Source organism: Triticum aestivum, chromosome 3A (genome assembly GCF_018294505.1).
Source record: "Triticum aestivum cultivar Chinese Spring chromosome 3A, IWGSC CS RefSeq v2.1, whole genome shotgun sequence".
In the NCBI taxonomy this organism is placed as follows: Eukaryota; Viridiplantae; Streptophyta; class Magnoliopsida; order Poales; family Poaceae; genus Triticum; species Triticum aestivum.
In genome coordinates, this window is record NC_057800.1 from 121,291,315 (window position 1) to 121,363,403 (window position 72,089).

Consider the following 72,089-nt stretch of genomic DNA (forward strand, 5'->3'; position numbering starts at 1 on the left):
TGGAGCCGGGTATAACAAACAACGAATCCGGTAAATCCCCATATGCATTTAGTAATTTAAATGCAAACAACAATTTAAGCATTTTAATTGTTGTTATCATGATGCGGATGACATGGACAAGTTTATGCAAGTTTTTATGAAAGCATTGACATGATAAGATATGAGTCATTTGTCATCGTGGCGGAAACGAAAGGGGTGCCACGACAATGACAACGAAAATGGTGCCATGGCAACATTCCAATGAGCCGGTAGCTCACGAGGATACCAGTGCAAAAGGAAATGGGTGCGAGTGTGTCATGCAAGAAGATGGGGTGCTCCCGGATTCCGGGTTCCCACATGACGGCGGCAAGGCAAAAGAGGGGCTTCGTGCAACGAACAACTCGGACACGGAGCAACACACGGTTCAACTCATCCATCGCAAGCATTCGTCCACGGGCGTCGTTCTCGGCGGTTATACCTTCGAAGCGTGCATTATCGGAGGGGTTCGAATTCGATGCGGTGTAGGGGAAGTAGACGTTCTCGGGACGTTCGTAGTGGAAGTAGTCGTTCTCGCATGCTCTAAGGTCGACGGTAGAGGTTCTCGCGATCTCGACGCCGGTAGTGGTACATGTTTATCGTAGCACGAGTTTCCGTAGATGTTCGGGGTCACGGCGAGGAACTTGATGCATCGTTGAACTTGGCGTCCGAGGAATCCCGCGTAGTCATACACGAATTATAGTCGAACTTGACGGTTCTGTAACACGGTTCTTCGGAGACGGTAGTTGTTCTCAGGTCGTAGACGAGCTTGACGGATCCGAGGGTTCCGGGTGTCATGGTACCTGTCGAAAGCCACATCGGATGTAGTTGAACATCTTTAAACGGAACTTGGTGCACCCTAGGGTCATCGAGTACTGGTTTTTGATGGAGTTAGGGTCTCCGGTGTCGTGGTACTTGACAATATTCGGGACGGTCTTGGTGATTCCGGAGACACGGTATATGGACTTGACGCAACACCGCGTAGTCGTCCTAGGGGCATCGGAGCTGGTTGGACTTGCCGGTCTTTATGATCTGAACGGCACTTGGAGTCTTCGGTCATAGGTGCTTGGCAGGTCGTCGAGGTTGAGTGTGAGTTCATCGGAGCAGGGACTCCGGCGAAGGGAAAGGGAGGCGGCGACCTGCTGTTGACGGCGCTCCGGCGAGATGGCGACAGACTTGGGGTGCAGGGGCGCCAAGGCCTGAGGTGCTGCTGTTCGATGCAGAGAAAGGAAGCCAGGGAACGCGGAGGAGGCCGGGACGACGGGGAGGCAGCATGGCTCGGTGATGCTGATGACCTCGCGGCCATACCGGGCGACGGGCGCGGCTTGGGGAGGCGCAGGTGACAACGGCGGCAGGGCACCAGCAGGGCGAGGAAGAGGTCGGGTGTCGGGGAGGCAGGCACTCCGGCGAGATGGTGATGGTGCTGCCACAGCGGAGGAGCTGTGAGGAGGGAGAGGGCGGAGGATGGAGCAGGTCCGGCGAGGAAGATGCAGGGGAGGCCCAGCAGGCTGTGGTGCCCGGCGTCCCTGGCGACGCGGCAGGGCGGCGAGCTCGGCCCTCGCGGTGATGGTGGAGGAGAGCAGGGGACGGGATCATGCAGAGGAGCGAGAGGGAGGAGGAGGTGTAGTGGATCAGGACCCATGGCAGTTGCGGGCGTGCTGGCGTCGGGGAGGAGTGGGGAGACGAGGGAGAGTGGGGGGATCGAGGGCGAAGCCCTGTGCGTGTGTGGCGGCGCAGGAGGAGAACGAAGGGACAGGGAGAAGGGATCGAGGGAGCGGGCTCGCTGACGGCTATGGTAAGAATTAGGGGTTCAAGAGAGAGATGGGCTAACCTTGCTGGGCCTGGGTGCAACCTCCCTCTCTCTCTCTCTCATATACTCCTTAGAAGAAAGAAGGAAGAAAAAAGAGAGAAGAAAAATGAAGGGGAGGGTTAGTGAACAAATTTGAGCAAGAGGTTAAATTTCTTGGACTCACACAAAATGTGTTGATCCAAGAAATTAGGAATGACCAAGATTGAAAGAATAAATTCAAATTTCTTTGAATTTAATTCAAAAGGTTTGAACTAGGACAGGTTTTTCGAAGTGCCCAAAAGTGTTGAGATTTTAGGTGGAGCTCCGGAAAAAGATAAAAGAATTTATGGGCGAAGTTTGAGGAGCAAACTCGAAGCAGAAAAGACATGTGATTATTTGCAAGTGTGTTATAGGTGATCCCAAACTAATGGAATATTACGTTATAGCTCCCTATAATATTGGGAGGATATGTTATAAAGAGAAGTCACCCTGCCCTCGATTTAAATGGATCGAAGATCCACACAAATTATTTAGTGGGTTTTAAACGGATTGCATGATGACATGATGACATGATGCAAGGCACATGATGCAAAGGGGAAAACAACAAGCAAAACAAAACACATGATGAAACCCAGAATCCGTGGATGGCACCTGAATCTCCGGTCTTGGGGCGTCACACAATGACTGTTGGATGTCCATCCAATGGCAGTCGTGCTTCTTCAATCTCTGCTCTTCATGCTCAAGCCACTCAAACAAGCGCCAGCGGGACTGCCTGCTCCCTCCTCCCGCGGTCGGCTATGCTGCCGTGCAGGCCTCACGGCCCTACCGTACTCCCATCGCTGGCCTAGCCATCCCTCTACTCACCCACACATGTTGTTATTCTCCGGCGACGGCAGACGAACCAGTAAACCCTCGTACTCCTCCGTGTGGGAAACAACTGTCGAGTATTCCCTGGCTCCGTGTCGTTCCCTTCCTAGGCCTCGCCGCCATCCACCGCCCTGGTGCTCTCGACGCGGCCTGGTCAACGTGGTCAATAAACGACATCCATCGAAAGTGAATTGTACGTGGAGAGGCTGACAGCTGGGTCCACGGCCGCACACAAGGAAATGCCTCCTTATTACGCGCAAAATAATGATTCCTCCACCTGACAGCTAGGACCCACAGGAAGGACCTCTGTATTTCGTGAAAAAAACAATCCCCCCGCTCACAGGTCAGACCCACCAGCTATATCTTCGCACACAAGGAAATGCCTCCTTATTACGCCCAAAAAAATGAATACCCCCTGCTAGCTGGGACCCACCATATTGTTGGGCTGACTTGTGGGCGTACTAAGTTGACAGGGACGAAGAGCTTTGTCAACTTAGTCAATACTCCAGTGACCGTATGATGTCCATCCAACGGCCATAGTGCTTCTTCAACCTCTGGTCTTCTTGCTCCAGCCGCCCAAAGCAGTGCCGGTCGTGCCGCCTACTCCTGCCTCTCGTGGCTGGCTGTGCTACCGCGGAGGCCTCACTGCCCCCATACTACTCCCACCACTGGCCAGACCATCCCTCCACTCACCCACACCCCCTGTTATTCTGCGGCGACGGCAGCCTCACACCGCAGCTGAACCACTGAATGCTCGTACTCCTCTCCGCGTGGGCATCCTGTCAGGACCCTGATTCCAAGTCACATCGATCTAGCCGGTAACACCTCATATCACTTTGCGGCCTCACGCACGGTAACCCACGGGTGTCGCCTTACCATGGACCGGGACCGTTTGTGCCTTTTGGCTCACGTATATGATAGTGTCGCTAGCATCCATATGACAGAGAACCCGGGCCGACATGGCTAGTCATGAACCCAAAGCGGCACAGACCTATGGAGACAGGCATACATGCATCACATCGAGCATGTCGGTCATCAGCGAGTGATTCCGGGCTGTAGCACTGGGCTAACAGGACTCCGGGAACCCGGGCTGTAGCAGGCTAGGCAGGACTCCGGATCTCACCGCGTGACATTTCCCCAAAGGGACAGACACAGGAACGAAGTGAAACACATGTCGGCCAGTCAAGTGATCTGAGCAGTAGTGCTGGGCTAGTAGGACTCCGGTGAACCGGGCTGTAGCGGACTACTATGGCTCAAGGAAGCACTAGACTACATTTCCCCATAAGAGAGGCTGCCAAGGATAAACAACTAGATTGTCGGATCCCACACATACCAAGCATTTCAATCATACGCACAATATGCTCGGTATGTGTAAATACAACATGGCATCACAACATAACTCTATGACTAAAAGTATTTATTCATTAGGCTCCGAGGAGCGAGATATGACAAACATGGGTCTTATGACCCAACATACAGAGCATACAAGCAACAAGCACATGCGGAAGCTTAACTTGTCTGAGTACAGACAACTACAAATGAAGAAGGCTGAGAAGCCTGACTATCTACCAGATCCTGCCGAGGGCACAAGATCGTAGCTGAGGTATCAAGCTAATCGTCAAAGTCCACGCGGAACTACTAGCGAGACTGAAGTCTCTCTGCAAAACATAAATTAAACAAACGTGAGTACAAAGGTACTCAGCAAGACTTACATCAGAACTAAACTACATATGCATCGGTATCAACAAGGGGGGTGGTGGAGTTTAACTGCAGCAAGCCAGCTTTGACTCAGTGGTTAACCTGAACTACGATTGCAAGCAACTCTTTTGAGGTGGCGCACACGAGTCCACATATTCACCATTCAATACACCACTATGGATCCGCTCCCGTCTCCCTACGAGAAGGCCATCCATAGCACTCACACTTATCTTGCGAGTTTTAGAGTATCCACTTTCACTTGTCTATGAACTGTTATAGGCAACCCAGAAGTCCATTACCGCGGACACGGCTATTCGAATAGATGATGTTAACCCTGCAGGGGTGTACTTCTTCACACACGCTCTCACCACTTACCGCCGTTTACACGACATGTACTCGGCAACCTTCAAGCGGAAGCCCAACGAGGGTGTCGGCCACGGCCTACCTAAACACTCAAGTCTCTAGTCCAGGTTTATCGCCTATCCAGGTTCCATCCGCAGGGAGTCCGGCCAAGGTTTCCACATACGGCCCCGAACGATGTGAACAGGGTTCCCGGGACACCAAACGGGCGCCCGGTACACCGTGCCACGGTGTATCTACCGCATCATAGCCCACCCCTAGGGTCAGCGCTACGCACGGCCGCCAACACATATCCTATAAACACCAAAAACTAGTTGCAACTCCTGGACAGAGGACAAGGGTGATCAAGAAGCCGAGAGGGTCCATTGGTTTCGGGCCCAATGCATGGTAGTAACTGTTTCATGGATCACAAACACAGAACTCAGATCCTAAGGACGGCTTCAATGAGACAACCCACCATGTACTCCTACATGGCCTCTCACCGCTACCTTTACCAAATCGTGTTCACACACTTAGCTCTCAACAGTAGGACATGTTTACACACCTCAGATTCATCCCCGATGAATCAGACCTAACACAACTCTATGCAATAGCAGGCATGACAAATAAGCATCAATGAGTAGGCACATCAGGGCTCAAACAACTCCTACTCATACTAGTGGGTGTCATCTATTTACTATGGCAATGACAGGTCATGCAGAGGATAAGGGGCTCAACTACCGCAGCAAGTAACTATTGAATCGTTGTTGTCCTAATGTAGTAAAAGAGAGCAGGAGCGAGAGAGTGGGATTGTATCGGAATGAACAAAGGGTTTTTGCTTGCCTGGCACTTCTGAAGATAGTATAGTTCTTCATCGGTGTCATCGAACTCATCGTCGGAACCACGTCTATCGAGAGGGGACAAATACCGGCAAACAAAGAAGAACACAATCAATGCAATGCAACAATTATGATGCATGATAGTGTCATGGCAATATGCTGTTGATTGAGCTAATGCAACTAGCAACCATATTAAATGAAGTTGGTTTGAACCAAGGGTGCAAATTCAAACTCCATATGTGCTTATTTAAATGTCATTTATGCAAATTGCCCTGTACAGCAACCCTAGGTTGTTCAAACATGCATGCAACTGCCTTAAACAGATTCCTTTAATTTTTCTAATAATTTTTCATATATAATTTATCTTATTTGGAGTTACGGTTGAATTTCTATGATTTTTAGAAGTTTAAATTGTTTTCTGGAATTTCCTGTATTATTTTAAAACCAGAAATTCCTTTACTGCGTCAGCACTACGTCATTATGATGTGAGCAGGTCAACAGGGTCGCCCATAGTCAAACCTGACGACTGGGACCCACTAGTCAGTCTCACAGAGCTGGCTAGTGTGGCTGACATGTTGGCCTGGTCAACGGCCACGTCAGCGGGGTCAACTCTGACGCGTGGGTCCCGCTGGGTTAATCTAAACTAAACAGAAAATGAAGCCTGGGGTTAATTAGGGCGTGGGCCCATATGTCAGCAGCTATGGGGTTAAATTAGCAGCGTCATTAGCGTTAACTAAGTGTGCCACGTCGGAGTCACCGGAGTTCAGCCGGCGGCGACCAAACCCGTGCCGGCAACTCGCCGGAGTTGTTCGGGTTTCGCGTACAGGCCGTGGTTTGAGCTGCGGTTGGTCTCTACGGGTAGCTGGCATTGCAGCGCGTCGCTTGGTGGCAGTAGCCGGGCCTGGGGTGGCCAGAGTCGACGATGGCGTCAAGTCAAGCCGCGGCCGGAGTTCGGGCACCTGCGAGTTTGGCGTTGTGGTGCATGGGAGGAGGAGCCGGTGGGTGAAACATGCTCCTGGGGGTGCATTGAGTGCAGTGACGCTCTCGGTTTGGACGGAGGTATACCAAAATGACGACGGCGACAAGTCCGGCGCCGGTGAGGTCTCGGTCTTGACGGAAACGAGGGCTACGATGAGCTAGTGCACATGGGAGTAGGGGGGATCGATAGAGGAGCTCACCGCGAGTTCAGAGGTGGCCTTGGCGAGCTCGGGGAGGGGCTGGTGGTGATGAGAGGTCGCCGGCGATCTCGGTGGCCGAACGAAGAGGGCGGCGGCGGTGCCGGTGTTGCAGCGCGTCCGGGGCCTCGTGGCTCATCGAGGAGGTAGAGGACAAAGTGGTGGAGCTCCTAGGCATGTCCAGGGAGCGAGGGGGAGGCAGTGGCCGCGGTGGTGCTTGTCGGCGGCGACGGACCCGTTCGGGTGGGTGAGAGGAAGAGGTCCAGGGGAGGGGAGAGGCCAGGGTGAGGGAGAGAGAGATCTGGGGGGGTGCCAGGGGCATGCGTGGCGGCGTTAGAAGGTCCGGGGAGGAAGCAGGAGGTGGCCAGGGGCGAGCGCGCGCGCGACAGCGAGCTGCTCCTACTGGCAGGAGGAAGACGACGCGGTGGGGTGGTGGGCTGGGCTCTCTACGGTGCTGGGCCACAGCTGGGCCGACTAGGTGGGCTGCACAGTGAGGCCAGGTAAGTTTCTGCTTCTTTCCTTTCTGTTTTCATTTATTTAATGCTCTGTTGTTTGTTTTGAATTAGTAAAAATACTAATCCATTTTAGAAAATTCTGAAAATAATCATAGGCACCTTTGGAATTACTCCCAACAGCCTAAAATTACTTTCAAAAGTATTTGGGCATTTAAAAGTATTTATAGTATTTTAAGTGCCCAAATGCAAATAGTTATGTCTTAACTCAAAAATCCATAATGGCTCCAAATTTTATGAACCCATTTTTGGCAGAGGTTTTAGCTAGAACCAAAAATGATGAACATTTTTGAAAACCATTTGGATTCACTGAGAATATTTTTTTGTTGAACCTAGTGAATTCCTTTTAATGCTAGGGTTTAGGCAATCCCCATTTCAGGTTTAACTGAAATTTAAACATGATGCAACACCATATGCTAGCACTAGGCATTAATAGAACTAGGGATGTGACAACTCACCCCCACTAAACAAGAATCTCGGCCCGAGATTCAAGACGTGAGGTAAGAAGGAAGGGGGGGGGTCACAAAACTATCGCAGTCTTCTCGATCCAACTGCCCTTCCCGAGGATGTTGATTAATTGCGTCATCTTGATCTTGACGTCTTTGCTTTCGGGATCTTCATCCAGCATGATGACGGCAGAAAGAAATTCTACAGAAATCGATCTCCTCGGAGATCGAGCACTCAAGATCAACTCATGGAGTGAGATATAAAACATCTCTTGAGCTGAGACACGAAACACACATCAGGGGTGATGGAAAGAAGCGGATGATAAAGGTTCAAATTTGGTAGGCAACAATTCCACGCTTAAGTAGGATGATGCATGGTTTCAAAGTAGCGAGGAGATAATTGCCATGATACCATAACGAGACATCTTAAGGAAAGTGACTCGCAGATATATTCCCTTAAGTGGCAAAAAGAATTACTTTTGATTCAGAGATCATTGAAACTCTTTATACCAGCCTAAGGCAATCACAACGATCGTTGGAAGGGGTTCGAAAGAATGGCATACTCCGACTAGGATGGATGATGAGGACTACCTTGTTGAAGACAACGCAATGGATGATTTTTGCTTATCATCGGAAATGGATGAGACCCATGGTAAGTCCACTTTTGAAGATGATCATGAACAACAACTACTGAGGTGCAAGCTGGGAACAAAATGCAAATGTTGGGAATGATTCTAGTAACTGGGGAAGAACTCAACAGTCGAGAGTGAGTCCACTGTTTGAAAAGGTTATAACATAACCGAGGAAACTGGAAGCAAATCCCAGTTAGCGCCAACGGTCAAACCTGGTGCTTGCGCGTGCTCTCAAGAACTTGAGCATTTCCGTATTCATCAAGGTTCTGCCAATATCCGTGTCAAGGATCCTGGCAACACAACATGCTACCATGATGAATAATGGTGGAAGATGCAGATGCAAAGAAAGATAACACTTTCTCAGATTTCACCTTAGCGAGGCCAAGGGATCAGAATCTGGATGATCGACCGAGAGACAGTTAGCACTCCGCCTCTAATGTTCTCCTTGATGTGCTAGCGTAATCCATTCATAGATATGGTTTGATATCTAGAACATCAAGTAAAAGGTCGGACTTCGGAAGCTCAAGAATCCATAAGGAATAACTACGGAGGCAGATCCTGCGAGATCCTTATGGGGAGGTGACTAACTTCTTCAACCAGGATACTACAATAATAGGCCTTCTGGTTAGGTGTGTTGGCCACGACATCCACATTACCGGTTACAGAGGGACCAACAATATAGTTCTTGGAGTATGTTCCAACCATCATATCTGCCCGAGATTCAGATCTGGTTGGTGTTAGGATATTCCAGACTCATCGAGTCTAGAAAGAAAATGAAAGTTTGCAACACAAATCGACGAGATGTCATTGCGAGATTCTCAGGAAATGGACTATGGTAGTAAGCTCCAAAACATGAGCCGGTTTTGCTACAAACCTGTGAACACGCTGTCCCAGACAAGCATGACCACATAGTAGTCTTATAATAAAACACTACCGAGTTCAGGGGGAACCATCAACGAGGATATCGAAGTTCTTGCGTAAGTCTAGCTCCTAAGAAGAAACTTCTTCTCCTTGAACAAACCAATCAGTGGCTTGGTGTGCTAGGAACACATATGGAGTGGAGGTAATTAATCTACCAAACCATAGAATACTTCGCACATATGCATGACTGATTTGGGATGATTCCAAGGGAAACAAAACAAACCTTTCTCAAATTCATGGCGGCAACTTACACCTAGTGCACGTGAACTTAGAGAAAGTCACTTCTTTCACCAAACATATACTTCATGAACGGAACACGAAAGCATTGCTTACAAAGTTTCCAATACTAACTTAGATGTTCAACATGAATCATGGGGGAGACAGCATGCTGCTGATGGGCTCAACAGCAACTCATCGAAATTTCCATATCACTGGACTTCCACCATCATGTAAACACGGTGGTAGCATTGGTCAGACCAAAGGATGTAATGGTGTATGCTCGAGGAATCAACCACGAGTAAGACAACATTACGAACATCGTTGGTTCTGATTTGGCTTGACGATAGCCCATACTCAAGTCAAAGTTTTGACAAGACAATAGATCCAACAACTGATCACGAGGACCAATTGGTGAAGATATCATCTTTCTTCAACACATACACAACACAAAGATATCCCTTCAGGAAGAACCAAATTCGGCAAAGCCTTTTATCTTCCAACTCTCCAAGTTGCTGTTCAGCTTAACCAACTAGCTCAGGGGTATCCAACACAGATTCTTGGAGAAGGGGTGGTTTACAAGAAACCAGCTTGATCACGAGCTCAACATAGCGGTCAGGCGACAACCTGGTAACACTTCCGAGAAGATAATCGGAAAGTCACGAACCACCGATATGTTACTAAGCTCGAGAACAATCTTGCTTTTCAGGGCAAGACGATGTGATCAAGAGAGTGAGGGATTGACATGATCCTAACTCATTGATCGAAGTGTGCACCAGAAATAAGGACTAGGTAGCACGATAAACCTTAGGGTGATGATTCAATAACCAGCACACTAAGAATGAGAGTATTGTCCATTAACTACCAAGCAACAGAGTTGCTAGGAGTATTGATTTCGCACATCATAGTACACTTGTCGGCACTCCGGTTGCAATAACACGGAACCAAGGAATGAACAATGATGGCAAGAAGTATTACTGCGTCAAGAATTCATAAGAGGTGGTGCAATTCTCATGACACTCCTGACATAAAGATGGTAACACTCCGAGGTAGAACAGAACAGAAGCTGGATTGGCATTCTGATCTGCGGAATACAATTGCTTTGACCCAATCCCAGAGATGGATGAGGTACTGGAGTTTGTTTCTCCTAGTCATTCCGGAATAGAATGGCTTGACAGACCACAAGAATAATAGGCATCGATGAACACAAATGCGCACATACTCTTGGCTATCAACTGATAGAAGATGGTCAGAATACAACTGAAGAGGACCAACTCAAGGAACATATAATTTTCTGAGTTTTGAATGCATAGATTAGTATGTCGAGCAAAGCTCAACATTTCTTCCGGACAACCCATGCAGATAGGTAGGACTGGCAGATTCACAATGCAGAATGGAGAACTCATTAAGAGCACTCTGGTTGTGATCTTTTGATACAACAAACTTCTGCCATAGGTGGTTCATAGTATTTGGAAGAAGGAAATACCACAGACCTCGAGGACTATCGCAAAGGTTACTAATATCCTAAAGGAACTAGCAACACTATCAACATGAGGTAAGTAGGGTGAATCTCGGGTTCAAGAACCCATGAATAGAATACCTACCACTACATGGCATCACGGGATGCTTTTGAGAATGGTGGCCAGAATCATCACACCGGGAACATAAAACATGGCTAGATTACTAGGTGACTCCCTAAACACCTAGGGTCATAATAATAGCTCCAACATATATGTCGAGGCAATAGAGTACCTCAACTGACAGGTAGTGTGATTAATCTGGCCCAAATGGACATCAGGAACAGGGGAAAGGGTTTGCAAATGCATCAGACTATTTAGAAACCTGGGATGACTCGGACAGCATAACGGCTGTAATTGCTCAAAAGATTTGAGACAACCTGCAAAAATGGTGGCATAGCCACTCAACAACAATATCAAGGTTCCGAGATCAACTGACAACATACGGAAGTAGTAGGAACGGAACTGAGGCTTGAAACTATCAATTCTATAAGTCTATGGATTAGTAACACGTCATCCTAATAGAAAGATGAGAAGCCTAGTTCTTAATCCCCGTAGAAGAGAAGAGGATGACTCAGATTAGAAGGCCATAGGGTAAAGGAGTAAAAAGGAGCCTTACGTTCCCTTCCACAATCAATTCCCTTACATAACTAAAGCATTTCTAGACTCGACTTCGACTAGTTTGGCTTGGTAATCCTACAGGCAGTCAGGCTCTGATACCAAAGCTGTCAGGACCCCGATTCCAAGTCACATCGATCTAGCCGGTAACACCTCATATCACTTTGCGGCCTCACGCACGGTATCCCACGGGTGTCGCCTTACCATGGCCCGGGACCGTTTGCGCCTTTTGGCTCACGTATATGATAGTGTCGCTAGCATCCATATGACAGAGAACCCGGGCCGACATGGCTAGTCGTGAACCCAAAGCGGCACTAACCTATGGAGACAGGCATACATGAATCACATCGAGCATGTCGGTCATCAGCGAGTGATTCCGGGCTGTAGCACTGGGCTAACAGGACTCCGGGAACCCGGGCTGTAGCAGGCTAGGCAGGACTCCGGATGTCACCGCGTGACATTTCCCCGAAGGGACAGACACAGGAACGAAGTGAAACACATGCCGGCCAGTCAAGTGATCTGAGCAGTAGTGCTGGGCTAGCAGGACTCCGGTGAACCGGGCTGTAGCGGACTACTATGGCTCAAGGAAGCACTAGACTACATTTCCCCATAAGAGAGGCTGCCAAGGATAAACAACTAGATTGTCGGATCCCACACATACCAAGCATTTCAATCATACACACAATATGCTCGGTATGTGTAAATACAACATGGCATCACAACATAACTCTACGACTCAAAGTATTTATTCATTAGGCTCCGAGGAGTGAGATATGACAAACATGTGTCTTATGACCCAACATACAAAGCATACAAGCAACAAGCACATGCGGAAGCTTAACTTGTCTGAGTACAGACAACTACAAATGAAAAAGGCTGAGAAGCCTGACTATCTACCAGATCCTGCCGAGGGCACAAGATCGTAGCTGAGGTATCAAGCTAATCGTCAAAGTTCACGCGGAACTACTAGCGAGACTGAAGTCTCTCTGCAAAACATAAATTAAACAAACGTGAGTACAAAGGTACTCAGCAAGACTTACATCAGAACTAAACTACATATGCATCGGTATCAACAAGGGGGGGTGGTGGAGTTTAACTGCAGCAAGCCAGCTTTGACTCAGTGGTTAACCTGAACTACGATTGCAAGCAACTCTTTTGAGGTGGCGCACACGAGTCCACATATTCACCATTCAATACACCACTATGGATCCGCTCCTGTCTCCCTACGAGAAGGCCATCCATAGCACTCACACTTATCTTGCGAGTTTTAGAGTATCCACTTTCACTTGTCTATGAACTATTATAGGCAACCCAGAAGTCCATTACCGCGGACACGGCTATTCGAATAGATGATGTTAACCCTGCAGGGGTGTACTTCTTCACACACGCTCTCACCACTTACCGCCGTTTACACGACATGTACTCGGCAACCTTCAAGCGGAAGCCCAACGAGGGTGTCGGCCACGGCCTACCTAAACACTCAAGTCTCTAGTCCAGGTTTATCGCCTATCCAGGTTCCATCCGCAGGGAGTCCGGCCGAGGTTTCCACATACGGCCCCGAACGATGTGAATAGGGTTCCCGGGACACCAAACGGGCGCCCGGTACACCGTGCCACGGTGTATCTACCGCATCATAGCCCACCCCTAGGGTCAGCGCTACGCACGGCCGCCAACACATATCCTATAAACACCAGAAACTAGTTGCAACTCCTGGACAGAGGACAAGGGTGATCAAGAAGCCGAGAGGGTCCATTGGTTTCGGGCCCAATGCGTGGTAGTAACTGTTTCATTGATCACAAACACAGAACTCAGATCCTAAGGACGACTTCAATGAGAGAACCCACCATGTACTCCTACATGGCCTCTCACCGCTACCTTTACCAAATCATGTTCACACACTTAGCTCTCAACAGTAGGACATGTTTACACACCTCCGATTCATCCCCGATGAATCAGACCTGACACAACTCTATGCAATAGCAGGCATGACAAATAAGCATGAATGAGTAGGCACATCAGGGCTCAAACAACTCCTACTCATACTAGTGGGTTTCATCTATTTACTGTGGCAATGACAGGTCATGCAGAGGATAAGGGGCTCAACTACCGCAGCAAGTAACTATTGAATCGTTGTTGTCCTAATGCAGTAAAAGAGAGCAGGAGCGAGAGAGTGGGATTGTATCGGAATGAACAAAGGGGTTTTGCTTGCCTGGCACTTCTGAAGATAGTATAGTTCTTCATCGGTGTCATCGAACTCGTCGTCGGAACCACGTCTATCGAGAGGGGACAAATACCGGCAAACAAAGAGGAACACAATCAATGCAATGCAACAATTATGATGCATGATAGTGTCATGGCAATATGCTGTTGATTGAGCTAATGCAACTAGCAACCATATTAAATGAAGTTGGTTTGAACCAAGGGTTCAAATTCAAACTCCATATGTGCTTATTTAAATGTCATTTATGCAAATTGCCCTGTACAGCAACCCTAGGTTGTTCAAACATGCATGCAAATGCCATAAACAGATTCCTTGAATTTTTCTGATAATTTTTCATATATAATTTATCTTATTTGGAGTTACGGTTGAATTTCTATGATTTTTAGAAGTTTAAATTGTTTTCTGGAATTTCCTGTATTATTTTAAAACCAGAAATTCCTTTACTGCGTCATGCACTATGTCATTATGACATCAGCAGGTCAACAGGGTCGCCCAGAGTCAAACCTGACGGCTGGGACCCACTAGTCAGTCTCACAGAGCTGGCTAGTGTGGCTGACATGTGGGCCTGGTCAACGGCCACGTCAGCGGGGTCAACTCTGACGCGTGGGTCCCGCTGGGTTAATCTAAACTAAACAGAAAATGAAGCCCGGGGTTAGTTAGGGCGTGGGCCCATATGTCAGCGGCTATGGGGTTAAATTAGCAGTGTCATTAGCATTAACTAAGTGTGCCACGTTGGAGTCACCGGAGTTCAGCCGGCGGCGACCAAACCCGTGGCGGAAACTCGCCGGAGTTGCTCGGGTTTCGCGTACAGGCCGCGGTTTGAGCCGCGGTTGGCCTCTATGGGTAGCTGGCGTTGCAGCGCGTCGCCTGGTGGTAGTAGCTGGGCCTGGGGTGGCCGGAGTCGACGACGGCGTCAAGTCGAGCGGCGGCCGGAGTTCGGGCACCTGCGGGTTTGGTGTTGTGGTGCATGGGAGGAGGAGCCGGTGGGTGAAACGTGCTCCTGGGGATGCACTGAGTGCAGTGACGCGCTCGGTTTGGACGGAGGCGTACCAAAACGACGACGGCGACAAGTCTGGCGCCGGTGAGGTCTCGGTCTCGACGGAAACGAGGGCTACGATGAGCTAGTGGGTATGAGAGTAGGGGGGATCGATAGAGGAGCTCACCGCGAGTTCAGAGGTGGCCTCGGCGAGCTGGGGGAGGGGCTGGTGGTGACGAGAGGTCGCCGGTGATCTCGGTGGCCGAACGAAGAGGGCGGCGGCGGTGCCGGTGTTGCAGCGCGTCCGGGGCCTCGTGGCTCATCGAGGAGGTAGAGGACAAAGTGGCGGAGCTCCTGGGCATGTCCAGGGAGCGAGGGGGAGGCAGTGGCCGCGGTGGTGCTTGTCGGCGGCGACGGACCCGTTCGGGTGGGTGAGAGGAAGAGGTCCAGGGGAGGGGAGAAGCCACGGGTGAGGGAGAGAGAGATCTGGGGGGTGCCAGGGGCGTGCGTGGCGGCGTTAGAAGGTCCGGGGAGGAAGCAGGAGGTGGCCAGGGGCGAGCGCGCGCGCGACAGCGAGCTGCTCCTACTGGCAGGAGGAAGACGACGCGGTGGGGTGGTGGGCTGGGCTCTCTATGGTGCTGGGCCACAGCTGGGCCGACTAGGTGGGCTGCACAGTGAGGCCAGGTAAGTTTCTGCTTCTTTCCTTTCTGTTTTCATTTATTTAATGCTCTGTTGTTTGTTTTGAATTAGTAAAAATACTAATCCATTTTAGAAAATTCTGAAAATAATCATAGGCACCTTTGGAATTACTCCCAACAGCCTAAAATTACTTTCAAAAGTATTTGGGCATTTAAAAGTATTTATAGTATTTTAAGTGCCCAAATGCAAATAGTTATGTCTTAACTCAAAAATCCAAAATGGCTCCAAATTTTATGAACCCATTTTTGGCAGAGGTTTTAGCCCGAACCAAAAATGATGAACATTTTTGAAAACCATTTGGATTCACTGAGAATATTTTTTTGTTGAACCTAGTGAATTCCTTTTAATGCTAGGGTTTAGGCAATCCCCATTTCAGGTTTAACTGAAATTTAGACATGATGCAACACCAGATGCTAGCACTAGGCATTATTAGAACTAGGGATGTGACACATCCACTGCCGCATCTTGCATGGCTCCGCGTCGTCCCCTTCCTAGGCCTTGCCGTCGCCCACCGCCGTGGTGCTCTCGGCGCGGCGTGGTCAATGTGGTCAACGACCGACTTCCATCGGAAGAGTACTGTACGTGGAGAGGCTGACAGCTGAGTCCACGACAGCCGCAAGGAAGTGCCTCCTTATTACGCGGAAAATAATTATTCCTCCACCTGACAGTGGGGACCCACCGGACGGGCCACCAGTATTTTGCAAAAAAATCGTTTCCCCCTGACTGCGGGGACCCACCGGACGGGCCACCGTATTTCACGAAAAAAATGTTCCACCCGCTATCAGCTCGGATATACCGGAAGTGCCTCCTTATTACGCACAAAAAATGAATACTCCCCCAGCTAGCTAGGACCCACCTTGCTGGGAGGCTGACTTGTGGGCCTACTAAGTTGACGGGGATGAAGGGCTTTGTCAACTTAGTCAATATGAACGATTCTAGCTCCAGTGACCGTACGATGTCCATCCAACGACCGTAGTGCTTCTTCAACCTCTGGTCTTCTTGCTCCAACCGCCCAAAGCAGCACCGGTCGTGCTGCATGCTCCTGCCTCCCGTGGTCGGTTGTGCTGCCGCAGAGGCCTCACCGCCCCCTACTATTCCCACCGCTGGCCAACCCCTGCGGCGATGGCAGCCTCACACCGCAGCCAAACCAGTGAACCCTCGTAGTCCTCTCCGCGCGGGCTTCCACTGCCGCGTCGTCCCCTTCCTAGGCCTCATCGTCGTCCACCGCCGTGGTGCTCTCCGCGCGGCGTGGTCAACGTGGTTAAGGAACGACTTTCATTGGAAGAGTACTGTACGTGGAGAGGCTGACAGCTGGGTCCACGGCCACAGCCCAGTTTTTTTGTGATTTGCCAAGTAAGTCGCTTTGTCACGCCTGTTGAGCTGCAAATCTTTCAAGACGAGGAGAGCTTTCATTCGGCTTGCCGAGAAAATGTCCCATCTACAATGAGAAATGCGTTATACATTTTTAAAACACATCAAAATTGTAATTAGTTTCAAATATCTTTTTTTTCATTTCAAGATTTTAAATTACATTAATTTTTATGCATGGAGAATTTGTTGGATTTTATATTGATATACATTTATTTTTAAAATCAGTTTGAATGTGAGTCGAAATTTCGGGATTAAAAACAGTTCGAACCACACCAAAATATGCAAAATTTCGTATAATTTTTTAACCGTTGCCACAATATGGGCTGTAATGCTAACAAAAAGAACATGGGCTCCAAAAAAAACCTTAAGATTAGCAAATGGACTGTAAATTATTAGAAATAATGGCAGATGGGCTGTATGCTGTTTTCCACAGATTTGAGGCTTTCCTAAAAAAAGGTTGACGCACAAGCACTAACTGTTGGATGTCCATCCAACGGCCGTCGTGCTTCTTCAATTTCTGCTCTTCCTGCTCCAGCCGCTCAAACAAGTGCCGGCGGGACTGCCTACTCCCTCCTCCTCCTCGCGGCCGGCTGTGCTGCCGCGCAGGCCTCACCGCCCGGCCGTACTCCCATCGCTGGCCTAGCCAACCCTCTACTCACCCACACCTGTTGTTATTCTCCGGCGACAGCAGACGAACCAGTAAACCCTCGTACAGTTGTACTCCCCTCCGCGTGGGCAACAACTGCCGAGTCTTCCCTGCCTCTGTGTCGTCCCCTTCCTAGGCCTCGCCGTCGTCCACCACCCTGGTGCTCTCGGCGCGGCGTGGTCAACGTGGTCAAGGAACGACTTCCATCGGACGTGGACTGTACGTGGAGAGGCTGACAGCTGGGTCCACGGCCGCAACAAGGAAGTGCCTCCTTATTATGCGAAAAATAATGATTCCTCCACCTGACAGCTGGGACCCACCGTACGGGCCACTGTATTTCACGAAAAAAACGTTTCCCCCTGACTGCTGGGACCCACCAGCTACATCTTCGCATGCAAGGAAGTGCGTCTAGGCAAAAAAACGATTCGCCCCCTGACTGCTGGGACCCACCAGCTACATCTTCGCAGGCAAGGAAGTGCCTGATAGTCGGGACCCACCTGGTCGAACCGTACCTAGCGTTGTCATTCTGGTCGCGAATGTGTATGTACATACTAGTCGATGTAGAGGCGCGCATGTGTCGTAGTAGAGGCGCGCACGTAGCATGTACACGTACGTACAGCGGCCAAGGTGCAAAAAAGAAAATACGGCCATGTATGTGTACATACGGGCGGGGTCTCGAACGCCTACCCGCGCATATGTACGGCCAGGACTCGTGTACATGGCTGGGTCGGAATGGAGAAACATCTTCGTCGTCGTGTTCATGGGGAAGCAACGGAATGCGTCGTGTTCATGGGGAGGCAATGGAATGCGTCGTGTTCATGGGGAGGCAACAGAACGCGTGGAAGCCAACCGGCTGGGTCGGAACGGAATGCGTGGTCGTGTTCATCGGGAGGGCTTGGACGGAACAGGTGATGGAAACGAGGCCTGGCATACCGCACAACGGAGAAAATAGACCTCCTACGTTCGGAACGGGGTCCTGTTGATCGGGAGGGGTCTAGCGTACTGCAAAACGAAGGAAACGGACCTCCTACGGTCAAAACGGGGGTCTAGTTCATCGGGAGGGGTGTGGCGTACCGCAAAATGGACGAAACGGACTTGTGTTGGAGCGCTACGGTCGAAACGGAGGTCCTGTTCATCGGGAGGGGTGTGGCGTACCGCAAAACGGGACTCCACGGGATACTGTTCATCTCCACCGTCGACCCCCTCCAGCCTCCACGAGCTACTGTTCATCCACCGTCGACCTCCTCCAGCCTCCACCTGCGACTGTTCATCCATGGGCTCCTGTTCATCCAGCCTCCACCGCGCGACTCCACCGGCTACTGTTCAACCAGCCCTCTCCACGGGCTCCTGTTCAACCACCCCTCCACGGGCTACTGTTCATCCTGCCCTCCACCGTCTAATGTTCATCCTGCCCTCCACGGGGTGGTCCTGTTCATCCAGCCCTCCATGGGGTCCTGTTCATCCAGCCCCAACCGGCTCGATCGATCGGGGTCCTGTTCATCCAGAGGCAACACCACGGGGTCCTGTTCATCCATCCCCACCGAGAACTATTCATCCAACCCCCCCGGCAACGCTCACTGTTCATCCAGAGGCAGCATCGATCGGCTTCAGTTAGCAGCAGTACCGAAGGAATCGCTCGATCAGGTTCAGTTAACAGCCATCGATTGATCGCTCGAGTTCAGTAACGCGTAGCCTGCAGTGCAATCGCTCGGGTTCAGTTAGAGCCAACGCCTCGCACACACGCACGTATGTGTACGAGAGAAACGCGCATCGCTCGGCCCCCGACCTCCCACCGTAACCGGGAACTCCCCAAAATTTTCCTCGCCCTCGCTTCTACCACGTTTTTTTCCGTCATGGACGGCCCAAAGAATGTCATGCAGTTGCATCTCCGGCCCGCCTAGGACGAAAAGCCCATTTTCTGTCATGATTTTTTGTCATAGAAGTACGAGCCCACCACATCTATGATGATATCGGGTTTTGTCACAATTATCGTCATAGAAGTGTCATATGTATGACAGAAATTTTTTTTGTTCAGCCCAAAATGTCACAGATGTGTCTTTTTTTGTAGTGTCTATAGAGATAGATCAAGATGCTTGATATATTTTTCAATGAGTACATACCTTGACAAGATTTTGAAGTAGTTCAAAATGGAACAGTCAAAGAAGGAGTTCTTGCCTGTGTGGCAAGGTGTGAAATTGAGTAAAGACTCAAAACCCGACCACAGCAGAAAATAGAAAGAGAATGAAAAGTCATTCCCTATGCCTCAGTCATAGGTTCTATAAAGTATACTATACTGTGTACCAGACCTATTGTATACCTTAGCATGATTTTGGCAAATGAGTACAATAGTGATCTAAGAGTAGATCACTGGACATCGGTCAAAATTATCCTTAGAGGACTAAGGAAATATTTCTCGGTTATGGAGGTGATAAAAGAGTTCGTCGTAAAGAGTTACGCCGATGCAAGCTTTTGACACCGATCTAGATGACTCTAAGTCTCAATCTTGATACATATTGAAAGTGGGAGCAATTAGCTAGAGTAGTTCCGTGCAGAGTATTGTAGACATAGAAATTTTCAAAATACATACGGATCTGAATAATGTTGCAGACCCGTAGACTAAGCTTCTTTCACAAGCAAAACATGATCACTCTTTTGGTGTTAATCACATAGCGATGTGAACTAGATTATTGATTATAGTAAACCCTTTGGGTATTAGTCACATGAGGATGTGAACTAATCACATAAAGATGTGAACTATTGGTGTGAAATCACATGACGATGTAAACTAGATTATTGACTCTAGTGCAAGTGGGAGACTAAAGGAAATATGCCCTAGAGGCAATAATAAAGTTGTTATTTATATTTCCTTATATCATGACAAATGTTTATTATTCATGCTAGAATTGTATTAATCAGAAACTTAGTACATGTGCGAATACATAGAAAAACAGAGTGTCCCTAGTATGCCTCTACTAGACTAGCTCATTGATCAAACATGGTTAAGTTTCCTAGCCATAGACATGTGTTGTCATTTGATGAACGGGATCACATCATTAGAGAATGATGTGATGGACAAGACCCATCCGTTAGCTTAGCATTTTGACTATGAGATTATGAGATTATGCAACTCCCAAATACCGGAGGAACACCTTGTGTGCTATCAAACGTCACAACGTAACTGAGTGATTATAAAGATGTTCTACGGGTGTCTCCGATGGTGTTTGTTGAGTTGGCATAGATCGAGATTAGGATTTGTCACTCTGATTGTCGGAGAGGTATCTCTGGGCCCACTCGGTAATGCACATCACTATAAGCCTTGCAAGCAATGTGACCAATGAGTTAGTCACGGGATGATGCATTACGGAACGAGTAAAGAGACTTGCCGGTAACGAGACTGAACTAGCTATGATGATACTGACGATCGAATCTCGGGCAAGTAACATACCGATGACAAAGGGAACAACGTATGTTGTTATGTGGTTTGAGGGATAAAGATCTCCGTAGAATATGTAGGAACCAATATGATCATCCAGGTTCCGCTATTGGTTATTGACCGGAGATGAGTCTCGGTCATGTGTACATAGTTCTCGAACCCGTAGGGTCCGCACGCTTAACGTTCGGTGACGGTCGGCATTATGAGTTTATGTGTTTTGATGTACCGAAGGTAGTTCGGAGTCCCAGATGTGATCACGGACATGACCAGGAGTCTCGAAATGGTCGAGACATAAAGATTGATATATTGGAAGGCTATGTTTGGACACCGGAATGGTTTTGGATAAGTTCGGGCAATTACTGGAGTACCGGGGGGTTACCGGAACCCCCCGGGGAGTCAATGGGCCTTAATGGGCCATGGTGGAAGAGAGGAGGAGGCGGCCAAGTGTGTGTGTGTGTGTGGGGGGGGGGGGCGCCCCCGAAACCCAATCCGAATTGGGAAGGGGGACGGCCCCCCTTTCCTTCTCTCCTTCTGCCTCTTCCTTCTTCTCCTACTCCAACTAGGGAAAGGGGCGAAACCTACTCCTACTAGGAGTAGGAATCCCCCTTGGGGTGCGCCATAGAGAGGGCCGGGCCTCCCCTCCTCCACTCCCTTATATACGGGGGAGGGGCACCCCATAGACACACAAGTTGACAGTTGGCTTAGCCGTGTGCGGTGCCCCCTCCACAGATTTCCACCACGGTCATATCGTTGTGGTGCTTAGGTGAAGCCCTGCGTCGGTAACTTCATCATCACCGTCATCACGCCGTCGTGCTGACGAAACTCTCCCTCGGCCTCAATTGGATCAAGAGTACGAGGGACGTCACCGAGCTGAACGTGTGCAGATCGCGGAGGTGCCGTGCGTTCGGTACTTGATCGGTTGGATCGCGAAGACGTTCGACAAATCAACCGTGTTACTTAACAATTCCGCTTTCGGTCTACGAGGGTATGTAGACACACTCTCCCCTCTCATTACTATGCATCTCCTAGATAGATCTTGCGGGATCGTAGGATTTTTTTTTTAAAATACTGCGTTCCTCAACAATATTGCCATTTTAATATCGCAAAACTATGCCAGGGAATCCAACATATCATATTCGATGATCTATAATTTTATGCAAGATTTTATGATTAACCATGTGAATGACCAGTTCCTGTTAACTCTCTAAATAGATATAAGTGAAACAGGAGAGTTTAATTTCTTTTACAAAAGAATCGGCCAAGATCTAACAAATATAAGTGAAACAAAAGAGCATTCTGCAGCCAATTGAATTTAGTCTCCGTTGACCGATGTATAGAATTGCCGCAACTACTGTTCAGGATGAGGTGAAGTTGGAACCGACGAAGTGGTGGAGCTGCAATACAGTGACCGCCGGCGAGTTGCAGCGAGCTCGGGCGGCATCTCCGCTACGACCGCAAGGGTGACCGCCTGCGCGGGGAGGATTGGCAGCGTTGACCGGATAAGAGAAGCAAATGTGACATATGACAGTCACGCGGTCTCACATGGGACGCTCGGCATTCGACCGGCCGAAAGTTGGGCCGGCGCCTAGCACTGTCCTATGGGATATTGTATATTTGAAAGTGTTAGAAATTTGCATAAATTCCTTAAACTGCTATTGATCAGTATGTACTGTGCGCTATACATATGTACTGAAATATGGTGTATGTTTGCCCTACAAAGAAATGGTGTATGTTTGGATGTGAAAGATGTGTACAAGAACTTTATGCAATGCTATCACAAAAATTTCTAATGTTAAATATTTAACGTTGTTTAAATATAAATATAGTTTTGTAGACATATATCAATATGTGATTGTATCGTGTATGTCCACATGTTAGAAATTGGCCTAAATTATTTAAGTTGCCATTGGTCAATACATACTTATATGTACTAAAAATGTGAATTATCAAACTAACATGTGGTTGAATGGTTAGAAGGACAGTGGTATCCCAGCCTATCAGGGTTCAAGTCGTAGGCTTTACACCGATGCTCGTATTTTTCTAGATTTATTTCAGGTCTTACAACGATGTGCACTCAATGGAGGGAGATATTTCGGTCGACTACAAAGACGTTTGTGACGAGTGCATCAACCTCAAGTTGATGTGCCAGCTCGGTCTAGGGGCAGAGTGTGCGTGTGTGCGTTCATAAAAGGAGTGTATGATCGTTTGCGTCGGTATTGTGTTCAAAAAAAGATGTGTCTACTATATTATTTTTCTCCGTTCGTAAATATAAATCGTTTTAGAGATTTTATAAAAAGGACTACATACAGATGTATATAGACATATTTTAAAGTGTAGATTCACTCGTTTTTGCTCTGTATGTAGTCCGTATTGAAATCTCTACAAAGACTTATATTTAGGGGACTATAGTAATAATAGTAATAAAAGGTAATTCCTTATCAAGATCTAATACTAGCTAAATTAAGGGCATGCAAGTGCTCTGGCATATTCTGGCTGGAACAAATTTGGAATGGAACCGACACGCACATTAATTAGCATTATTATTAGTTTCCTTATCTACCTGCACGTTTAATGAAGCAATAATTTACTTCCTTATTCGTAGGAGTGCAAATTAAGTCCATATTAGCCTTAGAGAATCTCGATCTCTTGTAATAGCGAGGTAAGAGTAATACTAGCCATCGGATCTCTCCTAATTAACGGCTCGTATCAATTTGGACCATCTGTTGCCTAGAGATGTCACCTCGGCATCGGCGGCGTCGCCATGTCGATTCCATTGCGGAACGTACGTCAACAATGTCCAGCACTCTAGAACGGCGAAGAGGACCCATCATTTCGTGGTACTTTACCCCCTCCGACCTCGACGGGTACCACTCTCTCTATAAAAACACCAAAGATCTACGCGTTCTCAGCAAGCAGCTGCCGCCTGACAGCATTAGGTTACGATGGGGAACCATGCCGCGCCTTACACGGTCATGCTGGCGATCCTGCTGGGCGCCTCGCTCGCGAGCGCGAAGACCCTGCTGCAGCAGCGAGATGTGCTGGCGACCTTCCTGGAGAGCAGGGCGAAGACCCTCGCGACCGGTGCTGTCAACCCGGACACGTGGGCCAACCCCGACAGCAGCTTCAGGCACCTGCCCAGGAGCGCCCCGAGCGCGCCGCCGGGCGCCAGGGAGGCCGACAAGATCGCGGCGCTGCCCGGCCAGCCGCCGCGCGTCAACTTCGACCAGTACTCCGGTTACGTCACGGTGAGCGCGCAGTACGGCCGCGCGCTCTTCTACTACTTCGTGGAGGCCGCGTACGAGGCCTCCTCCAAGCCGCTCGTCCTCTGGCTCAACGGCGGCCTGGGTGCTCCTCGCTGGGGGCCGGCGCCATGCAAGAGCTCGGCCCGTTCCGCGTGAACCCCGACGGCAAGACCCTGAGCAGAAACAGGCACGCCTGGAACAATGGTGGGTGACTTGACTGATCGACCCTCTTGATTACACAACTCTCATGCGCGACGCGCGAGTCAAGAAGGTATAAGCTGTTATATGTACACATCTTCGCAGTGGCAAATGTGATCTTCCTGGAGTCGCCGGCGGGCGTGGGATTCTCGTACTCGAACACGTCGTCGGAGAACCACGAGAGCGGCGACACGAGGACCGCGGTGGACGCCTACAACTTCCTGCTCAACTGGCTGGAGAGGTTCCCGGAGTACAAGGGCCGAGACTTCTACATCGCCGGCGAGAGCTACAGCGGCCACTACGTCCCCCAGCTCGCCACCGTTATCGTCGCCCTCCGCAAACTCGGCGCCACAAGCATGAACCTCAAGGGGATCTTCGTAAGTTATTGCCTGGTCATGGCAGACTAGTTCAGCACTGATGACATCAATGGCTAATCGGGGTTATCCACGCAGGTTGGCAACCCGTACCTTGATGACTACAAGAACACGAGGGGACGGTACGAGTTCTTGTGGAACCACGGCGTGATCTCCGACGAGGTGTGGGGCAACATCAGCGAGCACTGCAGCTTCGGTCGGTTGGAGGGCAAAGCGTGCGGCCAGGCCAAGGCCAAGGCGTCCGTCAGAACCGGCAACATTGATCGTTACAACATCTACGCTCCCGTCTGCATCAGGTCGCGAGACGGGAGCATCCACTCCAGTAGCTACGTACGTATATATATGCTCTTGCTCTTTCAAAAATCTCATCTGCAGTTAGCGCCAACATATCCCATCAGACCAGAGGAGGTACTGATTAATTAATTAGCTGATGTACGTGGCTGGGACAGTTAGCAGGCTATGATCCGTGCATCGGGCACTATGTCGACGCCTACTTCAACAATCCTGAGGTGCAGAAGGCCATGCATGCTCGAACCAACACTGACTGGTCAGAGTGCGCGTAAGTACACACTTCCTTAAAAACTCTGTCTTATTTACCAGATATGTTTCTAAGCCCACCTTGTTCTGTTCACAGTAACGTAAATTGGAGCGATGCCCCAATTTCCATGGTGCCAACCATTGATTGGCTTGTCAACAACGGATTAAGAATCTGGCTGTACAGGTAACTTACATACGTATTTGCAGACTTGCAGTTCATTCAAAGACACAAAATGAAGAGAAATAAATGGTTATAGTCTTGCTACTCCCATCTCATTACATCACGGCTAATGAACTCGATGACAGCGGTGACATGGATGATGTCTGCCCGATTACGGCGACGAGGTACTCCGTCAAGGATCTCAATCTGACGGTCACAAACCCGTGGCGTCCATGGTACACCCCAGACAGCGAGGTAACTAATTATCCTCTACTATCATATACTACTTTTGTGATTTGACTCTCTATATACACTAAAGTGTGGTATGGTAAAATCTAGGTTGGAGGCTACGCTCAGCAATACAAGGGAGGATTCACATTTGCGTCAGTGAGAGGAGCTGGCCATATGGTTCCTAGCTTCCAGCCTAAAAGATCGCTTGTTCTTTTCTACTCCTTCCTCAAAGGCGTTCTGCCACCTGCGGTCCCGGAATTGAACGCCTGAGCATACATATATATTGCTGGTTATGTGAGCATATATGGAAGTTTTCAGCCGGCTGGACAAACTACTAGTCCAGCCATTTACAAATAAATCAAGTGTGATATATCAAGGTGTCTGATTAGATCTTGGGGAAGTTCTTTCCCACATGATTGGTGTTCAACCGTGTGTACGTTGTCCCAAGAATGTTAGGGACACATTGCTATTTACTCAATAACATAATACATTGTGATTCGCGTAGTGTGGTAAATGAAGTTTTATACAGTAGTCATCAACCGGCAAGGATTTTAGGGCATCTCCAAGGCGGACCCTCAAACCGCCCGCATACGTCCAGACCGCATTGCCATCCAACATGGGCCTGTATCGATCCGCGGCGCGGTCCGGGCGTACTTTCTCTCGCAAACCAGAGACAAAGATGAGGGTGGACCACGCGCCTCCATCCTCCCCCCCCCCCCCCCCCCAATTTTCTCTCATTCCTTCTTTCTCTATTGCCTTCGCCGCTACATCACCACCCCGCCGGAACTCTATGTCTTCGTTACCTCCAACGTTTCATCCGGGCTCCACCCTGCTTCTCCTCCCTCCCTGTTCAACCCCTGTCCTCCGACCGCCCCGCCAGGTACCATCTGCTACTGCTATACTCACCATGACCGACAACTATTCGATGAATTGTCGGAGCTAAAAAAGTTTTCCCTTCTTTCTAGCAATAGATTCTGATTTGAAGTACATATATCAGCACTATGTTGAGTTGTCCGACGAGGACAACTCGGATGAGACGGCGATGATGCATGCGGTCCTTGAAGACACGGAGTTTGCGAAGGAGCATGTTCTCGTTTTCAAGGGCTCGATCTAGGGTCATCGAGTGCTCAATCGCAACAGGGCGCGCAACCATTTGTCACTGATGGCCGACTACTTTGCCCCAGATGCACTCTTCGTTGACTGTTTTTGCCGACGTTTTTGGTTGCGCAAGACTGTTTTCGATCGTTTGTACTATGGCGTCCGGTCCTATCATGACTACTTCGTCTTGAAGAAGGACGCCGTGGGAAGGATTGGCTTCTCTAGTTACCAGAAGTACACAGCCGCATTTTCGATCGTTTGTACTATGGCGTCCGGTCCTATCATGACTACTTCGTCTTGAAGAAGGACGCCGTGGGAAGGATTGGCTTCTCTAGTTACCAGAAGTACACGGCCGCACTACGGATGCTTGCATATGGCACGACCACTGATTCGTTGGACAAGTACCTATGGATGTCTGAGAGCACATGCAGAGATACCATGGTCAGGTTTTGAACTGCCGTGGTCGAGGTGTTCGGACCCCATTACCTAAGAGAACCAACTGTGGCAGACATCGAGAGGCTCTTGGCAATCTCAGAAGTAAGAGGATGGCCAGGTTTGCTTGGATCTCTTGACTGCATGATTTGGAAATGGAAGAACTGTCCGAAGGCTTTACAAGGGCAATAGCAAGGTCGTGTTAAGAAGCCCACCATCATTCTTGAAGCAGTTGCATCACATGATATTTGGATTTGGCATGCTTATTTTGGCATGTCTGGGTCTCAGAATGACATCAATGTGATGCAGCGATCATCGTTGTTTGCGAGGCTAACTGAAGGAAAGTTTCTCCTTGCCACTATACTGTCAATGGACATGAGTACAACATGGGCTACTATCTGGTTGACGGTATCTATCCTCCGTGGGTTACCTTTGTCAGCACCATCCTAACCTAGTTGGTCAGAAAAAGGCTCACTTTTCCCAAAGCCAAGAAGCAACTAGCTTTTTCCAAAGACAAGAAGCAGTTAGAGAGGATGTCGAGAGGGCATTTGGAGTTCTGCAGGCCCGTTTTACAGTTGTTCATGGACCGCTAAGCAATGGAATCCGGAGACCTTGTGGGAGGTGATGACATGTTGTGTGATCATGCACAACATGATCGTCGAGGATGAGGGTGACGATGTCGCCGCAGCTCTAGAATTTGGGAACATGGGTGATAGATCCTATCCAACTTTCAAACAAAATTCCGGCCATATTTGAAGAGTTTATTCAAATGCATCAAAAAATTCAGCGTCGACCAACTCACGAGTAGCTGAAAGAAGAACTGATTGGGCATAATCGGGCGGTTAAATGGGACAATAATGTTGGGATGTAATATTTGAACTTTTCAAATTTAAACTAGTGCTGCATGCGGCTATTTGAACGTATGCACTCTATGTATGCGGCTATTTGATCGTGCGGACATAAAAAAATGAGGGAGGCCGGATGTATGCAGGCAGCGTTGGATGGCGGTCTCCTGCATCTGTGTCCGCGAACTGATTTCCGCTGTCCGCGGAGGGATACGGGAGGAAATTTACGGGTTTCCGTTGGAAGTGCCCTTAGAGCATCTACAGCCGCAGTTGGCAAATTCGGGCCCTCGAAAGCCCGCGGACACGTCCGGGCGCGTCCACGGGTACTGACCAGGAACCCCTCATATTTGCCACTCTGCATCCACGTATCTTATATCCGGCGCCTTATATCCATACTAGACATGCAAATGTTGACCTATCCTACATGATCAAATCATGGACAACAAAAATCTGCTACAAAGGAACACAAGATCGACTGAAAACGGACATTAACATACTTCACCACATCCAAAAGATCATAGTTCATTCCCGGATAAGTTGATAAACTTCTACATCTAAAAACGATGTAAACACTGAGGAGGAAGGGGAGCCGGAATCACCACTTCCATGCCGGTCCTTTGCCCTTCCAGTCGCCGACGCAGCTGTAGGCGTCTGCGGCTGGTGGAGGGTCTTGGTTGTCGGAAGAGGAGGTGCAGTTATCCCCACCGTTTGAGTCGGAATCCGATATGACGGTGATCCCCTTCATCCGACAGACCGCCATGTCCTGCTGCCGCTTCAGCCTGCGACCCGAGCCTTCTCTGCCACTAGCTCCTCTGCCTCGCGCTCCGACTTCTGAATAGCAAGCGGGAGCGCCTTGGCATTCTTCCGTCGGAGGCAGCGGGTGTCCATCTCCACCATCTTGAGGGAGCGGTGGTACACCCATGCGAGGAGACACGCGTCCTCTCGGCGTCCGGCTCTGTCCCGTGGCGACGGCGCGCGGACTGCTCCGCCGCGTCCCTCTCCCGTGGATGCGGCCGCTCGCGACGCGTGGCGCACGCCTCCAACTCTGGAGTGCGCTTGCGGGCCGGAGGCGTGGGCACAACACCCAGCGCTGGCCGCGTGGAGGAGCCGCCGGCGAGGGAAGGAGACGGCGCAAGGCCGAAGCGGACTGTGTTGTCCCTGCGTCGCTGTGCACTGGACGGGAGGGTCCAGCTCCAGCGTCCGCGCTGCGCCAACGCAGGAGCTGCGGCGACGCTCTAGATCCGGAGCTGCCGCCGGTCTTCACCTTGGACCGCTCCAGATCAATGCGGAGGGCCAACTCCTCCTTGTAGTCGAGCTTCGAGCCGGAGTTGCTATCGGAGCTGCTCATCCTGGTGGATGGGATCGGAAAGGGAGAGGGAGAGGAGTGGACGGAGCAAGAGAGAGGGAGAGGAGTGGACGGAGCAAGAGAGAGAGAGAGAGGGACAGAGTGAGCTAGGGTTTGAGCTCGCCGCCCGGATTGGGGTTTTTTGTGGGGTCGGCGGTGGGTCGGGCCTGTCAGGCGGACGGGCCAGGGCGTGCTCGGGCCGCCCCATATCCGTCCTATATTTGGGCGGGATATGAGGGGTGCCGGTCAGCCCGGGCGTTGTCCGCGGTTTGAGAGGTCCAGTTGGGTCGAGTTTTTTTTTGACCCATCACTAACTGGCGGCCGGTCCAGGCATTTGAGACGTTTTTATATAATCCTCGAGCTCCGGTAGGTTTTTGGGTTAGTTTTTTCTTATAAATTGCATCATCTGTGTAGGTTTTTGGGCCTGGTTTTACTTGCAAACTGGACCATTTCTATCATTTTTATAGAAATTGCAGGAACCCCTTCTCTCTCCAAGAGGTTCTTCGAAAAAAAAATGAATTTAGCTATTAGAGAAACGAACCGGCCAAACCAATCTTTACGCGTGGAATGCTTCAATGGGTCAAATTTTTGTTTCTATAAATTGCCGTCACCTTTATCAACTTTACTAAAGTTTTTTTTTGAAAGACCCAGCAAAGCGCTGATGTCATGACATGGACACGGCCTGGATGCCCGATGAGCACGGTGCTTCCTATAAGGACCATGGTCTGCGCTTCTTTCTCAGGTACGTGTACCACCTAACGCTGACAATGCAAACATATCCTTGTTTGAACGGTTCTTGCAGCCCCCATGGTTGTTTTTATAATTTTATGCCCACTGATTAAACGAAGCTTGTTGTTTTGAGGTCGACCTCATGTCATTAAGTCTGCTTCAAGTTGTTTAATGGTGGTAGATACGACATGGTCGTCTAGTCCTATCGTTTTCCTCGATCACGTGTTCTTTTGAAACACGTAATGTTCTTTTGAACTGTTCTTTCTTCCTTCACCTCATGGATAGCACCTGGCTCCTATGCTATATATACATACACGCGAGAGGAGAGAAGAACATAACACTCTTCTCGAGATCGGACATGGATTCGAGGATAGCTTTCTCTTGCTGCGCTCTGCTACTGGTCACACTGTTGCCTCTTTCGGCAAATGCGTCGAGCAAAGTAAGTTATAATTCCTTCTTGTTCGCAAGACTTTAACTTTGGCTTGTTCTAAAAAAAATTCTGACCTCTCTTCGCATGTTCATTTCAGCTCTACATAGTGTACATGGGGGAGAAGAAACATGATGATCCATCTGCTGTCACCGCGTCACACCATGACATACTAACCTCCGTGCTTGGGAGGTACTGGCTAGCTAGTAATCCATGTTACTATATATTAGTACTGTTGCTAACATTATGTCTTGTCTGCAACAGCAAAGATGAATCCTTGAAGTCGATAGTTTACAGTTACAAACACGGATTCTCTGGGTTTGCGGCAATGCTCACCAAAACCCAAGCTAGGACGTTGGCAAGTAAGTGATAAAGATCTGCTGTCTTTATATGTTTTTTTTGTGGGGTGTCTTTATATGTTTTTTGCGGAGTAATTCACATTGGATACTACAATTGTAGAATTTCCTGAAGTTATAAGTGTGAAGCCTAACACTTACCACAAGGCGCACACAACTCGAAGCTGGGACTTCCTTGGCCTTGGACACAACAAATCACCACAACAAACTGACCTCCTCCGAAAAGCGAATTACGGTGAAGATATCATCATCGGGGTGATCGATTCAGGTTTGTAATCAAATTTCTAGTTTAAATCCAGAAGTTGTTGAAACCCAAGTCAGACATTAGAAATGGGCATCGGTTGACTCCGTGCTTGTTTTTGTTGCAGGCATATGGCCTGAATCACGAAGCTTTGATGACAACGGATACGGCCCTGTGCAGGCACGGTGGAAAGGCATATGCCAGACCGGAACAGCGTTCAATGCAACGACTTGCAATAGAAAGATCATCGGCGCACGGTGGTACTCCGAGGGAATTAATGCCATGCACCTCAAGGGTGAGTACATGCCACCTCGGGATTTCAGCGGCCATGGCACTCATGTTGCCTCGACGATTGCCGGAGGAGAAGTGCAGGGTGTGAGCTATGCCGGCCTAGCCACGGGCATGGCACGTGGCGGGGCACCACGTGCACGGCTAGCAATTTACAAGGTGTTATGGGGCCCGAACACAGCAGCCAGTGACGCGAGCATCCTCGCTGCCATTGACGATGCCATACACGATGGTGTAGATGTCTTATCGCTCTCACTGGGAGGGGGTGCCGGTCATGAGTTCCCTGGGACACTTCATGCTGTCTTGAGAGGGATCTCAGTTATCTTCTCTGCCGGGAATGATGGCCCGGCACCACAAACGGTGACGAATGTCATGCCATGGGTCACGACAGTGGCCGCTAGCACGATGGACCGGGCCTTCCCAACCTTCATATCTCTCGGAAACAAAGAAAAGCTTGTGGTATGTACGTTTCTCCAAGTACTTGTTCTGATATTTCCTTTTTTAAAAATATATAGGAAAATGCACCCAAATACATCCACTCTCAAGGAATAGAAACATCCCAGCTAGATAAAAGTCGATAATTTACATCATTACACATGCTAGGTACAGGTTAACTAACAAACTGTTTTTAGTTGAAAGAACACAACTGACTTACCATAATCGTATAGGTTTTACTCTTTTTTGGCGGGAAGTCGTATGATACGTCAAGTGTCAAATTAGCGTCCGCCGAAACATAATCGTATAGGCATTCATTTAACTTTCTTGAAAAAGAAAAACTTACTCTCTCATTTGTCTTTGATCTTAAACGCAGGGACAATCTCTTTACTACAACTCTACTCTGAACAGCGACGACTTTAAGGAGCTTGTTCATGCGGGAAGGTAGCGACATAACACACTCAATTGACAAGTTACATTGTTATTAGTTCCACAGTTTATCGAACCATATTCAGTTTAAAACTTTTGCGCAGCTGCACGGAGGAGTGGTTAGCGTCAAGCAATGTGACCGGCAAGATCGTGTTGTGCTACGCACCGAGGGAGGCTCCGAGCATGTTGCCTCGGGTAGAGCTACCCCGCACCATCAACCGTACCGTGAGTGCCGGAGCCAAGGGCCTCATCTTCGCGCAATACAACATGAACAGCTTGGACTCCCTGACGGCGTGCAAGGCCGGCATGCCATGCATTGTGGTAGACTACGAAATCGCACAGAAAATTGCATCTTACTGGGAGAACACAGAGTAAGAAATCGCGTTGCCTGGAATAGGGTCGATCGTCATATATTTTCTTTTCTTTCTCCAATAACTAATCTGTGAATGTTTTTTGTCATGATAGGAATCCCATTGTGAAGGTGTCACCTACCATGACTGTTGTCGGAGACGGGGTGCTATCGCCGAGGGTTGCTTCATTCTCCTCCAGAGGTCCGAGCCCCCTATATCCAGGCATACTCAAGGTACTCCCCCTGTGAAATTTATAACTCAAAGACAAAATAATTGCACTTGCAGTCCCCCTTTTTTGCGCAAATACTTGCGGTGCTTTTAACTAACTTTTGTGACCGTCTCCGGATTTAAGACTTTTATCTCTGTGGATGTTTTGACAGCCCGACATAACTACGCCAGGTGTCAGCATCTTAGCAGCTGTTCGTGGCTCCTATGTGTTATTTTCTGGTACATCCATGGCATGTCCACATGTCTCTGCGGTGACCGCACTGCTTAAGTCGATTCACCCTGATTGGTCACCTGCTATGATCAAGTCTGCAATTGTCACCACAGGTATGCACAATGTTTATATGCAAAGTTCTTCCAGCTAGTTTATCTTATATTACTAACTTGTTTCTTTGTGATGATTCTAGCATCAGTGACCGATGGTTTTGGTGCGCCAATCGAAGCAGAGACGGTCCCGAGGAAGGTGGCTGATCCTTTCGACTTTGGTGGTGGCCACATAGACCCAGACAGAGCCAGTGACCCTGGCTTGGTCTACAACGTGGATGCAAGAGAGTACAACAAGTTTTTTAACTGCACCATAGGATTGTTACATGGTTGCGAATCCTACCAACTCAATCTCAATCTCCCGTCGATCGCTATTCCGGACCTCAAGGACCATGTCACGGTTCAACGCACTATCACAAATGTGGGGGCGGTCGGAACGACTTATCATGCGGTGCTTGAAGCTCCAGCAGGGGTGGTCATGTCCGTGGAGCCATCAATGATCACATTCGCCAAAGGTAGTAGCACAAGCATGACATTTAGGGTGTCGTTTACTACAAGACGGAGAGTGCAAGGCGGGTTTACCTTTGGGAGCTTGACATGGTCAGATGGAAATACCCACTCGGTTAGGATTCCTGTCGTGGTAAGAACTGTGATACAAGACTTTGTTGCGGATACATCTTAAATATATCAAATCAATAGTGTGCAATTGTTCATGCATTCATGTACTTATCATACAAAAATGTTGGAAATACTGAAATCCTTTTCTTCCAATATTATTAAATACATGGTAGTCCTTCATGATTAATGAGATGTGTTGATCCTTGACTGTACTAGCAAAACATTGTGTGGCGTGACCACGTGTCCAAAGGGAGCACATACTTCAGGAAATTTTAACAGGAAAGATGTACTTGCGCGTCTCTCCTTAGATGGCAGAGTATTCCGTCAACCCCTTATGTCACAGTACATTTTGTCTATGAAGAAAAGCAATGACAACGACGTGAATCGCAATGAAGTTAGACATGCACAATCACCGTCTATAATGTGGCACGACTTTGTAACAGAAAATTATAACACATGACATAGAAGAGGCATAAGAAGGCTAGCAGCTCTGCAAGTGATATAATAGAAAGGCATTTAGACATGACCAAAACAAGGGACAGTAGCTATTTTCCGGAAGCGGCCACTTGGTGCCCGGGCTCAGATGAGCCAAGGCATTAACAGTACCATGAATTAAAATAAAAAAAATTCAAAAATTTCTAATTTCTTTTATGGTGCAAGATGCTTCTGTGCGTGAACTCGGTTCAAAATTTTGTGAAGTTTGGACATCCGAGGAGTTCGTGGCAAAAAAGACAAATTTCAGATGTCTGAGAAACTTTTGAAAATCAAATTGTTCACGCTTGATTTTGTCTTTTTTGCCATGAGTTCCTCGAAGGTCCAAACTTCACAAAATTTTGCACGGAGCTCACGAACAGAAGCATCTTGCACCGCACAAAAATTGGAATTTTTTTAACTCTTTTTATATTTCAAATCAAGGTATTGTTCATTGTGCTCACCCGAGTCCGGGCTCTGGGTTGAATTATCGCTATTTTCCCTGGAATTGCCCAAAAGTAGTTTGGAACCAACTCATGCCTCGAGGTTGTGATTTCAGCACTTGTAGAACCTCTCTCTGGTGTTCTGCCCGCGGCATGGACGCATGTCACTACATTCCTTCCACGGTCCGCACAGGGTACTATGGGGAGAGCGACAGGATCAGGAGCCTGGTTTGCGTTGGTCATTTGCAGCGGCTAGGGTTCTTGCTGGAATTAGGGATCGGGCCATGCGAATATGGGAGGTCCATAAAATATCTTTGCTGGTGTGGCACAGTCGTGGAGCGGCGTGATGGACGTTGGTGGTATTTGCAGTTTATAGGAACACGAACCATCAATACATACTGGCACAAGACATCGTGGTTGTCATGCACCGAGCGAAAGTTGTTGTGCACGCGGTTCTACCATACTGCTATATGAGCTTGAATACTTACTTTGGACGGACCATATGGTACTGCTAAAAATCAGTCGACTGAGACTTCACGAAGTCTCAGTCGACTCATAGACCATTAGATCTACTACTGCTTTTAGATGCGTGCAAACTGCTTTTTATTTGTAAATTGGCCCATGTAGATGGATGGACTAGTGGGCTGCTTTCGTGTCTTGTTTTTCTTATCAGCTTTGGGTGGGCTAGGCACGGGAGTGGCGGGCTTTGAACGATGTATCTTTTTTTTTTTGCCTGCGAAGTTTACAAAGTCTAAGAAATGAGATGACATGCATCTTAAATGCTATGCATAGGAATAGAAAAAGAGATGCCTTTTGATTCACACCATAGGATTTTTTCCATTGAGTATAGGCTAATGTTTATTTTCCTACAAAATGTGAAGGATAGGAAGAATTCCTTCATATGAATAAGATTTCATTCCTACAAACCAAAGAGCTCTGAAGGAATTTTTCCTATAGAAATCCTATCCTATGAAAATTCTATAAAATTCCTCCAAACCTAAGGAGGCCTAAGAGTGAAAAGGAAAAGAATTCGTACACTGCAGTAGCATGTTTTGTGAGTTTTTCTCCTTTTTCTTTTTCCTAGAATCCGTGTGCGTATGTGTGGTTGTTGTTGATAGAAAATATCCCTAAATGTATAGTGTTTTATGTAGTTTTTCTAGTGTAGCATCCATTTTTTAGAATCAGAATTTCCTTTTTTCATATGTGCGTACACGCACGCATTTTTGTATAGAACAAGCACCCATGTCTCCTTTTCTAGGTTTTTTAGCTTTGGCTTTGTGTTAAGTATGTCAGTCTAAAAGAAGTATAGATGGAAATATCTAATCCAAAAAATCTATTTTATGTGAATTTGTTATTCTTAGTTGACCAAGAATTAGCCAAGTCTTAGTCGATTCGGTAGCAATGGGACCTCTATTGTAAGTGTTGCCCCAGAATGCAACTCCATGTCTTCAAAGCGACCAAGAATTGGTAATTTTTTGTTTGTTTTATTTTTTCTCTCATGTTCAATAAGTTTGCTTCCATTTTTCTTTTTGGTGATGGGCTGTTTTAGGGTGTGTCTGGTCCGCTCCTTCGTTCTTCTTTATTTTATGCGTAGGCAGGGATGTGTGATAGCCTGGCCTTTTCTGGATTTATTTATGTGTTTTTATTTTATTTTCTTGCTTCTTATTTATCTTTTCATAAGTGATTTTTAACAAAAAAAATATCGGCGTTCTTGTGACATTGATTTTATTTTGCATTTGTATTTTCACCATTTTTCTTGTTTCATTCTTATTTTTATTTTGTTCATTTATTTAATTTATAAAAAATCCATGTTTCTTATTTATTTTATTTATATTTTGTCTTCTTAGTGCATTTAAAATCCTTTTCTTGTATGCCCACTATTAGGCGCAATTGTAAGTGTCACCATTGAACGTAATTTATTAGTCTTTTGTCAAGAGAAGGGCAATTGCATGTCTGTTCCTCGGCATCCAACTACAAGTGTCGTCCCCTACTGCAATTGCATGCCCACATATCCGAATGCAACTAACATTTATTTTCTAAGTGCGGTGGGAGAGGGAGGGGGAGTTGCATGTGCGATACTAGGCTTGCAACTGCAACCGTCGCCTTTGAATGCAACTGCATGTCCCCCTTCCGATTGCAACTGGCCTTGTGTTTTTTGTCAGAGAGGGGGGCTGGATTGCATATCCAAAAGTAGTCTTGCAATTACAAGTGTCACCCTTGGCTGGAACTGCATGCCTACACACCCGACTGCAATTGCATGCCCACAAACTCCACGACAGCCGACATTTTTTGATTTGTTAGTGGGCGGCGAGAGAGTGGGAAGTTGCATGTCCGATACTAGGCTGGCAACTCCAAGTCTCGGCCTCGACTGGAACTGCATGTCCCTATCGACTGCAACTGGCCTTGTGTTTTTGACGGAGAGGGGGTGAATTGCAAGTCGCACAATACGCTTGCAACTACAATTGCATGTACAATAGTAGTCTTGCAACCGCAAGTGTCGTATTCCACTGCAATTGCATGCCTATACACCCGACTGCAACTGAATTTTTTTCTTTGCAATTGCATGCCTACACCCCCGGCTGCAACTGAACTTTTTTGGTAAGTGAGCGGCACGAGATGGGGAAGTTGCGTGTCCGACGATAGGCTTGCAACTACAAGTGTTGCCCTTTGTCTGCAACTGCATGCCTACACACTCGACTGCTACTGGCCTTTTTTGGTTTTGTAAGGGAGCAACATGGAGGGGGAGTTGCGTATATATCCGATACTAGGCTTGCAACTGCAATTGTCGCCCTCGACTGCAACCATATGCCTACACACCCAATGCAACTGACATGTTTTGTTTTGTAAGTGGGCGTCGGGAGAGGTGGTCGTTGCATGTCCGACACTAGGCTTTGCAAATGCCAGTGTCGCCACCTAATGCAAGTACATGTCCACACACCGCTACTACAATTAACCTTTGTCTTGTAAGAGTGGCGGGAGAGGTGGGCGGGGTGGAGTTGCATGTCGAATACTAGTCATGCAACTGCAAGTGTCGCTCCCGAATGCAACTGTGTGTCTTCCTCCTAACTGCAACTGGTCTTATGTTTTTTGTTAAAGGGCGGTAGGAGAGGGGGTGGGGGAACTTGCATGTCTAGTACTAGACACGCAACTGCAACCCCCCCCCCCCCCACGCGCGACTGCAATTGCATGTCTTCCAATATGGTTGCAACTGAAAAAATCATGTTGGGGGCAGGGACGGGGGGTGGGGGAGTTGCATGTCTAATACTAGGCTCGCAACTGCAAGTGTCGCCCTTGACTGCAATTGCATGTCCGATAGTAGGCTTACAACTTCAAGTCTCGCCCCCGGCTTCAACTGACTTTTTTGCAACTACACACCCGGCTTGGGCGGCGTGCTAAGTAGGTTTATTATTGACCTTTTATTTTTCCTTTTCTACTATTTTTTCTTTTTTTACCCTTGTGTTTTGAATTTTTATTCTTTTTGTTATTATTATTTGTTGAGAAAAACAACGCAACCCACTTTGGAAGCACACTTGCATGACCTCCATTTGTATGCAACTTATAAAGATTTTTTTTTGCGGATAGCAACTTATAAAGATTGATTTGTGAAAAACAGTGCCACACTATCTAGTTTGTCTTGTTTCCATTTTGTTTCTTTGTTGCATTAAAAATTGATTTTTGTTCTAATATACAAAATGTTTTTTAAACAAATTATAAAAAAATAAAAATAAAAAGAGAAGCAAGATGACGCACAAAGAGAAGGACTGGGCGATGTGCTGCACTAGTGACATAAAAATGTATTTCTATTTACTTCTCTTGTTGAACACTTTTTTGTGGTGTCAAGAACAAACAAAGACAAAAGACAAAGAAACAAACAATCCAGCCCGAACAAACAAACAAACAAACAAACAAACATACAGCGGAGAAACAAAAATGGCCCAGCTAAGAATAAAACCCAGCAGCTGTCGATTAAACAAACGGGCCTAATCTGTCTTAGGTGACATCAGCCGACTTAGACTTCGCGAAGTCTAAATCAACTAAGACCTAGATAGACCCATACAGATAGACTAGCGGCAATACCTCACGGACCCATATCCGCATGTGAACAGAGGCTGGCGATTCCATGATTAGACGAGCTCGTCCGCTCCTATAAAGTTGAAGCATAATTTTTGTGATATTTTACGGTATATCACACTATCTAATGTAATGTGTAGTATTAAGTTAATCCAACGGTCTTGATAATTCCTAATTAGGAGCAACTTTTTCCTTTCTAACTTTTAATTGTAACGATTCAGGCAATTAATTAAAATATTGATTCATCTACACGTAGTCGTCCCCAACCTCCAGGCTCCAGCATCCCGACGCTGCCAATAATCGTAGTCGACCCAACCTGCAGGCCGCCACCAACCACCCCCACCCTCCGCATCCCACCGCCACTTGCAGGTCGCCGCCCCCACCAAGTCTTCCATCATATTGACATTGTCTGCAATCCTCCTGGCGCATACGCTCGTCCATGGTGGTGTACTCAGCAGCGTTGCAGGTGTTGGGGAATGTAGCAATTTCAAAAAAATCCATACGCACATGCAAGATCATGGTGATGCATAGCAACGAGAGGGGAGAGTGTTGTCCACGTACCCTCGTAGACCGAAAGCGGAAGTGTTAGCACAACGCGGTTGATATAGTCGTACGTCTTCACGATCCGACCGATCCAAGTACCGAACGCACGACACCTCCGAGTTCAGCACACGTTCAGCTCGATGACGTCCCGCGAACGTCGATCCAGCAGAGCTTCACGGGAGAGTTCCGTCAGCACGACGGCGTGGTGACGGTGATGGTGTTGCTACCGATGCAGGGCTTCGCCTAAGCACCGCTACGATATGACCGAGGTGGAATATGGTGAAGGGGGGCACCGCACACGGCTGGGAGATCAACTGATCAACTTGTGTTTCTATGGGGTGCCCCCTACCCCCATATATAAAGGAGCAAGGGAGGGAGGCGGCCGGCCTAGGAGGAGGGCGCGCCAAGGGGGAGAGGAACAAGGAAAAGTGGGCTGCACCCCTTGTCCAATTCGGACCAGAGGGGGGGGGGGGTGCGCACCTCCTTCCTTTTGGCCTCTCTCCTCTATTCCCGTATGGCCCAATAAGACCCATATACTCCCCGGCGAATTCCCGTAACTCTCCGGTACTCCGAAAAATACCCGAATCACTCGGAACCTTTTCGATGTCCGAATATAGTCGTCCAATATATCGATCTTTACGTCTCGACCATTTCGAGACTCCTCGTCATGTCCCCGATCTCATCCGGGACACCGAACTACATCAAAACTCATAAACTCATAATATAACTGTCATCGAAACCTTAAGCGTGCGGACCCTACGGGTTCGAGAACTATGTAGACATGACCGAGACACGTCTCCGGTCAATAACCAATAGCGGAACCTGGATGCTCATATTGGCTTCCACATATTCTACAAAGATCTTTATCGGTCAGACCGCATAACAACATACATTGTTCCCTTTGTCATCAGTATGTTACTTGCCCGAGATTCGATCGTCGGTATCTCAATACCTAGTTCAATCTCGTTACCGGCAAGTCTCTTTACTCGTTCCATAATACATCATCCCGCAACTAACTTATTAGTTGCAATGCTTGTAAGGCTTAAGTGATGTGCATTACCGAGAGGGCCCATAGATACCTCTCCGACAATCGGAGTGACAAATCCTAATCTCGAAATACGCCAACCCAACAAGTACCTTCAGAGACACCTGTAGAGCACCTTTATAATCACCCAGTTACGTTGTGATGTTTGGTAGCACACAAAGTGTTCCTCTGGTAAATGGGAGTTGCATAATCTCATAGTCATAGGAACATGTATAAGTCATGAAGAAAGCAATAGCAACAAAATAAACGATCAAGTGCTAAGCTAACGGAATGGGTCAAGTCAATCACATCATTCTCCTAATGATGTGATCCCGTTAATCAAATGACAACTCATGTCTATGGTTAGGAAACATAACCATGTTTGATCAACGAGCTAGTCAAGTAGAGGCATACTAGTGACACTCTATTTGTCTATGTATTCACACATGTATTATGTTTTCGGTTAATACAATTCTAGCATGAATAATAAACATTTATCATGATATAAGGAAATAAATAATAACTTTATTATTGCCTCTAGGGCATATTTCCTTCAGTCTCCCACTTGCACTAGAGTCAATAATCTAGTTCACATCGCCATGTGATTTAATACCAATAGTTCACATCACCATGTGATTAACACCCATAGTTCACATCGACATGTGACCAACACCCAAAGGGTTTACTAGAGTCAATAATCTAGTTCACATCGCTATGTGATTAACACCCAAAGAGTACTGAGATGTGATCATGTTTTGCTTGTGAGAGAAGTTTAGTCAACGGGTCTTCCACATTCAGATCCGTAAGTATTTTGCAAATTTCTATATCAACAATGCTCTGCACGGAGCTACTCTAGCTAATTGCTCCCACTTTCAATATGTATCCAGATTGAGATTTAGAGTCATCTGGATCAGTGTCAAAACTTGCATCGACGTAACCCTTTACGACGAACCTTTTGTCACCTCCATAATCGAGAAACATATCCTTATTCCACTAAGGATAATTTTGACCAATGTCCAGTGATCTACTCCTAGATCACTATTGTACTCCCTTGCCAAACTCAGGGCAGGGTATACAATAGGTCTGGTACACAGCATGGCATACTTTAAAGAACCTATGGCTAAGGCATAGGGAATGACTTTCATTCTCTCTCTATCTTCTGCCGTGGTCTGGTTTTGAGTCTTACTCAACTTCACACCTTGTAACACAGGCAAGAACTCCTTCTTTGACTGTTCCATTTTGAACTACTTCAAAATCTTGTCAAGGTATGTACTCATTGAAAAAACTTATCAAGCATCTTGATCTATCTCTATAGATCTTGATGCTCAATATGTAAGCAGCTTCACCGAGGTCTTTCTTTGAAAAAAATCCTTTCAAACATTCCTTTATGCTTGGCAGAATAATTCTACATTATCTCCGATCAACAATATGTCATTCACATATACTTATCAGAAATACTGTAGTGCTCCCACACACTTTCTTGTAAATACAGGCTTCACCGCAAGTCTGTATAAAACTATATGCTTTGATCAACTTATCAAAGCGCATATTCCAACTCCGAGATGCTTGCACCAGTCCATAGATGGATCCCTAGAGCTTGCATATTTTGTTAGCATTTTTAGGATTGATAAAACCTTTTGGTTGCATCATATACAACTCTTCTTTAATAAATCCTATTAAGGAATGCAGTTTTGTTTATCCATTTGCCAGATTTCATAAAATGCGGTAATTGCTAACATGATTCGGACAGACTTAAGCATAGATACGAGTGAGAAACTCTCATCGTAGTCAACACCTTGAACTTGTCGAAAACCTTTTGCGAAAATTCTAGCTTTGTAGATAGTAACAATACTATCAGCGTCCGTCTTCCTCTTGAAGATCCATTTAATCTCAACGGCTCGTCGATCAATGGGCAAGTCAATCAAAGTCCATACTTTGCTATCATACATGGAACTCATCTCAGATTTCATGGCCTGAAGCCATTTCGCGGAATCTAGGCTCATCATCGCTTCCTCATAGTTCATAGGCTTGTCATGGTCAAGTAACATGACCTCCAGAACAGGATTACTGTTGGGGATATTACTACTTGGCATAAACCGGCCTACCTGGGCCGGATTAACTTCATCAGTAGTTCAAAGGTGTTAAAGCCCAAAGAGGCAGATAAAGGCCTAGGGCCCGTAGTCGGTTTACAACCTGTAGCCGTACACCGGCTTTGTGCATATACTTGTACTGTAAGTTAGGAACAAGGAGAGACCAACCCGGATACGAGTATGAACCGGTGTTGGGACTCTCTGAACCGGCAGGCGTCACCTGTGTATATAAGGGGACGACCCGGCAGTTCAGGGGGACAGACAACAACTCGAGACATAGGCGAAGCTTGCTTGCTCCCTAGTCATCGAAACCCCATCAATTCCATCACAACTAGATGTAGGCTTTTACCTTCCTCGAAGGGGCCGAACTAGTATAAACTCTCTTGTGTCCTTGTGTCCGCTTTAACCCCTTCAAGCTAACCCGTCGCGATGGCTCCACGACTAAGTCCTTTCTCTAGGACATCTGCCGTGACAAAACCTCGATAGTTGGCGCCCACCATGGGGCTATCGCACGATGGTTTCCAGTTCTTGGAGGGCCGCTTTGAAGGAATCGAGGGCTATGCTGTAGGCCGGATGACTAAGAGTCGTCGCGGCAGGCTCTACATCGACGACGCAGACTGGGGCCCCAAGGCCAGTTCAATTGAGTACGTGTACCGGGTCCCCTTTGGTAGCATTCACGTTTTCATTGGCAAGATCGGTGAACCGGGCCTTGAGCCGGACATCTGCACCGACCTCGTCGAGACGGCTCAGCGTGCGCAATCCGCCCGGGTTTAACCGGCCATGAAGCATGCCTTCATGGGAGTCATCCATGGAGGAAGTTATGAGGACGGATCGGGATTTCGTGGGGCAACTTTCATTTGTTCCGGTGACGAATCTTCGACCGGAGAAACCAAATCTCTTTATCAGCTACAAGATGGCCGGATTGGGAGCTGTTCCGATGGCGACAATATTCCGGACCCCTCTGATCTGCCCAACTGGGTTGGAATATTCATGGCCGGAACACAAGTAGCGCTTCATTCTTCGACAGCTGCGGCAACGATTTCCGGTTCAGCAGTAGCAATGGCTGCCGGGGCAGGAGGCCCTGTGCGCCCGCCGGCTCAGGTTCTATCAGAACTATTTGATGTGTTGGCTGTGCTTATGGCGGAAGTTAATCCGCCAGATCAGGACGTTCACAATACGGAGATTGCAAAGGTAAAGGAACAGATCACCCAGGCCAAGGCGGATCTGGCAGCTGAGGACACCAGGATGGCCGCAGAGCGGGCTGCTTTAGACGCACAGGCCTACATGCTTATGTTAGACCAGAGCGCGTCGCATGAAGTCATGAGGAGGAAGCACCGATCCCGCTTACCTCCGGTTTTCGAGGCCAGAGACCTTTTCAACACTCCAGGGCCAAGAGCCGGCAATCCGCTGGAGGGGAACCGGGCAGAAGCCCCTGGGACCGGTGCACCGGTTCAGCCTCGTCAGATCGACCCGCCTCGTCAAAACACCGTTGTACCTCAGGCTGCTTTAACACCCCCGGGTCACTACTCCAACCCAATGGACAATCTTGTTGCCACTGCTGCACGGCTGGAGGCCATTCCAATTGAAGGTGACTCGCCGCAGGCAGTAGAGACACGGCGGGTCAAGGAACTTCTGAGGACAGCTTTGGCCCAACAGGAAGCGTACTCGTACAGCCACGACCGGATCCACTCGACCCCTCATCCAAGACGGAGCTATAGCAGACATATGGATGAACCGGCAGTGTCGAGTAATGAACGACGTGGGGCACCCCGAGACAACAACCCGGCGGGTGGTGCTGATGACGCTCAGGGAGTGGTGGACCGGGCCCGCGCGCGCAGGGAGGCCGAGTTAGCCGCACAACATCAGGCTCGGCAGCTCACGCCGGTTCATCCAACCACCTTGACTGAACCTAGTATTACTTCCAGTTCTTTGGGGGTGCCTTGCCTTATCCCCGCTTTACGCAACGTGCGCCTGCCCAAGGATTTCAAAGGCCCGCGCAAGGTACCGAATTACACGGCGGATCAACCTCCAGAGACATGGGTGGAGAGCTATGAGATGGCCATGGAGATGCTTGATGTGGATGACGCGGCATGTGCAAAATACTTCACCATGATGCTCGAAGGAACGGCCCGTACTTGGTTAAAAAGCTTGCCGGCTAATTCTATCAGTTCATGGGCCCAATTACGGGCCCGGTTTATCAGCAATTTCAAAGATACCTGTAAACAGCCTATGTCGATAGTGGACTTAGCTGCATGCGTCCAGGAGGAAGGAGAATCAAGGACTCATTGGGTGCGCCGAGTTTCACAAGTGTTGCACTCCTCAGACCGCATCAACGCTGACACTGCAGTATTAACCCTAGAGGGCAACTGCCGGTTTGGACCCCTGAAGCTGAAGTTGGGACGGATGAAGCGTCATTGCACCGACATGGGGACTCTCATGGCCGCTCTGGTGAAATATGCTGATTCTGATAGTACCAAGGATCCCGAATCTGATGAGGACAAGACAGGGAAAGGAAAGAAGAACAACAGCTCCAAAGGTCAGCAGCATCACTGGGTAGGCAATGGCGGAGGAGGCAAGCGTAAAGCGGATGGCAACATGGACTTTGTGGCTAATACCAACGCACAGAACAATGCCCAGCAACGCAAGGGTAGGCCAAAAAATCGTAGTGGGGCGCCCAACCCTAACCCAAACCGCCTAAACTATCTGCTAAGCCAGCCCTGTCCAAGACATGGGACGAAGGAGGAACCAGCAAACCACCTTTGGAAGGATTGCTTTATTATGCAGGAGTTCAAGAATTCTAATAACTTCCGGTATGATCACGAATCTGGCGATGGCTCAGGGTCCGGGCCGGGTTACGGTGGAGGAGGTTCCGGTTCAGGATTTAACGGTAATCCGGGTGGAAATAATGGCCAAAATAATCGGAACAACCAGGGTGGTTACAACCAATAGCAGCAACAGTCAGGTTACCAGAGCAACCCAAAGCAGTTGAGTGGTGGGCAGTACCATGTTTTTACCACCAGCTTGGACAAGCGAGACCGGAAGGTTCAGAGGCGGGCGGTCAACTCAGTTGAACCGGCCATACCCCGTTATCTACGTTGGTCTGAACAGCCGATCATATGGAGCAGAGAGGATCACCCGCCCCAGGTCGATAATCCGGGTCAGCTGGCTCTGGTGGTGGCGCCTCAGGTGGGAGGTTATAAGTTCACCAAGGTGCTCATGGATGGATGGAGCAGTATTAACATCCTGTACTATGAGACCTTCCGTCGTATGGGACTAACAGATAAGAATCTCAAACCGTCTAATACAGTATTCCACGGTGTAGTGCCTGGCAGATCAGCATATCCTGTTGGTAAGATAGCTTTGGAAGTGGCCTTTGGGGATGATCATGATTCCAGGTCAGAGACATTGACGTTTGAGGTGGTGAAAATCCAAAGTCCATATCATGCCCTGTTTGGGCGACCGACATACGCCAAGTTTATGGCCCGACCCTGTTATGTGTATTTTTAGCTCAAGATGCCGGGTCATAAGGGGACAATAACGGTTCACGGAAGCCGCAAAATCTCTTTGGAATGCGAGGAAGGAGATGCAGCTTATGCAGAGTCGGTTTGTGCCACCGAGGAGTTGAAATACTATAACGACAATGTTGATCCGGCGGACATGACTCCGTTGAAGAAGCCAACTACGGAGCATGATCCGGCCCTGAAGTTCAAATCGGCAGCAGAGACTAAGCTTGTTGACTTCGTACCTGGCAATTCGTCCAAGCAGTTCAGCATTAGTGCCAACTTGGATCCAAATTAGGAAAGCGCGCTCATCGAGTTCATCCGTGAGAATCGGGACATTTTCGCATGGAAACCCTCCGGCATGCCAGGTGTACCGAGGCAACTCGCTGAGCACACACTTAATGTGGATCCTAAATATAAACCGGTGAAACAGTTCCTCCGCCCGTTTAACGAAGAAAGGCGCAAGACGATTGGAGAAGAGGTAGCCAGGCTCTTAGCAGCTGGCTTTATTATTGAAGTTTTTCACCCTGAGTGGCTTGCCAATCCGGTGCTGGTCCTCAAGAAAAATGACACCTGGCGCATGTGTGTGGATTACACAGATCTTAATAAGGCTTGTCCAGCAGATCCTTTTGCCCTCCCCCGTATTGATCAAATTATTGATGCTACTACGGGTTGTGAGCGTTTAAGTTTTTTGGATGCGTATTCTGGCTATCATCAGATCGAAATGGCAGTTAAGGACCAGGAGAAGACAACATTTATAACTCCCTTTGGAGCCTTCTGCTATGTGTCTATGCCCTTCGGGCTCAAGAGTGCCCAGGCAACTTACCAACGGTGTGTACAAAATTGTCTTCACAAGCAGATTGGCCGTAATGTACATGCTTACGTGGATGATATCGTGGTTAAATCCAGGGAGAAGGAGACTCTGATTGATGTTTTGAAAGAAACCTTTGATAATCTGAGAACATACAAGATGATGCTTAATCCGGACAAGTGTGTCTTTGGTGTACCGGAGGGCAAGCTATTGGGTTTTCTAGTGTCCAACAGGGGAATTGAGGCTAATCCGGAGAAGATCACGGCTATCACCTCCCTGGCTAAACCGAAGTGTATCAACGATGTTCAACGCTTGGCAGGCAGGATTGCTGCACTAAGCCGGTTTATCAGTCGCCTGGGTGAGAAGGCAATCCCTTTGTATCAGATGTTGAAAAAGACGGATCAGTTTGTCTGGAGTTCTGCTGCTGATGAAGCATTTGAGGACTTAAAGCGGCAATTGGCCAATCCGCCTGTGCTCGCCGCTCCCATTGACAAGGAGCCGTTACTGCTATATGTTGCTGCTAATGTTCGGGCGGTCAGTGTAGCTATTGTGGTGGAGCGAAAGGAGGCAGGTAAGGAGCATCCGGTTCAACGTCCGGTCTATTACATCAGCGAGGTGCTCATTGAGTCCAAGCAAAGGTATCCGCATTGGCAGAAGCTGGTGTATGGAGTTTTTATGGCAAGCCGGAAGCTTAAACAATATTTCCAAGGGCACTCAATTACGGTGGTCAGTTCTGCTCCTTTGGGAGATATCATCCAGAACCGGGAAGCAACTGGCCGGATTGCAAAGTGGGCCATAGAGCTGGGGCCGTACGGTTTGAAGTATGTGCCTCGGACAGCGGTTAAGTCTCAAGCACTTGTTGATTTCATCAATGATTGGACGGAAATGCAAGCACCTGAAGAAAAGCCGGATCATACGTATTGGACCATCCATTTTGACGGATCCAGGCAGTTGGAAGGCTCGGGGGCTGGAGTCGTATTAACTTCCCCACGAGGTGATAAGTTTTGTTATGTTCTCCATTTAATGTTCCCTTGTACTAACAATGCAGCTGAGTATGAAGCCTTGCTCCATGGTCTCCGGATGGCTAAGGAGATGAATCTAAGTCGAGTTAAGTGCTTCGGTGACTCGGACCTTGTGGCCCAGCAAGTGTCTGGCACTTGGGACTCCAAGGACCCACTCATGGCAGCATATCGTCGTGAGGTGGATACTGTCGCAGGTTATTTCAAAGTCTATCAGGTGGATCACGTGGACCGGCGGAAAAATGAAGCGGCAGACACTTTAAGCCGGCTGGGCTCTCAGCGCAAACCGGTCCCACCCAATGTTTTTCTGGATGTGCTACACAACCCGTCGGTCAAGATCCCTGGTGAAGAGGATTTGGCTATTCCTGATCCGGAGGCTCGATTGGTGGCGGCTCTTCATATTATTCCAGATTGGACGCTTCCTTACCTGGCGTACAAGAACCGGGGTGAGTTGCCAGAGGATGAGATTCTAGCCCGGAAGATAATCCGGCGATCCAAGTCCATGGCTATCATCAACGGCGAGTTGCATCATTGCAGTATATCAGGAGCTTTTCAACGCTGCGTGTCTCCTGAAGAAGGCCGTGAAATCTTGCGTGAGATCCACGAAGGAGATTGTGGCCACCACATCGGTTCAAACTCTCTGGTGGCTAAAGAGTTTTGCCATGGTTTTTATTGGTTAACTACTCATGCTGATGCGGAGGATCTGGTCAGACGATGTGATGGTTGCCAAAGGTTTTCAAGGCATGCTCATGTACCGGCCCAAGAATTGAGAATGATTCCAATTACTTGGCCGTTTGCGACTTGGGGGCTGGATATGGTTGGGCCTTTCAAAAGGTCCAAAGATAAGAAGACCCACCTCCTGGTGGCGGTTGACAAGTTTATAAAGTGGGTGGAGGCAGAACCTGTTAGCAAGTGTGATGCGGCCACGGCGGTTCAGTTCATCAAAAAGGTGATTTTCCGGTTTGGTTTTCCGCACAGTATTATCATAGATAATGGTACCAATTTATCCAAAGGTGCTATGAAGGAGTTCTGCGAACGGGAGCACATCCGGCTCGACGTCTCATCAGTGGCACATCCACAGTCCAATGGTCAAGCAGAAAGAGCTAATCAAGAGATCTTGAGAGGCATCAAGCCCCGGCTCATGGTTCCTTTGCAGAGAACGCCGGGTTGTTGGGTAGAAGAATTACCATCTGTGTTATGGAGCATCAATACAACACCCAACAGATCAAGAGGATACACACCGTTCTTCATGGTTTATGGAGCGGAGGCGGTTCGCCCCAGTGATATCCGCCATGATTCACCTCGTGTCACGGCTTATATTGAAGCGGACAACGAGACAGCCCGGCAAGATGCTTTGGACCGGTTGGATGAAGAGCGTGCCATCGCAGCCGCCCGATCAGTGATTTACCACCAGGATCTTCGTCGTTATCATAGTCGCCGGGTCAGAACCAGAACCTTTCAGGAAGGAGATTTGGTGCTTCGGCTCATCCAAGATCAGACTAATATGCATAAGCTATCCCCACCTTGGGAGGGGCCTTTCGTGGTCAGTAAGAATCTGCACAACGGGTCATACTATCTGATCGATATTCTAGAGCATAAGGACTCACGTACATCAGAGGAGGAGACTAACAGGCCGTGGAATATAGCTCATCTTCGGCCTTACTACACCTGAGCCATTGGATATACTTATGTACATATTACGACAATGTATATATTATGATTAAATATAATAAACCGGAACCTCAGCTAAAGCGGGGTATCTGTTCTTTTACATCATGTGAGGTTACACGGAGTTGCTCCAAAGCGGCCTCCGGTTTACCCCTTGAGTTCGCTTTGCTAAAAGCATCGTGTTATATCACTTGGAGGATTGGTCGTGTCCGAACCAATACCATGCCTCTTGATAGGCCAGAGCCACCAGATCACTTGGGGACTTGGTCATGTCTGAACCAGTCATGCCTCTTGGTCAGCCTAAGGCCACAGAATCACTTGGGGGCTTGGTCGAACCTGAACCATGACCACGCCATTTGGTCGGCATAAATGCCACGGTTTCATCTGGGGACCTGGCTGACTAGAACCATAGTTACACCTAACGGGAACTTGGTCGTGTTTAGCCATGGTAACGCCATTTGATCAGCTTAGATAAAACTTTTCTTTTGCTTCACACTTTCTTTGCAGGGTTTTTTTTTGCTTTTCATTGTGTTTCTTAAACCGACAATTTTTTTTTCAATTGACGGAACACAGTTCACGTCAATCCGGAGACTATTTGACCGGTTTGATCCGTGTTGTTAACATCCTCTTATGGAGTAACACGGTGTTTATTATAACCCGGCACGGTTTACATGGTAAACCAGCATCATATATATATATATATATATAGGAGTTGTTATCTCCTCCAACAGTGTGGGTTTGCAAAACTCCGCTTCAAGATTGGCCAAGCCAACTTCACGCTCAATGACGGCAGAAAGTGTTTTGGAAAATTCATTACCACAGGAAGAACAAATTATGCACGAAGGCATATCAACATCAAAGGTATCAGCTAGCCTATTACAAGGCAACATGGTGCCCATAATAATATAATTGTTTTTCGCAAAGAAGAGGCGGTTTTCAAACCGGCTTCCGGTTTAAGTTTGGTCACCAGCCTGGCCTAAGGGTTGTGGGTCATCCTGCGCCGCTTCAGCCTCCGTGTCCCTACCCAGTGGCTGGAAATCCACAGTTGTGCAGTCGATTCCCATTAATGCTTGAAAAACAGCTTCATCATGGATCAGCAATGACGGGTCAATATCGGGAGCGTAAGTATGCTTACGGATTGGAGGGATCAGATTTTCCGATTCATGGATTGGTGCAGCTATTCACTTGTTCTGACTGTCATATTGCGCTTGATAACGAGACAAGTCTTCTTCCTCAGCCAACTGACAAGCTAGTGGATGCACATCCCGGTTTATTGCTCGCAGATCCGCTTCACCAAATTCTGACCCGTCTTCCTTCAAGCTGGGATAGCCCTGAGCCGCTTCAATAGGATCAAAATCCGGCACCCAGGCTTTTGCCCGGATTAAAGCATTGATTGCGCCGGTTCGAGCAGCAGATTTCTTCAGCTCTTCAACCCGGGCAGGAAGCACCGACAGTTTCATCAGAGTATCTTGAATTAAAGTGGGCGCCGGTTTGTTATGAGATGCGGTACAGATGATCCACTGGGCACCAGTATACAATTGTTCAGCCAATGTATAGACGGCTTTTAGTTTCTTCCGCACATCTGACCCCAAGTGACCAATGCGTGTCCCTGAAATACCATAAAGGATTAATAAACCGGCGACTCTGTCAGAAGGCAGAGCCAATTCAGAAGGCAAGCTGGCTTACCAAAGATAGCAGCAGTCATGGCATGCACGTGCCGCTTTATGCTGGTCAGTTCATCCGCCACTGGTTTTAGTGCAGCCTCAGCATTCTCTGCTCGTTTGATCAAAGCGGACTTTTCAGTGGCCCAGTCCGCCCGTTTCTTCTTGAAGTTCTCCTTAAGTTGTTCCATGGCGCTTAAAGCACTGGCCAATTCCTCTTTTTCTTTGGAGGTTTCAGCTTGTTGGGTTTTCAGGTTTTCTTGAAGATCGATGACTTGGTTTTCTTTCGTCTTCAGCTCCGCCTGCATGCATACAGATATATGTTTCAACAAATCGGTAGAAGGATTCAAGTACCAACCACATAACAAGTGATGCGCTTAGCACTTGGGGGCTAATGCATATTTGATCTTCATCTTTCGATTGTTTACAAAGTCCCAAGATCAATACAAGTATTCAACTTGGCACTTGGGGGCTAATGGCTATTTGATCATATATATTCTGATACGGCAGTTTCAATTACTTAAAGTACCGGTTTAACTACGCTAAGTTGAACCGGCCCTTGGGGGCTACATCAGCAAATTTCAAAAGCAACAAGATTTAAATCCCGGTTTGAAAGAATATTCCAAACCGGCCCTTGGGGGCTAGGAGAGTCAGGAATGGAAGCATACAAGCAGGAAGGAGCATATGGAAATTACCTCATATTTATCTTTCATCATATTAACCAGACCGGCTTCATAGTCACGGCTGGTATACAGCCGGTTCAGATAGCCGGAATGGATATCTTGGGCGTTCAGAGCAGCGTAAGTCGTCAGATCAGCGTTCCACTTGCCTTTACCAAAGGCAGCAAGTTCTTCCTTGGTAGAATGTTTGGATAAAGCGACAGGATTGTTTGGCTCAGTATGGCCAGTGACAGTAATGACAACCTCAACATCTTTGGTACGGCCGGTTTGCACTGGAGCTGTTGGCTTGTCAGTAGGTTTTGCTAGACCGGTGGAGCTTTCAATCTGGATGGAACCTGTGGGCTGATGGGTAGGACCTGAGGTATCAGTAGGTCTCTCTTCAGCAATAAGACCATCATCTTGCTGCGGTGGATCATTGGGAATATCCTCAGGAATAGCCACTTCAGCATTGGGTGTCTTGTGTGCTTCAAAAACGACATCTTCTTCGACCGCTTTGTCCAGGCAGGCCTTCTTGCTTGGCCTAGGTTTGGCCCTGAGTGGAATAACAAAATCAAATACAGAATATGTTCTAAGGCAATGTACTGCAAACATCACAATAAGTATAGCTTACCCAAGCACCATTTTGAGCGGTGGGAGCTGAGTAGCCGATGACTCGCCAGAAGATGAGTGAGAAGTAACCTGATAATCGGAGTCAGATGGATTAAGAGGTTCACGAAAGGAGCTCGGTTTAGGACAAGCACTGACAAGCAAATTAGAGACCTCGGAATGGCGTTTCCAAACCGGACTGTTCAGTAAACCGGCGAAGGTAACTACCTGGCCGCTGTGCCGGGTGGTGCGGCGAGCTTCGTGTTGTTGGGTCTTCATAAGAAGTTTAGGATCCAAATAAGCAAGAGGATGAGAAAATTTAACTTTCCGGTTTGCGTGACGGATTTTTTGTGAAGGCAAAGTTTCTGAATCGGAAGAGAGAATAATTACCTCTGCGACATCCGCGTGGCTGGCTTCGGCATCATCCTGACAAATATCATCATCAATAAGACGCATGAAAAATAAACCAAGTGAGTCAAGCTCTACCTCAAAGTCCGGATTATCCACCTCATTGTCAGGGGCCGGATTAGAAGATGCAGTGGTTCTTTTCCTATGGGCAGTCTTCTTTACAGCTTCAGTCTTTTGCCGGGTTGCTCTTTCCGGTTTGTCTGGTTTTTCTGGTTTCTCATGCGGCAGTTTTTTGCTCCAAAACAGATCATCGCCCTGATTATGCAGACACTGATATTAAAAAAAGCAATGACCAGACATATCAATAATAGATTTAGCAAAGAGAAAAATCAAAAGTCTTACAGCTGGCGGTTTGTTGGTAGCACAGAAGGGAAGCAGGCCGGTTCTAGCGCAGACGTGCTCCGGTTCATTCAGTATCTTGTGCACAGCCTCTGTGATTTCTTCACCAAAGAGCTGGAGTTTTGAGTGTCGCAGTGGGTCATCAACACGGCCAGTATACTCGCACATCAAACCGGAGCGCTGACTAAGAGGCAGTATGCTCCATGATATCCAACAGCGAGCAAGGGCAACCCCTGTTAAACCATTGGCCATAAAAGCTCTGAGCTTTGATAGCTGAGGAGCATATTTAGTTCTCTCCTGTGCAGTCAACCTTTGTGGAGAAGGGTGTGTATTGTTGAGCCGCTCCGGTCGAAAGCCAGGCAAGGGATTCTCACCAGCAGGGGAGGTGTCTTTGCAGTAGAACCATGTCTGATTCCATTCTTTGGGGTGGCTATGCAGTTTGGCGTGAGGGTATGTGACCTCTTTCCTTTTCTGAATCGCCACGCCACCCAACTCCGTATTGGAGCCGTCAGTAAATTCAGTATGACGGTTGAGATGGAATAGGTCTCTGAACAGTTCCACTGTGGGCTCCTCTTGAAAGAACGCTTCACAGAGCACTTGGAAGTGACACATATTTGTAACAGAGTTGGGGCCAGTATCCTGTGGATGGAGCTGAAAATCGGCTAAAACATCCCAGTAAAATTTAGAACCGGGCGGTTTAAAGCCCCGGGCTAAGTGGTCTACGAAAACAACAACCTCTCCTTCTCGAGGTGTGGGAGGGCATTCTTTGCCAGGAGCCCTCCAATGGATGATATCTTTGCTGCCTAAAGCACTAATCAGGACTAAATCGTCCAGTTCAGCCTCTGTGACGCAAGAAGGAACCCAATTGCACTCATACACTTGCTTGGCCATGATGAAATCTACAAGGTAAAAGATCCCGGTTCAAAAATGCATTGATTAAAGTGCACTGGTATGTACAATGTTAAACCGGAGACAGCTCTATCTAAACCGAAGTTTCATGAAGCAACCAACGTCTGGCGGTTCAACAAGGGGACTAATGGCATATACCGGTTTGGAAAATTTTCTATAAGGTTAAACCGCCTGATCTAAACATTGAAGCAATTGAGATTGCGGATGGTTAAGTATGCAGAAACAGGTTTCACAAGATCTTGTTACAGCGTTGGATCTGAAGCAAGTTCAGAAAATAAGAAAAATAGTCGAAGATCAAAGCAGAACAGTATTTAATCAATGGGCAGAGGTATATGTGAGATCTATGGTTTTGGGCCGGAAAATAGCGGCGGATACTGAAAGTTACCGCTACCCAAAGCTAGGGTTCACATGTGCATCCAGGAGCTAGTACATGAGTATGAACAAGTGATGAACACCGCAAGAACACGAAGCCCTAGGTCAGATCTATGTTGAAGAGAGCAAAAGACCTACCAGAGCTGCGGAAGACGCGGAAGGTCGCCGCGGTTTTTTGGTGCGTTCAGGTTGATGCAGCGGCCAAGGATGATGCAGAAGACGACGGCGGCGGCGGAGCTCTGAGACTGGCGACGCGAGGAAGACGAAGAGGAAGGGCATGAAGGGAAGAAAAGAAATGACCCTTCGGTCCTATTTATAAGGCAAAGGACATGTGTCAGGCGCGTAAATCAAGGGACCGCAGATTTTGGAAGTGGAGGTGTCACCTCGGTCATTGCGAATCTATTAAACAAGAAGATATCATGGATGTTTTCTTTATGACAGATGACGTCACGCTGGTTTACAGCAACAAGAGAAGATGACATCACGGCGGTTCAACAACTACAAGAAGATGTTGAGGACGAAGATTTTTGCTAAGGATTGACATGAACCTGTTCAAATCAATCTGGGGCCTAATGTTGGGGATATTACTACTGGGCATAAACCGGCCTACCTGGGCCGGATTAACTTCATCAGTAGTTCAAAGGTGTTAAAGCCCAAAGAGGCAGATAGAGGCCCAGGGCCCGTAGTCGGTTTACAACCTGTAGCCGTACACCGGCTTTGTGCGTATACTTGTACTGTAAGTTAGGAACAAGGAGAGACCAACCCAGATACGAGTATGAACCGGTGTTGGGACTCTCTGAACCGGCAGGCGTCACCCGTGTATATAAGGGGACGACCCGGTGGTTCAGGGGGACAGACAACAACTCGAGACATAGGCGAAGCTTGCTTGCTCCCTAGTCATCGAAACCCCATCAATTCCATCACAACTAGACGTAGGCTTTTACCTTCCTCGAAGGGGCCGAACTAGTATAAACTCTCTTGCGTCCTTGTGTCCGCTTTAACCCCTTCAAGCTAACCTGTCGCGATGGCTCCACGACTAAGTCCTTCCTCTAGGACATCTGCCGTGACAAAACCTCGACAATTACCGTACCGCTCTGGTGTGGATCTCACTCTGGTTTACCTACGAGGTTCGGTAGTAACTTGATCAGAAGTTACATGATCATCATCATTAGCTTCCTCACTAATTGGTGTAGTAGTCACATTAACATATTTCTGTGATGAACTACTTTCCAATAAGGGAGCAGGTACATTTACCTCATCAAGTTTTACTTTCCTCCCAGTCACTTCTTTCGAAAGAAACTCCTTCTCTAGAAAGCATCCATTCTCAACAATGAATAACTTGCCTTTGGATCTATGATAGAAGGTGTACCCAACATTTTCTTTTTGGGTATCCTATGAAGACGCACTTCTCCGATTTGGGTTTTAGATTATCAAGTTGAAACTTTTTCATATAAGCATTTGCATCCTCAAACTTTAAGAAACGACAACTTTGGTTTCTTGCCAAACCATAGTTCATACGGTGTCGCCTCAACGGATTTAGATGGTGCCCTTTTTAATGTGAATGTACCTGTCTCTAATGCATAACCCCAAAACGATAGTGGTAAATCGGTAAGAGACATCATAGATCGCACCATATCTAATAAAGTACGGTTACGATGTTCGGACACACCATTACACTATAATGGTGTTCCAGGTGGCGTGAGTAGTGAAACTATTTCACATTGTTTTAACTGAAGGCCAAACTCATAACTCAAATATTTTACTTCTGCGATCATATCGTAGATACTTTTATTTTTGTTACGATGATTCTGCACTTCACTCTGAAATTCTTTGAACTTTTAAAATGTTTCAGACTTGTGTTTCATCAAGTAGATATACTCATATCTGCTCAAATTATCTGTGAAGATCAGAAAATAATGATACCTTCCGCGAGCCTTAGTATTCATCGGACCACATACATCAGTATGTATGATTTCCAACAAATCTGTTGCTCGCTCCATTGTTCCGGAGAACGGAGTCTTAGTCATCTTGCCCATGAGTCATGGTTCGCAAGCATCAACTGATTCATAATCAAGTGATTCCAAAAGCCCATCAGCATGGATTTTCTTCATGCGCTTTACACCAATATAACCTAACCGACAGTGCCACAAATAAGTTGCACTATCATTATTAACTTTGCATCTTTTGGCTTCAATATTATAAAAATGTGTATCACTATGATCGAGATCCAACGAACCATTTTCATTGGGTGTGTAACCATATACGGTTTTATTCATGTAAATAGAACACCAATTTATTCTCTTACTTAAATGAATAACCGTATTGCAATAAACATGATCAAATCATATTCATGCTCAACGCAAACACCAAATAACACTTATTTAGGTTCAACACTAATCCCGAAAGTATAGGGAGTGTGCGATGATGATCATATCAATCTTGGAACCACTTCCAACACACATCGTCACTTCACCCTTAACTAGTCTCTGTTCATTCTGCAACTCCCGTTTCGAGTTACTACTCTTAGCAACTGAACTAGTATCAAATACCGAGGGGTTGCTACGAACACTAGTAAAATACACATCAATAATCTGTATATCAGTTATACCTTTGTTCACTTTGCCATCCTTCTTATCCGCCAAATACTTGGGGTAGTTCCGCTTCCAGTGACCAGTCCCTTTGCAGTAGAAGCACTTAGTCTCAGGCTTAGGACCAGACTTGGGCTTCTTCACTTGAGCAGCAACTTGCTTGCCGTTCTTCTTGAAGTTCCCTTTCTTTCCCTTTGCCGTTTTCTTGAAACTAGTGGTCTCGTCAACCATCAACACATGATGTTTTTCTTGATTTCTACCTTCGTCGATTTTAGCATCACGAAGAGCTTGGGAATTGTATCCGTTATCCCTTGCATATTATAGTTTATCACGAAGTTCTACTAACTTGGTGATGGTGACTAGAGAATTATGTCAATCACTATCTTATCTGGAAGATTAACTCCCACTTGATTCAAGCAATTGTAGTACCCAGACAATCTGAGCACATGCTCACTACTTGAGCGATTCTCCTCCATCTTTTAGCTATAGAACTTGTTGGAGACTTCATATCTCTCAACTCGGGTATTTGCTTGAAATATTAACTTCAACTCCTGGAACATCTCATATGGTCCATGACGTTCAAAAACGTCTTTGAAGTCCCGATTCTAAGCCATTAAGCATGGTGCACTAAACTATTAAGTAGTCATCATATTGAGCTAGCCAAACATTCATAACATCTGCATTTGCTCCTGCATTAGGTCTGTCACCTAGCGGTGCATCAAGGACATAATTCTTCTGTGCAGCAATGAGGATAAACCTCAGATCACGGATCCAATCCGCATCTTGGCTACTAACATCTTTCAACTTAGTTTTCTCTAGGAACATATATAAAACATAGGGAAGCAACAACGCGAGCTATTGATTTACAACATAGATATGCAAATACTACCAGGACTAAGTTCATGATAAATTAAAGTTCAATTAATCATATTACTTAAGAACTCCCACTTAGATAGATATCCCTCTAATCCTCTAAGTGATCACATGATCCAAATCAACTAAACCATAACCGATCATCACGTGAAATGGAGTAGCTTTCAATGGTGAACATCAATATGTTGATCATATCTACTATATGATTCACGCTCGACCTTTTGGTCTCAGTGTTTCGAGGCCATATCTGCATATGCTAGGCTCGTCAAGTTTAACATGAGTATTCTGCGTGTGCAAAACTGGCTTGCACCCGTTGTAGATGGCCGTAGAGCTTATCACACCCGATCATCACGTGGTGTCTGGGCACGATGAACTTTGGCAATGGTGCATACTCAGGGAGAACACTTTTATCTTGAAATTTAGTGAGAGATCATCTTGTAATGCTACCGTCAATCAAAGCAAGATAAGATGCATAAAAGATAAACATCACATGCAATCAATATAAGTGATATGATATGGCCATCATCATCTTGTGCTTGTGATCTCCATCTCCGAAGCACCGTCATGATCACCATCGTCACTACCGCGACACCTTGATCACCATCGTAGAATCGTTGTCATCTCGCCAATCTTATGCTTCCACGACTATCGCTACTTCTTAGTGATAAAGTAAAGCATTACAGCGCAATTGCATTGCATATAATAAAGCGACAACCATATGGCTCCAGCCAGTTGCCGATAACTCGGTTACAAAACATGATCATCTCATACAATAAAATTTAGCATCATGTCTTGACCATATCACATCACAACATGCCCTGCAAAAACAAGTTAGACGTCCTCTACTTTTTTGTTGCAAGTTTTATGTGGCTGCTACGGGCTTAGCAAGAACCGTTCTTACCTATGCATCAAAACCACAACGATAGTTTGTCAAGTTGGTGTTGTTTTAACATTCACAAGGACCGGGCGTAGCCACACTCGGTTCAACTAAAGTTGGAGAAACTGACACCCGCTAGCCACCTGTGTGCAAAGCACGTCGGTAGAACCAGTCTCGCGTAAGCGTACGCGTAATGTCGGTCCGGGCCGCTTCATCCAACAATACCGCTGAACCAAAGTATGACATGCTGGTAAGCAGTATGACTTATATCGCCCACAACTCACTTGTGTTCTACTCGTGCACAACATCAACGCATAAAACCTAGGCTCGGATGCCACTGTTGGGGAACATAGTAATTTCAAAAAAATTCCTACGCAAACGAAAGATCATGGTGATGCATAGCAACGAGAGGGGAGAGTGTTGTCCACGTACCCTCGTAGACCAAAAGCGGAAGCGTTAGCACAGCACGGTTGATGTAGTCGTACGTCTTCACGATCCGACCGATCCAAGTACCGAACGCACGGCACCTCCGAGTTCAGCACACGTTCAGCTCGACGACGTCCCGCGAACTCCGATCCAGCAGAGCTTCACGGGAGAGTTCCGTCAGCACGACGGCGTGGTGACGGTGATGATGTTGCTACCGATGCAGGGCTTCGCCTAAGCACCGCTACGATATGACCGAGGTGGAATATGGTGGAGGGGGGCACCGCACATGACTGGGAGATATCAACTGATCAACTTGTGTTCCTATGGGGTGCCCCCCTGCCCCCGTATATAAAGGAGCAAGGGAGGGAGGCCGCCGGCCTAGGAGGAGGGCGCGCCAAGGGGGGAGTCCTACTCCCACTGGGAGTAGGACTCCTCCTTCCCTTGTTGGAGTAGGAGAGAAGGAAAGAGGGGGAGAGGAACAAGGAAAAGTGGGCTGCACTCCTTGTCCAATTGGGACCAAAGGGGGGGTGCGCGCCTCCTTCCTTTTGGCTTCTCTCCTCTATTCCCGTATGACCCAGTAAGGCCTATATACTCCCTGGCGAATTCCTGTAACTCTCCGGTACTCCGAAAAATACCCGAATCACTCGGAACCTTTCCGATGTCCGAATATAGTCGTCCAATATATCAATCATTATGTCTCGACCATTTCGAGACCCCTCGTCATGTCTGAACTCCCTCGGTACATCAAAACTCATAAACTCATAATATAACTCTCATCGAAACCTTAAGCGTGCGGACCCTATGGGTTCGAGAACTATGTAGACATGATCGAGACATGTATCCGGTCAATAACCAATAGAGGAACCTAGATGCTCATATTGGCTCCCACATATTCTACGAAGATCTTTATCGGTCAGACCGCATAACAACATACGTTGTTCCCTTTGTCATCAGTATGTTACTTGCCCGAGATTCGATCGTCGGTATCTCAATACCTAGTTCAATCTCGTTACCGGCAAGTCTCTTTACTCGTTCCGTAATACATCATCCCGCTACTAACTTATTAGTTGCAATGCTTTCAAGGCTTAAGTGATGTGCATTACCGAGAGGCCCCAGAGATACCTCTCCGACAATCGGAGTGACAAATCCTAATCTCGAAATACGCCAACCCAACAAGTACCTTCGGAGACACCTATAGAGCACCTTTATAATCACCCAGTTACGTTGTGACATTTGGTAGCACACAAAGTGTTCCTCTGGTAAACGGGAGTTGCATAATCTCATAGTCATAGGAACATGTATAAGTCATGAAGAAAGCAATAGCAACAAACTAAACGATCAAGTGCTAAGCTAACGGAATAGGTCAAGTCAATCACATCATTCTCCTAATGATGTGATCCCGTTAATCAAATGACAACTCATGTCTATGGTTAGGAAACATAACCATCTTTGATCAACGAGCTAGTCAAGTAGAGGCATACTAGTGACACTCTGTTTGTCTATGTATTCACACATGTATTATGTTTCCGGTTAATACAATTCTAGCATGAATAATAAACATTTATCATGATATAAGGAAATAAATAATAACTTTATTATTGCCTCTAGGGCATATTTCCTTCAGCAGGTATGTATTAATTGGTATACAATCTGTACCCAGCAGCCAGCAAACACTAATCCATCACACACACTACGCTCCAGTGCCCCACGCGCGCACACACCGATCATTAAGGTTGATCATGGTGTGGAGTAACATAGACTAGTAACATGCATATGTTACTAGTCTTTGTTACTACCTCTATAGTGGGTAGTAACATATGTGTAGTGTCATGCATCAATTCATTTATTACATCATAGACTCATTTAGCATTGGGAACCACTATGTTACTCTATTTGTCTCTCTCCTCTTTAATTACTTGTCACATCACATATTTTGCTTATGTGCCATGCATATTATTACCTATGCTACTTCCACTATAACTAGCCTAAGGTAGCACAGACACTCATTATTCATCCAGCATTCGTACACGAATCACCAAAACACACAGGCCACCAGAGGAGAGATAAGGCAAGGGACTGAGCTACCTTCATGGGGGAAGGGGGCTTAAAACAACGACGTCAAGTCATTGGTGACGATGGGCGCCAGTGGTGACACAGGAAAGGAAACGATCTCAGAGCAATAGCGGGAGGTGGTGTCTATGGCATGGATCTCACTGTGTGATGGAGAGAGGCCGTCGAGCGTCCAAGTAGACGGCTGCCGACTGGCGTGGTGGACGGCTCCGTCAAATTGATGGGTGCGTCGGCGTGCGTCGGTGACCTCAACGCATCCTTGGCTTGGTTGATGTCAGGGTTCTGAAACGACACCTATGGGATCCCTCATCGGAATCCCTTCTACGGTTGCGGGGCGTGGGGCTGTGCAAAAGCAGGCCTAGAAGATCAACTCGGTGGGATTTTTACCCAGGTTCAGGCCGCAAGCGATGCGCAAAACTCTAGTCCTGCTTTGTGTGTATTTAGTGTTCTTGAGTTCTTGAACTAGCTGCGATGCATGCCCAATCCGAAAAGTCCGAATCCTTCCTCAGTACGCCTTGGGCCTCCTTCTATATGTGAAAGAGGTTGCCACAGTGGCGCACAGGAGGTGGAGAGTATGTACAGTGTACAAGTTTATCTCCTGACATCCTAGGACAAACACATGTAATGCGCCGCGCCTATGTGTCCTCTTGCTTTATCGGGGACGGTGAAGAGGCTCATCCCGTCCGTCACCACCTCGCTTCGCTTCGATGCGCGTCCAAGCTGATGAGGCATGCAACGCCATGCTGGCTGGCTGGCTGCTCTGGTGCGATGACAGAGTCTTCATGAAGATCTGCATGCCACCACGCAGGTGCCTGCTTAGTTGGCCCAGGAGCTGCATGCTCCCACACAAGTGTGTGCCTAGATGGTAGGCTGGTCGCCACGTCGGAACGGGCGCGGGGTAGCGAAGCTTTGATAAGTGCGGGCCTGGATTTGGCTCCGTAGACGGCCCCGGCAAGGCCCTTTCCAGGATCTTGTGGGTGTCCCTGGCAAGGATCTTGCAGGGGCGGGTTGCGAGTATCCCTGGAAAGGATCTTGCCGGGGGTCTTCGGTCGTCCCCGGCAAGATCTTGCCGGGGGTCTTCGTCTTCTGGTTCTCATCTAGGCTCACATGCCTTTGGTTTCCACAAAGGTCTGCATATCACCACACAAGACACTCTGAGCCTTGGTCTTGACGCTTGTCGATGGCATCATAACTCTCAGGCTCAAGGGTGGCGATCTTGCTGGTGTTGGGCAAGTTGCGTCGGCAAGGCTCTTCTCAAGGGAAGCCCATCTTGTCTCTTTGGTCTTTATGCTTCTGGCTTGGGTGCTGCCTCAACAACCTTGTGTCTTCGCTTCCTCTGCCTTGCCGAGCCCGGCCATAGGTGTGGCTATGACTTCCTGTGCACAAGTAAAGGGGTACAGAAGGGCCCCTACTTTTGTACACTGAAAGTAGCCCCCGGGCCTAGGCCACATATAAGCACAAGGCGTTGTTGGGCCGGGCCCAGAACGGTGCGCAGGCATGCGTGGCAGAGTTTTAACTGCAGTAATTCCTTTGCTAGTTGCGCTTCCCCACGATCCGCATTGAGTGTGTGACGTGGGGGTCATGCGGGGAATGACCGCAACATGCTTGCGTCATCCCGCAGTGTAGTAAAGAGGTGGCCCACATCTTCACCATAAGAAAAGGGGAAACCGTAGGGCCGCTGCTCATTTACTCTCCTCGCCTCTCTTAACCTTGGAACCATCGTTCCATGTTTCCCACCACGCCCGCCTTTTTCGCCATGTACGCTGTATGCATGGCGCAGGGTAGGTGACGGACGTGCGAGATATGGGAAGGCGCGCCATGGCCGATACCCATGCGCCTTTGATTGGCGCCGTGAGGGCGGTCGATGACCTCGCTCGTTGCCAACTTAATGAGCCGGACTTGAAAGGGCTCTTCAGAGGCGTAGAGCCGGACTCCAACCCTCCCTCCTTGGCTATAAAGAGGGAACTCATGAGGAGGAGGAGATGCATCATCTTGCGCCTCCCCTTCGTCCCCATTCTCCACCCACTGCCATGCCGAGAGGGCGTGGCCGATGCCGTCCTTCTGCGGAGGCGACTAGGTGCTCCTCCCGCCAGAGAGCCACGGCGGTTAAGGAAGAGCCCGACGCCCAAGGCGAAAGCCATGCTCGAGGCGGGGGCGCCGGACGGGGCCACGGTCGGCGAGGCGGTCGAGGCAGAGGTGGGTGATAGCCCACAAGTATAGGGGATCGCAACAGTTTTCGAGGGTAGAGTATTTAACCCAAATTTATTGATTCGACACAAGGGGAGCCAAAGAATATTCTCAAGTATTAGCAGCTGAGTTATCAATTCAACCACACCTGGAAACTTAGTATCTGCAGCAAAGTATTTAGTAGCAAAGTAATATGATAGTAGTGGTAACGGCAGCAAAAGGTAATAGTAGTAAAAGTAATGTTTTTGGTATTTTGTAGTGATGATAGCAATAGCAACGGAAAAGTAAATAGGCGAAGAACAATATATGGAAAGCTCGTAGGCAATGGATCGGTGATGGAGAATTATGCTGAATGTGGTTCATCATGTAACAGTCATAACCTAGGGTGACACAGAACTAGCTCGAGTTCATCAATGTAATGTAGGCATGTATTCCGAATATAGTCATACGTGCTTATGGAAAAGAACTTGCATGACATCTTTTGTCCTACCCTCCCGTGGTAGCGGGGTCCTTATGGAAACTAAGGGATATTAAGGCCTCCTTTTAATAGAGTGCCGGAACAAAGCATTAACACATAGTGAATACATGAACTCCTCAAACTACGGTCATCACCGGTAAGTATCCCGATTATTGTCACTTCGGGGTTAACGGATCATAACACATAATAGGTGACTATAGACTTGCAAGATAGGATCAATAACTCTCATAAATTGATGAAAACATAATAGGTTCAGATCTGAAATCATGGCACTTGGGCCCTAGTGACAAGCATTAAGCATAGCAAAGTCATAGCAACATCAATCTCAGAACATAGTGGATACTAGGGATCAAACCATAACAAAACTAACTCGATTACATGAAAGAACCCATCCAACCCATCACCGTTCAGCAAGCCTATGATGGAATTACTCACGCACGGCGGTGAGCATCATGAAATTGGTGATGGAGGATGGTTGATGATGATGATGGCGACGGATTCCCCTCTCCGGAGCCCCAAACGGACTCCAGATCAGCCCTCCCGAGAGGTTTTAGGGCTTGGCGGCGGCTCCTTATCGTAAAATGCGATGAATCCTTGTCCCTGGTTTTTTTCTCCCTGAAACCAAATATATAGAGTTGGAGTTGAGGTCGGAGGAGCTCCAAGGGGCCCACGAGGTAGGGGGCGCGCCCTAGGGGGGTAGGCGTGCCCCCACCCTCGTGGACAGGTGGTGGGCCTCCTGGCTTTCATCTTTTGCAAGGATTTTTTATATTTTCTGAAAAGTTGTTCCGTGAAGTTTCAGGTCATTCCTAGAACTTTTGTTTCTGCACATAAATAACACCATGGTAATTCTGCTGAAAACAGTGTCATTCCACGTTAGTTCCATTCAAATCATGCAAATTAGAGTCCAAAACAAGGGCAAAAAAGTTTGGAAAAAGTAGATACGACGGAGACGTATCAACTCCCCCAAGCTTAAATATTTGCTTGTCCTCAAGCAATTCAGTTGATAAACTGAAAGTGAAAAAGAAAAACTTTTACAAACTCTGTTTGCTCTTGTTGTTGTAAGTATGTAAAGCCAGCATTCAAGTTTTCAGCAAAGATTATAACTAACCACATTCACAATAACGCTTAGGTCTCAAGTTTACTCATATCAATGGCATAATCAACTAGCGAGCAATAATAATAAATCTCGGATGACAACACTTTCTCAAAACAATCATAATATGATATAACCATATGGTATCTCGCTATCCCTTTCTGATACCGTAAAACATAAATGCAGAGCACCTTTAAAGATCAAGGACTGACTAGACATTGTAATTCGTGGTAAAAGAGATCCAGTCAAGTCATACTCAATGTAAACTAATAGTAATGAATGCAAATGACAGCAGTGCGCTCCAACTGGTGCTTTTTAATAAGAGGATGACGACTCAGCATAAAAGTAAATAGATAGGCCCTTCGCAAAGGGAAGCAGGGATTTGTAGAGGTGCCAGAGCTCGGTTTTGAAATAGAGATGAATAATATTTTGAGTGGTATACTTTCATTGTCAACATAACAACCAAGAGATGGCAATATCTTCCATTCTACGCACATTATAGGCGGTTCCCAAACATAATGGTAAAGTTTATACTCCCCCTCCACCAACAAGCATCAATCCATGGCTTGCTCGAAACAACGAGTGCCTCCAACTAACAAGAGTCCTAGGGGGAGTTTTGTTTGCAATTATTTTGATTTAGTTTGCATAAAGCATGGGACTGGACATCCCGGTGACCAGCCACTTTCTCGTGAGTGAGGAGCGGAGTCCACTCCTCTCGAGAATAACCCGCCTAACATGGAAGATACAGACAACCCTAGTTGATACATGAGCTATTCGAGCATACAAAACATGATATTTATTTGAAGGTTTAGAGTTTGGCACATACAAATTTACTTGGAACGGCAGGTAGATACCGTATATAGGTAGGTATGGTGGACTCATATGGAATAACTTTGGGGTTTATGGAGTTGGATGCACAAGAAGTATTCCCGCTTAGTACAGGTGAAGGCTAGCAAAAGAATGGGAAGCGACCAGCTAGAGAGCGACAACAGTCATGAACATGCATTAAAATTAATCAACACCGAATGCAAGCATTAGTAGGATATAATCCACCATGAACATAAATATCGTGAAGGCTATGTTGATTTTGTTTCAACTACATGCGTGAACATGCGCCAAGTCAAGTCACTTAAATCATTCAGAGGAGGATACCACCCTATCATACCACATCACAACCATTTTAATAGCATGTTGGCACACAAGGTAAACCATTATACGCTCCTAGCTAATCAAGCATGGCACAAGAAACTATGATCTCTAGTTGTCATTGCAAACATGTTTATTCATAATAGGCTAAATCAGGAACGATGAACTAATCATATTTACAAAAACAAAAGAGGTCGAGTTCATACCAGCTTTTCTCATCTCAGTCAGTCCATCATATATCGTCATAATTGCCTTTCACTTCCACGACCGAATGATGTGAATAATAATAAGAGTGCACGTGCATTGGACTAAGCTGGAATCTGCAAGCATTCAATAAACAGGAGAAGACAAGGCAATATGGGCTCTTTTGTCAGATCAACAATAATGCATATAAGAGCCACTTCAACAATTTAATTATGGTCTTCTCCTATCGACCCCCAAAGAAAAGAAAAGGAATAACACTATTTACACGGGAGAGCTCCCAACAAGAAAAAGAAGAACATGCAATCTTTTTTGGGTTTTCTTTTTAATTACTACTACAAGCATGGAAAGTAAACTAATTAAAAGATACAACTATTTTTTTGGTTTTTCTTAAGGTTTATCAAACACACAAGAAGAAAGCATAAAATGAAAATAAACTAGCATGGATGATACAATGAAAAAGTATGAGCACCGACATCTAGCAATGAGTGTGTGAACATAAATGTAATGTCGGTAAGAAATATGTACTCCCCCAAGCTTAGGTTTTTGGCCTAAGTTGGTCTATGGCCATGGTTGGCCTGGCTTTTATAATCTAAATAAACACAAGGCGGAACTTTTTCTTCCTTCTCATGATGCCTAATATGTATGTTAAAATGTGCAGCTAGGCGTGAAGCATAGATGCCTCCAAAGATGGGGCCCTTTGTACGGTTCAGACTTAACCGTTTAGCAATAATGCCGCCCATACTAACAGAGTTATCACTGAATAAACCATGGAGCAAAATAATAATATCAGGAACACTAAGGTTTCCACAGTTTCCACGACCAATTAAGCAACGACTAGCAAATAATGCAAAATAGCGTAAAACAGGAAAAATGTATGCTAGTGATTCGTGCATCGGAAACCTTCCTCGTTTCCTCTACAGTGATGATATCAATAAACCCATCCACATTGCTGCGATGTGGTTCCTCTGTCGTGCCCTCGAAAGGGACCAAACAAACCCGACAAAAATCATAAAGTGAAATCTCCTTATGATCATCATATAAATAAAACTCCACCGTAGGTGGTGAGCTCCTAGAAAGGAAATGAAAGTTTTGCACAAAGATATTTGTGACTAAGAGATACCGATCGCGTTGGTCGTGGAGGAAAGCGGTGAGGCCTGCATTCTTAGCCAATTCATAAAAATCTTCATAAATCCCGGCTTCTTTCAAGAAATCATTGGAAGGCCATTCACACGACAGAACCTCCATGGTGCGAGGCAGATTATACTTGGGCTTCTGTGCCTTTTCCTTCGAGCTTCGGCTCGATGAGCCCCTCAAAAGTCTCTTCATTATTTTTTGAAAAGTTCTGAAATTTTTAGTAACTTCAAAATAAAAGTAAACCAAACTAAATAATATTGATAACAACTACTCCTACAAGGTCCTAGGGCCTATATCATGCATCAAAACTACCTGGAACCATATAAATTTGACATGCAAGCTCAAGAATAGGGTCACCTAAGCAACATAAATTTGCAATGAGTAAAGCACTAGAACAAAAACTAATTGGACCAATGGAGGAGTCACATACCAAGGAACAATCTCCCCAAGCAGTTTTGTGAGAGGTGCTTTGAGCAAGGAGATCGAAAATGGCAGCAAAATGAGCTTGGACTCGGGTTTGAGCTGGATATTCGTGTATGGGGGAGGAAGGAGTGTGTGGGTGCAGGAATAAGTGGGCCCACGAGGCAAGGGGGCGCGCCCAGGGGGTAGGGCGCGCCCTCCACCCTCGTGGGCAGCTGGTGACCCCCTTGCTGTGTTCTCAGTGCCAAATATTCTCAAATATTCTAGAAAAAAATCATATTTAAATTCCAGGGCATTTGGTGAGCTTTTATTTTTGGGGTATTTTTATATTGCACGGATAATCAGATAACACACAGAAAACACTATTTTTATTTTATTTTATATAAATAACAGAAAGTAAAAGGAGGGTACAGAAGGTTGTGCCTTCTAGTTTCATCCATCTCATGCTCATCAAAAGGAATCCACTAACAAGGTTGATCAAGTCTTGTTAACAAACTCATTCTGAATAACACACTATGTTACCTCAACGGGGATATGCACATCCCCAATAATAAGAATATCATACTTCTTCTTGACAATAGGAAGAGGAAATTCAAAACCTCCAAATATAATCGATGGTATTTTTCCAATAGAGTTGATACTATGAACTTGAGGTTGTTTCCTCGGAAAGTGTACCGTATGCTCATTACCACTATCATGAAAAGTGACATTGCCTTTATTACAATCAATAACATCCCCTGTAGTATTCAAAAAGGGTCTTCCAAGAATAATAGACATACTATCGTCCTCGGGAATATTAAGAATAACGAAGTCCTATAAAATAGTAACGTTTGCAACTACAACAGGCACATCCTCACAAATACCGACAGGTATAGCAGTTGATTTATCATCCATTTGCAAAGATATTTCAGTAGGTGTCAACTTATTCAAATCAAGTCTACAATATAAAGAGAGAGGCATAACACTAACACCGGCTCCAAGATCACATAAAGGAGTTTTAACATAGTTTCTTTTAATGGAGCATGGTATAGTTGGTACACCGGGATCTCCAAGTTTCTTTGGTATTCCACAATTAAAAGTATAATTAGCAAGCATGGTGGAAATTTCAGCTTATGGTATCTTTCTTTTATTAGCAACAATTTCTTTCATATACTTAGCATAAGGATTCATTTTGAGCATATCAGTTAATCGCATACGCAAAAAGATAGGTCTAATCATTTCAGCAAAGCGCTCAAAATCCTCATCATCCTTTTTCTTGGATGGTTTGGGAGGAAAAGGCATGGGTTTCGGAACCCATGGTTCTCTTTATTTACCTTGTTTCCTAGCAACAAAGTCTTTGTCGGTGGGAACGACACCTATGGGATCACAAGAATCCCTACTACGGTTGCGGGGCGCGGGGTCGTGAGAAGAGCGGATCAAATAGATAGCACACGGTTCATTTATCCAGGTTCGGGCCGCGAGGATGCGTAAAACCCTACTCTTGCTTTGGTGGATTGTATATCTGTGTTCTTGAGCTAGCTATGGGGCGTGAGGAGCTCCAAAAAGCCGAATCCTCCTCCTGGTCGCCTCGGGCCTCCTTTTATAGGAAAGGGGTTGCCACAGTGGCACACAGGAGGTGGAAAGGGTACAGTGATGTGAGGTTATCCCTCGCATTACATGACAAGGCGCATTTAATGCGTCTTGCCCAGGTGTCCTTACTTTATCGGGGATGGGGGAGAGCCCTGTCTCGTCCGTCGCCGCTCCCTCTTGTGTCGACACACGCCCTGGCCAGCGGCACCCGCGGTGCCATGTAGGCAGGCAGGCAGCTGAGGTGGCGCAGTGGTGGGTCTCCACGAAGATCCGCATGCCGCCACGCAAGTGCCTGCCCAGCTGGTTGGGTCGGCAGCTGCATGCGAACGACGGTGGAGATTTGACCGGCGTGGGCCTGATGGTGGCCCTACGGGTGTTCTTGGCAAGGGCCTTGCCGGGGCCCCGGCAAGGGCCTTGCCGTGGCGCCTGCTGTCATCCCCGGCAAGGCTCTTGCCGGGGGCCTTGTGGTCCTCCTTGGCTGGGATCCCGCCAAGGATCACCATCTTCTAAAGGGTGTATCTGATCTTGAATGTCCTCACAAAGATCTGCATGCCACCACAGGGATGTCTCCGGAATCCTTGCCCCATGGGGGCAGTGGACTCAAGGGTGACTCACTCCGTAGGTGTGGGGCGAGCTGCCACGTCAAGGGTCTTGCCGGGTTTGCTAAAACCGCCTCCCGGCAAGGATCTTGCCGGGGGGGTCCGCTTCATCCCCTTTTCTCTTTGTGGTCTTGGTCTTGGCGTCGTTCTGCTTCTCCTGAGCTTTGGCCTTACCTTGGCTCACCTCCCTTGCCTTGCTCAGTGTGGTGGTGCCCGTGGCTCAGACTGCCCGTGTACAGTTAGAGGGGTACAAAAAGTGTACCCCTCTTTTTGTACACCGACAGGAGCCCCCGGGCCTGGGCCACACGTAAGAGCAATCGCGTCGTTGGGCTAGGCGCAAAAATGGTGCGCGGGCTGGCGGGGCAGTTTTGACCGCGGTAAGTCTCTTCGCGCGCTGCGCTTCCCATGCTTCCCGCGCGTGGCGCGGCATGGGGAGGCATGTGTGACGTGGGCGGCATGCGTGGGGTTGGTTCCCGCAGGCATGCATCACGTCGTAGTAAATGTGAAAGGAGGCGGCCCTTTGTTTTCCCCCATAAGAAAGGAATAACCGCGGGCGCGCTGCTCACTTTCTCCTCTTTCCTCGTGCCTTTTCCAATCTCAGAGCCGCCGTTTCCTCTCTCCTTCCTTCCTAAGCTTCCGCCGTCGCCCGCCATCGTTGCTTCGCCATCCCCCGCCGTCGTTGCTTCGCCATCCCCCTTCCTCAGCCCTCTGAACTTCTTGGTCGCCATGGCTCCCAAATTCGCCAAGGGCAAGGGGGTGGCTAAGGGCGCCGAGACGATGGAGCCGCCGGAGAGCGCGCTGTCCGGGGACCGGACGAAGTCCGCCTTCTTCTTCCCCTCGACGGTTGATGTTCAAGAGCTCCGGGCCTCCTTCAAGCCCCTATGGGGAGTGAAGATGGGGGTAGAGGATTCGGGACACCCGTTGACGCGCGTCATTCCTGCCGCTTGCGCTGATCCTGCCTCAAATCGGTACCCCTTCTTCGTTGATTACTTTCTTGCGGGTTATGCCCCCCCTTTCTCCGATTTCTTCTGCGACGTTATGCGCACCTTCGGCTTTCGCCTCTTGGATTTTACTCCGAATGCGGTGGCGTGCATGGCTTTCTTCGCGCATCTTTGCGATGGCTTTGCCGGGGTGTAGCCCAACACGACGCTCTTCTGCCATTACTTCTTCCCTCGAATCCAGTCGGGAGGAGCCGTCTCCGGTTGCGTCACCTGGATCCCAAGATCCAAGGGGGCGTACTCGGACGGTGCCGTGAAGGAGAGGTGGGAGGAATGGCGTGGCCAGTGGTGCTGGATTGAAGATGAAAACCCGCCGGAATTCTGCAAGGTCCGCCGAGTGCCGCCGGTCTGTGGCGGCGATTGGAGCGATGTCGACGCCGCCGATGGGAGGCTCACTGTCGCCACCACCAGGATTCTCTGGCTCACCCAGGCCGGACTCACCCTTGAGATGATCGGGGCGGACTTCATTCATCGCCGGATCACCCTGTTGCACAACAAGGGGAGGCCATCTTGGCTTTTTACGAACCCGGCTGACATTATGCGACTCTGCCCCGGCCTCGATCACAACTTCACAGTGTTGGCGCATGCCCACTTCTGCCAGCGGATTTTCCAGCTTCATGTGGGTCGCGATGGTGAGGTCGAGCGGACTGGCAAGGCCGCAAGGGCTGCCGCAAAGGTTGGCAAGGCCCTCAAGGGGCCATTTTTCAAGCTGCCAGCGGGGGTGGTCCCATTGTGCAACAATTCGCGTCGGTCCGAGATCATCGCCATGATGCCGGACTGTAATGCGCACGGCCCTGTCCCGAGCTGGGAGGAGCCGAAGGACGAAGATGTGCATCAATTCTTCGACTCCCTGATCAAGGTGTACATCAATGCCTACGCCGAGCGGTGGCTTATCATGGACACCACCCAGGCAGAGCTGGACTACATCGCCAGTAGGGCAAGGGAGGCACAGCTTGCCATGGAGGCCGGCAGCACCGGGGGCGTGGAGGACAAGGCCGCAACAGTGGCGGAGGAAGAGGAGCTCACCCGGTGGGTGGCGGCCTCCGGGGAGGTCAACAGCGCCGACACTGGATCTCTGC

The 72,089-nt window shown here is 47.7% G+C and overlaps 1 protein-coding gene and 1 pseudogene across 1 annotated transcript; both read left to right on the forward strand.

The window, feature by feature from the left end:
• Positions 1-23,872: 23,872 nt before the first annotated feature.
• Positions 23,873-25,942, forward strand: LOC123056846 (serine carboxypeptidase 1-like; annotated as a pseudogene).
• A 4,522-nt stretch (positions 25,943-30,464) lies between these two features.
• On the forward strand, positions 30,465-33,941 carry LOC123058098 (subtilisin-like protease SBT3.9). The gene is made up of 10 exons (XM_044480922.1): positions 30,465-30,560; positions 30,649-30,740; positions 30,813-30,910; positions 31,008-31,172; positions 31,273-31,892; positions 32,245-32,312; positions 32,402-32,668; positions 32,763-32,880; positions 33,028-33,199; positions 33,280-33,941. The coding sequence occupies exons 1-10, from the start codon at positions 30,480-30,482 to the stop codon at positions 33,816-33,818; spliced, it is 2,220 nt and encodes a 739-aa protein (XP_044336857.1). The 5' UTR covers positions 30,465-30,479; the 3' UTR covers positions 33,819-33,941.
• Positions 33,942-72,089: the final 38,148 nt, after the last annotated feature.

What these genes read in the sequence shown, in the direction of transcription:
- LOC123058098 (XM_044480922.1), top strand. Translation starts at nt 30,480, where the DNA reads ATGGATTCGAGGATAGCTTTCTCTTGCTGCGCTCTGCTACTGGTCACA. An exon ending in CGGCAAATGCGTCGAGCAAA is followed by an intron (nt 30,561 to 30,648) that starts GTAAGTTATAAT and finishes TGTTCATTTCAG; the next exon opens with CTCTACATAGTGTACATGGG. An exon ending in CTAACCTCCGTGCTTGGGAG is followed by an intron (nt 30,741 to 30,812) that starts GTACTGGCTAGC and finishes TGTCTGCAACAG; the next exon opens with CAAAGATGAATCCTTGAAGT.